The sequence below is a fragment of the Salvia miltiorrhiza genome, chromosome 2 (assembly GCF_028751815.1).
Source record: "Salvia miltiorrhiza cultivar Shanhuang (shh) chromosome 2, IMPLAD_Smil_shh, whole genome shotgun sequence".
Classification (NCBI taxonomy): Eukaryota; Viridiplantae; Streptophyta; class Magnoliopsida; order Lamiales; family Lamiaceae; genus Salvia; species Salvia miltiorrhiza.
The window spans coordinates 39,716,058-39,783,273 of NC_080388.1; the positions used below are offsets into that span (position 1 = coordinate 39,716,058).

A 67,216-nucleotide genomic window follows, 5' to 3' on the forward strand; every position below is an offset into this window, starting at 1 on the left:
TACAATTCATATTTGTGAAGTATTCCCGTCCGTCCCTAAAAATTATGGAGTAATAGAGATGGCATGGATTTTTTTTTAAAAAGTGTATATTGGTAATTGACTATTGTATTTTATTAATAATAATGAATTTTTGAATATTTAGATAAAATATGAGTATATGTATACATTATGATCAGGTTCAAACATTTATCGATATGCCTACATAAAATTTGCTTCATTGTTAAATATTTTATTATTGATATTATTTATTTTTAATTCTAAAGAGATCATAACATTAAATAAGCATTATTTCAAATCAAAAAGTTCTATTTTTTGATCTTTATTGAAATGACAACCAATTATTTTAGCATTTTTTATTTATTACTTTAAATAGAGTCAAATATCTAGTGGGTATTACTATATGAGTTTGGGACGATAATGCGTAGCAAAATTACTTTTAATCGAATCTGTAATGGATATGCATGGGTGTTCATATATAACCTTTTTTAAAAAACAAATTAAACGTGCAGTGTTCCTTAATTAATTTACCTATTTTTGGTTATAATTTTATTTATCTTCCAATGCTTATTTCAAAGAATTATATATCGAATACTATTCCATTGAAATAAGATATATTACTTTATTTTAAAGAATTCATACTTATGATCTATAAAGTAAAATGATATTTCAATGAGATTAGATGGATTTCACTATTAGACATAGTAATTTGTAAATGTAGAGATTAATTAGTTATTACCTCGTGGCCTGCAATATCATTACTTAGCCTGCTTATAAGTAAGGTAGATTTGACGATATGAGGTTGAGAAAGCACCCAATCGAAGGCTTCTTTGGTGGCATCATCCATGCCTATGAATGATATGATTATCAGAGATGTGTAGGCGCAGCTCGCTGTTCCAACTCGCATGTACTCCTCGCTTGTAGGTTTGTACTTTTCCTCCCTCCATTTGATCTCCACCAAGTAATCTCGAACCATCACTTTGATCTGCGCTCATCTCCATCCCAATTTCAAAAAAATTAATACAAATATTATCGATTAATTTATCAAAATTCAAGTATATGCATGCGCATACTGCTTCAATCGCATAGCCGATGCGATAGGGTTTTCCTTGTTTCTTCATCTCCTCCTCTATTTCTTCACCAACTTCCAAGAGGCCCTTGTAAATTATTTTCATGTATTCTGGAAGCTGATCTAAACTTGAAATGCTCCACCTGCAAATCCAAATCAAATTCATCACTGCAAATTAATGAACTTTAATTAATGCGCGCAGCAATCAAGATTAATAATTAAGTAATTAATGTATTATAACCTCTCAATTGCTTCAGTGAAGATCTGCAGCTCTTCAAAAGTTGCGTAGGCGTCGAAGGCATCGTCAACTATAGATATTAGGGCCTGCACTTTGGTGGAGATATTTCTAGAAACAGCGTATTTTGGTTCGAACCAAAGGGCTAGAACCCAGTAGTAGGTCTCAACCAGTCGATCTCTTGCAAACTTTAGATTTGTCGAAAGACCAAAGCCTTTCCACCACCTGCGCATTTTTACTTCATCTTTATCTTCGAAATGTAATGCTAATTTAAATCAATTTATAACTGATTTTTATCGCGCAATAATCGGTTTCATAGCTAGCTATTTCGTAGGGATCCGAAAAGAAACTCTGATCTTTAACGACGGGTGTCGTAGGTATATGCAAGACATCGGTTTTTAACTGGTTTCTATCAGTTCTATTTGTAGCGGCATATATATATATATATATATATATATAGACACCGCTGCAGCGCTGATAGACATGGCCGGTTAAACCGATTTTGTACATTAGCCAGTGTCCGTCAACGCTATTGTGTTGTGGCCTATTAGCGCAAAACACACCGCTAAGAAGGACTTTAAAAATAAAATTGTACATACATTAGAGTTCGATGGTTTTTTAGGACACTAACTTAGATTGATTTGAAAATTAGGACAAAAGCTTTCAGACTTGTAAAAATAGGACAGTAATTAATAAGCGTCGTAAAAATAGGACATTTCTCGGCCGATAATTGGCCAAAAAATGTCCTGTGTAATCTGCCGAGAAATGTCATATTTTTACGATGCTTATTAATTAGTTTCCTATTTTACTCTAAAAAAAATTAATGTCCTATTTTTACAAGTCCGAAAGTTTTTGTCCTAATTTCCAAATCAACATAAGTTATTGTCCTAAAAAATCCTCTGACTCTAATGTAAAAGTAATATTTTTAATAAAATAAAATCTAATTAATAATAAATATAGTAAACAACAAATATCGAATTACCTATCTCAGTTTGACCCTGTGACACCTGATTTTTAAAATATAATACTCCCTCTGTCCTCTAAAATTATGCATGGTTGACTTCGATGCGGATTTTAATAAAAAATTGTTTGTAGTAATGATAGTGGAGAAAGAGTCTCACATTAGTTGAAGGTATTGTTAAGTAGATTGTGGGTAAATAGTGTAAGTTAAAAAAGGTAAAATTACAATAAGAATTATGTATGGGGTACGGTAATGTCCAAAAATAAAGTATGCATAAATTTGAGGGACGTATAAAAAAGGAAAGATGTATATAAATATGAGGGACGGAGGGAGTAGTTGCATACGAGACTACGACATCCTCGAGAAATAAAGGAATTAAGAAAGAAAAAGAGTTAATTTGTTACATACCTATAGAGCTCACTCAACTCCTTTTTGTGCATGGACTGCAGCAGGTTGAAATCCAGCTTAGCAAGTGTGAGTAAGCGTTGATGATGGCAAGGATACTGCTCATAGATGGATATATACAGCCTGGATTGTAGTCTCCTCAATCCTCTGCGGTTGCTGTGCTCGTGCAATGCGTAATCAACTTGTTGCGCCGCAGGCTTGCTCAGATTAGGCAACGCCGATGCCAGATAGCTTCTAGCGCACACCACGGCTTCGTCCAACACTCGCTCGTCTCGGATTCTCAGATACGAAGCTTCTAGAAGCTCCAGGATCCCCAGAGCTGCTTCCTCCTTGCTGCTAGTACTGGTAACCACCTTCAAACCACCTTCTTCCTTGTCCATAAACTTGTCGAATATTTCTGCATAATCATACAGGGTTAGGTTCTAGTGAGAATTTGATTTTTCGTAAAAATTGAGAATGATGAACAAAATTAATAAATTCTACGAACAAACCAATATAACTGATGCATGAACAGACATATCTATTTAATACTCCCTCCGTCTCACCATTTTAATCCCTTATTCCATTTTGAGATGTCCCAAAAAGATAGTCCACTTTTCTAATTAATACTATATAAAAATATTGTTTTTACTAAATTAACCTTATTTAATGCTTCACTTAAATGTGAAAAGGATGTGTGAAAATAATAAATAAGGGTATAAAAGATAAAAATATAAAAATTAAATGCATTTTCTTAATATGTGTGAAAAGTGGGAGGGGACTGAAATGGTGGGACGGAGGGAGTATGTTGAAAATTTTGTCACCTCCATGATTCGAAACCACATACCAAAATGCTTGTTCGTCAGAATGAAATGACCTGTTCGCCACTATTCAGACGAATATAATTCTCAATTCTCACACTACTTGTGGATTCTCAACTGATTTCTTGGGTATATATTTACGTACCGCATGAAACTCTGTATCCATGCTGTCTGAGAAGGCGGAACCCTAGGGCAGTGGGGTAGATATCAGGGTTTTGTTTGCAATAGTCATGGAAATTTTGAGAGAGATTTTGCAGAGCTTCATCAATCTCTTGTTCGAAGTGATACTCTATACCCAGTCGCTGTATAGCATCTACCAGCTTCAGTAGAGGAATGTAGTGGCTCGACAATTCCTTGAGTTCTCTTTTCAATTCCTCTTTTAGCTCTTCCACCACTTGCTCGTCACCAGCCTGATGAATAAAATGTTCTACCATTCATATGATTCTTGAAGAATTGCATGGGACTCTTAAAAATATCGTTAATCATGAAATTGTAAACTATTACGCGGGTCGCTAAATTTAGTGACATTTGAGGGTGTAATTAATAATTTTTGTGTTATGTATATACGTACCTGAATTTTTTGACGTCATCGTATTACTAAACTAGTGAAGAAACAATTTTTTTGATTAACACATAGCTGATGTGTTAAATAGTCGAAATTTTGTAAATAATGAGTGTGAATTAATAAACTAGTGTAATATATAAAAGGTATAGTTTCCAAAAAAATGGAAAGGGTGTAATTTTTGTGAACATGTGAAAAATGAAAATAGTAATTAAGAGTGCAGAAATTAAGAATCTCATTTTAGGGGCATTATTAAAATAGTTAATTAATTGCATTATGAGTGGAGAAATGAAGTCGCCGTATACGATAGCATATGTAAATAAATTGATATATTGAAGATAATATGTTATGGGATAATATATGAAATTGATAATAGTAAATAAAGACTATTTTTCATAGATGAAATGGGTACAAAAATGCAGATAAATGAGAGATTTCTGGGTATTATTTATAAACGTTGACGTACCATGTTGGGGTGTGGGGTGTAGTGAAGAAATTGGTCTCCCCATATATTTGGATGAAAATTTGCAAGAGGGCGACAAGATTTGTTGGATGCAGTGTGGTTATCCAACTCCATTTTTTGGTGAAATGAAACTTGTGTGTAATTTCTTTCTGTCTTAAGCTTGCACACTCTTCTTAATTTTGTGGATTCGCTCCTATTTATAGACAAAAATGACCTACAATATTAGTTCCTTTGAATAATTTCCTATGTATGAATATTTAATAATGCTATATAATTAGTGGTTCTAATCACATAATTGGGATAGGTAGGGACCAGGGCATGAAGGGATCTTATCATCTTAAAGATTGAATGTCAAACTACTATTTAACAACGACCGCTTTGAAAATCAATATTTTTAGGCAAAACCCATCAAAAGGTCATCGAATTTTGATATTTTATTTCGATAGGTACTTGTTTGAGCAATTTTTTTGTTTTATTAGATCCTTTTAATTTTTATATTTCATAATTAATAGATCAATTTTAATGGATCTATTAAATCTTTTAATTACTTTAATTTCCGTTATACATATTCAACATCGTCAGATTAGGGTGTTTGCGTCTTCGCTACTACGAAGAGATGAACAGGCAAGAAAAGAGCACATCTCATTTTCCCTCTAATTTTATAATACTATTAATTATAAGAAAGGTATTTTATTATAATATTTAAAAGAACTTAATTAACTACGTATACATAAAAATGTACGAGTATTAAATACTGGCAGTAGTAAACTTGGATTACATGTACAATGTATTAAAACATGATGTAATCTCAATATGTTGAAAGAACTATAGAATTCAATAAAAAACAAATATAGAATTCAATAAAAAAAAACAAATACCATTAAATTCATATTTTAGTAACTTATTCTAATTATTTATAAAATTTTAGGAGATATTAATTTTATGATGTTGATGAGGTTAATTATATATTTAAGCATCTTTTGAAAAATTATTATATCTTATTAGTTTATTAAAATTATTAATTTACATATTAGATTCAAGTTGAAAACGAAGAAAATTATGATCTTATCAATTAAAAGAATATATATGGGTAAAATAAAAATTCCTTTTATGAAACATTTTTAGCTTTTATATCGTCAAAATCTATGATTGATTTATCACTTTGTTGGATGAATTGAAGGTTCTGGGTCCGAATCTCATTTTGGAGCAAAAAAATTTAATTTTCAAAATTCAGACATTTATTAATTAACTAATCTAAACATGTGTTCTACATAGAATTCAAACATCTTCATTGGTTTGTATTTTATATTTTGAGAGGGTTACATAGCGCGCGCGCACACACACATATATAGGGAAAAATTCTACTGAGAAAGACAAATATTTAAAGAAGTGAGAAACAATCTTATCCATTGATCATGATCCATCAAACGGTTCAGAATTAAGAATAAATCTTGTGTCCAGATTTTGATGAACATATCAATAATTGTGATGAACATGTCGATTATTTTTTATGAACGGACGTATTTGTTGAAAATTTCGCACTTCGGGATTCGATCCCCAAACGTTCAATAAACTTATTGCTATGTTCATAAAAAAACTATTGATATGTTCAACGTTCCTAACTTTCAGAAAAAAAATAATTTCTATATAGATACTAACCCTAATATATATATATATATATATATATATATATATATATGAGGACTACAGTATAAACATTTCTTAACATATAAAAGAAGAACTAGCTAAAATAAATGAATTCTATGTAGAACACGTATGATCAACCATAGATCTTGATGATTAATTTAAGAGCTTAAAATAGTTCCTAGTTTATATTTTAAGAGTTGTTTTTATTTTAGCCCACAGTTCTATTGAGAAAGACAAATATTTAAAGAAGTGAGAAACAATCTCATCCATTGATCATGATCCATCAAACGGTCCCGAATTAAGAATAAATCTTGTGTCCAGATTTTGATGAACATATCAATAATTGTGATGAACATCTCAGTAATTTTTTATGAACGGACGTATTTGTTGAAAAGATGTACTCCCTCTGTCCCACGAATCTTGACACGTATTCCTTTTTGGGTCGTCCCACGAATCTTGACATGTTTCTAAATATAGTAACAATTAGCTAAACAATAAGGGTTCTTAGTTACCTTTCTATCTCTTACTTTATCACCTTCTCTCATACTTTATCACTTTATTACCTTCTATCTCTTACTTTATCACTTTTATACTCACTCCGTCCCAAACGAAATGTCCTGTTTTCCTTTTTGGGTTGTCCCAAACGAAATGTCCTGTTTTCTTTTTTGGCAATACACACTCTCTCTATACTTAATATTTAAATAATTTCCACCAACCCACTTTATCTACTTTATACACATTTCTTAATCTCCGTGCCGAAAAGAAATAGGACATTTCATTTGGGACGGAGGGAGTACTTTATTACCTGCACACTTAAAACACTAATCTACAACTCCTTAATTCCCGTGCCGAAACCAAACGTGTCAAGATTCGTGGGACGGAGGGAGTACTTGTTTAAAATTTCGCACTCCAGGATTCGATCCTCAAACGTCTCAAACGTTCAATAAAATTATTGCTATGTTTATAAAAAACTATTGATATGTTCAATGATCCTAACTTTCAGAAAAAAAATTAATTTCTCCATAAAACCAAACCATATAGGAGTATATATATATATATATATATATATATATATATATATATATATGGTGTGGTTCTAGAGAGAACTACATTATTTGTGAGAACGTGAGAACCATCAAATCTAATGCATCCACTGTAAAAATTAATGCATTCGCTGTTAAAATTAATGCACTAAAAAAAATAAAAAAAATTCTCCCTTCAGGATTCGAACCCAGGATGCAGTCATCCAACAAGATGATGCATCCACCGTAGATCTTGATGATCGAATGGCTAAAAATGGTTCTCCGTTCTTCTTTTATTTAGTGGTTCATTCTTGAACCTCTCCCTATATATATATATATTATTAAATTACAATAACACGTAAAGTTATTATATTTATTGTGAAATTAACTACACTAAAAAAAATTGCTTTTTGTAGGATTTGAATGCAAGTACATCAAGATAATGCATTCATCATATATTTTCATGAACGAAATATTCTAATGATTATCCAGTCTGATTTTAAATTAAATGTCTTAGTTGAATATTTCCATATATATATATATGCGCGCGTGCGCGCACAAATCAAACTAGTCCACAAATCTTGGAACTAGATTGATTATCAACTATAATTATGTTTATTTATGCACAAAATAATATTTTTCTATATTTACATATAAAACATTTTATAATATATAAGTACATAAGGAAAAATTATTATTGTATATACGCGTAAAAGAACATGATCATATATAACATGTTTTTTTATATATAAATTAATAATATTAAATAAAAAAATTTAAAGACCGCGACACAGAAGACTCAAACTCAAAATTTTTGCCCTTAGGCATTAACCCCTACCGCTTAACCAACACACGCACACTATATAACATGTTTTTTTATGCTTTAAAGAGATGTAAATCCCTTAGCTTCTCGTAGTACCAATACCTATTTTAATAATGCATAATGTTGAATACACGAGTACACACACACACATATATATAGGGAATGGTTAAATAAGATCTCTCATATACAAGGAGATCTTAGATTTATTTGTGAGTGCTGATTAATTAATATATTCTATGGCTGATATTTATCTGGAGGGAGCCAAAATTTTACTCGAGTTCGAATTCTTGAGGAAGCGAAAATTTTACCAATTTTTTAAACATCGTTATTAAACACGATATACTGGCTTATTCATTATTCTCATATCTCACGAAAAATAACGATCTCACTAACCTACCTCTCTCTCTCTCTCTCTCTCTCTCTCTCTCTCTCTCTCTCTCTCTCTCTCTCTATACACACACACACACACACATAGGGAAGGGCTACCGTGAGAGTACACCTTAAAATAAGAAATAAGAACTCGAAAAAATGTATGAATTTTATGTAGAATACGTATGAATTTGTTGTATAAATGTATGAATTGTGAAAAATAAATTTTTACTACCTTTGGGATTCGAACTCAGAACCATGAATTCATCTTGATGAATCAACCGTAGATCTTGATGATCTATGGGCCAAAAATGATTCTTATTTTATATCTTAAAGAGTGTACTTATTTTAGCCCTCCTCTACACACACACACGCGCGCATATATATATATATATATATATATATATATATATATATATATATATATATATATATTCAATTCTAGTGAGAAGCTGTAAATGAGATTAATGAACTTTTCAATATAACTGAAGAACCCACAAATCTATTTAATTTGTTAAAAAAGATGCTACAGCCAAGAATTGAACCCCAGATCAACCGCGAGTTCATAAGAATTTACAGTAAAGTTCATCAAAATGTACTAACTTGTAAATTCCTTCTCACTTCTCAACACATTTGAGCTTCTCAATTGAACTTTACCCTATATATATATATGAAATCCCTCATATATGGTCAAATCTTAATTGATTTGTAGCTGTTGATTTATTGTATGATATGACTGATATTTATTTGGAGGGTGAATTTTTTTACCTGGGTTCGAGTCTTGGAGGGAACGAAACTGTTACTAATTTTTTTTGAATATATATAGGGTTGAGTTATACTAAGAATGCTATTTTTCGTAAGAAATAGAAATACTGCATAAGTCAGTATATAATGTTGCATAAGCTGTTTATAATGACTGCATAATGAAATTTAATTAATTGATAAAATTTTCGCTCTCTCCAAAATTCAAACCCAGGTAAAAATTCACCCCCTCTAGATAAATATCAGCTATAGAATTTGAAAATCCAACTTTAGAGATTCATTTTCATTTCACATCACGTACATTTGTCCATTCTCATTTGATCTTCTCTCTCTCTCTATATATATATATGAGAGAGAGAGAGAGAGAGAGAGAGAGAGAGAGAGAGAGAGAGAGAGAGAGAGAGAGAGAGAGAGAGAGAGAGAGAGAGAGAGAGAGAGAGAGAGAGAGAATGTAAATAATTTTGTGAAATTGTGAATGTGTGAACAAATCAATAATTGTTATGAATAAGTCAATATTTTTTTTATGAACAAATATGTTGGTCTGGGATTTGAATCCTGGAGAGGCGAAATTTTCAACATTTTAAATAGATACTCCTGTTCATCAGTTATATTGATTTATTCGTAGAATTTATTGATTTGTTCATTATCAATAAAAATAAAATTTAACTATATATATTAAATCCCACCTTAAAAAATAAAAGGAAAAACAAATTAACATGGAAAATAGTACAAATTTTTGGGGAAAATCCAAATCGAAATCCGTAATTCCCAAAACGATGTGAACTAGGATGGTGCAATGTCCTATTGAAGGGGAACACACGCACCTATCTCCATGGGCAAATGAAAATCTTTATATATATATATTTTTAAATCCCACCCAAAAAAAATAAAAGAAAAAACAAATTAACATGGAAAATAGTAAAATTTGTGGGGAAAATCCAAATCGAAATCCGTAATTCCCAAAGGCCAAAATGATGTGGACTAGGATGGTGCGATGCTCGTATTGAAGGGGGAACACACGCACCCATCTATGGGCAAATGAAAATCGGCTAGCGCGCGATGCGCCTCACGAGCATTGGGGAAACCAAATTGTCGGTTTCGACCACACGAGATCCAATAATTTTTTTTTTAATTTATAAAAAAAAATGTGCTTCCATTACTATTTACTACTCAAGGAATTCGAATATGCGTCCTTAAGAAGAAAAAATAAAGTCTTATCTACTCCACCAATTCATTATTTATGAGTATGTTATATAGAACATAAAATTAGTTTATAGAAACTTGTAATTATTTTCGATTACTTTATTTTAATTTTAATTTTTAAAATAAAATATATAATATTTTAATTATTAATTCAGTTAATCGGTTTTAACAGAATTCTATAGAACTTGATAACTGAAAATCGAATTGAATCGATGAAAGTCGATTATCTGTTAACCGATTAATCAAAAATTCGATTCAGTTATGATTATAACTGATTAATTGAATCTATTTTACCACCCTTAATAATTACTCCATCCGTCCCACGAATCTTGACATGTTTTCTTTTTTGGACCGTCCCACGAATCTTGACACATTTTCAAATAAGGTAACTTCTCTCTCCTACTTTATCACTTTTATTATTTTCTCTTTCCTACTTTATCACTTTTATACTTTATTAACTACACACTTAAAACACTAATCTACAATTCCCTAATTCTCGTGCCAAAATCAAACGTGAAGATTCGTGGAACGGAGGGAGTACTAAGGTCGAGGCCGAATAGAGGGAGGGGTATTAGAGGAAGATCGATGATGATTAATTGCGAGGAAACTAAGATACTCCGCAAGAGGCGAAGTGTCTTGATTAAAAAACACAACCTATTTTTCTCACAAGAACATGATTATCAATAAAAAATATATATACATGCAAAAAAGTCGTAAATTTGCAGGTTCAATGGACTAGCTTGAAATCGAGTGGGTTAGAGTCAAAACATATTAGCCTAAAAAATAATGAAATCGATTAGCACGAAACAAAAATAATTTGAAATCTAATGGACTGGTCCGAAACCGAGTGAACAGGTCCGATTGATATCCCTACTTGAGGGTTATGAAGAGAGTGGTTCACGTAGGTTGTTTCCAGAACTCACGCGCCGCTTCGTCATTAGTGCTAAAAAATGAATGTTTTCAAAACTCCTCAACATGAGGCATAGTCCAAGCGGCAAAGTTAAAGCATCAAAAGATTTTTGCTCTTTCAAGAGATCCATTCGCAGAGGACATGTAGGGAGTACTCCCCCCCCCCCATTCACGATAAGTGTGGTCTTTTTGCCATTTTCGTGTGTCCACAATAAGTGTGATCTTTTCATTTTAGAATATATACCCTTATATTTTATTCCATTCACACACAATATTTACAAAAAAAACCCATCTCATTTGTCGGTTGTACCCCCTCCGTTCACGATAAGTGTGATATTTTTGTCATTTTCGTCCGTCCATAATAAGTGTGATCTTTTAATTTGAGAAACATATACCCTTATACTTTATTCCATTCACATACAATATTTACAAAAAAATCATCTCACATCTTTTCTTCACTCTATACACATCTCTCAATATTTTTTTAAAATCTGTGTCTTCCCTTGTACATCACACTTATCGTGGACGGATGGAGTAATTTATTTGTAATTTGTTTAGATATTTAATTTAATTAATAATATAGCAATTTAGGTACAATATACATATGTATCTTATAAAAAAATATTAGGTGTTAATAGGCAAAAGTGCCCCATTCCTTATTCATATTTTGAAAAATGCCCACCCTTATCATGCAAAGCTATCCATGCCCTAAATTACTAATTAACCCTTAAGTGGGTCAACATCAAATGTAATGATTTCGGTTCTCTTACACAATCTTACACATTTTTGAGTTTCAATGCATTTCTTTACAATAATGACCGAAATGATTTCAATCTGTGCATGCAATGATTTTGTAAGTCACTGTATATATATATATATAGTGTTCATATCTTTAAATTGTAAATATATCGACCGGACACTAATTAACGCTTAAACAATATATTAAATTAAATTCAGCAAAATAGTAAAAATTAATATAAAGATACAAATAGATAGAATACAAACTTTTATGTCGATATATCATCAATCCGGCCGGTAAAATGGCCAGAGAAATGTATCCGACCGGGTACATTTCAATTTACAAATGACCCGGTCGGATACATTTTTCCTTGACAATTACCGGCCGGATCGATGATATTTAGGCATAAAATATTCTATTTTATTCAATTTCATAAAAAAAAAAAAATCAAGATGCTAATAATATATATCCATGCGTATCTATCTTAATTTTTTTTTTCCCTTTAATATCTTAATTTCAATACATATATTCTTTGAAATTATTTGTATATATATATATATATATATATATATATATATATTGTGTTATTCTTGAATGTTGATATATATAGTACTATATAACACTATATATATCGTGTAAATCAATTGATATCTTTAAATTTAAAATATACTCAATATCCGTCCCAAATAAATGCATGCTTGTTACCCAAAAAAATCATGCATGTTACCGATACATAAAGGTAAAAATATCTTTCTTCAAAATTTGATTCCCTTTTGATAGACATAAAGTCGATACAATCGGCTTCTTCACTTTTACCCACTTACTTTAAAATACTAGGGTTTTTTACTCCACCACACACCTCTATCGGCTTCTTCACTTTTACCCACCGAGAGAGAGAGTTCAAAAGATTGAAGCACAGAGAGTTCAAAAGATTGAAGCACACTCGGACTCATCCATGGCATCTTCTTCACAGGTATTTATTTTTAATTTTCATGAAATTGAATAGAATAATGTATGCTAAAACACGATCGGTCCGGCCGGTGAAGTGGCCGGATAAATCGATCCGGCCGAGAACATTATTTAAATGAAACATACGGCCGGATCGATTTATCCGGCCACTTCACCAGCCGGACCGATCGTGTTTTAGCATAAATTATTCCATTTTAATTAGTTGTATGTTTATATTAATCATTAGAAATTTACTGAATTTAATTTAATTATATTTGTTTAAGTAATCATTATTGAATTATTATTGCGAGTTTTGCTGGGTGTTACATTGCATTGTTTGTGTGGTTTTTGTGTAATTTAATAAAATAAAGTATTTTATGCCTATATAGAAACTATCCGGCCGGCACTATGCCCGAAATAATGCGTCCGGCCGGAACAGTTTCAATCTGAAATGTACCCGGACGGATTCATTTTACCGGACACTTCACCGGCCGGATAGTTTCTTTTTAGGCCTAAAATACGTTACTAAATATATCTGTATGTTTACGTTAATTATTGAAACTGTTATTTTACTGAAACTGTTATTGTTTAATTATTGAAACTGTTATTAAATAAATATATTTAATTGTTTAATTATTAATTATTGAAACTGTTATTGCTTGGTAAAATATTAAATTGCAGTTTTTTAATATTTTACTGAATTTAATTAAATTGCTTGGTATTAATTGCAGTTTAATATTACTGAATTTTACTGAATTTAGTATTAAATTGCAGTTTAATTAAATTGGTTGGTATTGATTAAATTGTAGTTATTTAATTATGCCTATTTGTATTATTTTTTAATTTTTTTACTGAATTTAATATGGTATTCATTTTGTAAATGAATAGGCGAATGTCCCATATCTTCGTCGCGACACTATAGACCAGACGGAGGTTGCTATCAGCACCTACTATAGGGATTCACATTTTCCGGAGCTGGTTGAAACTTTAAATGTGGTCGGCGAACAGTGCAATTCAGATTTATTGGGAAGATTTAGAGCATCATGTTTTGGGCATTTCACTGATTGGAGGCCCGGCGCGAAGAGCAATAAAGCATTACACCAGATTGTATCGAGGCAGATTGTGTCAGAAGAAAATGAGATGTGCTTCTTTCTGTGCGGAGCACGAGTCAGATTTTCCCCTGCGGACTACGCATTAGTGACTGGGCTCAATTTCGGGGGATCGAGGTTCGATGCGACATTACAGCACGACTGCAGTCGCGTGGAGGCATACCGACGATTCTGCGGTACGCGAAGCATGACCATACAGTCGCTCATCAAACGCGTGTGCGATTTGGATAGTCGAGTGGATGATGAGGATGGGAGCCTGTACCTTCGTGCTGTCCTCGTGTGTGTGGCTCACACCCTTGTTCTTGGGCTGGATGCGCGGGTACAGCCGTGGCTTTGGGTGTTGGTGGATGATCTGGCTGCATTTGATAGATTCCCCTGGGGCGCGTATTCGTATAAGATGTTATGCCATTATACGAGAGAGACAGGAAAGGGCGAGAAGTATCACTTCTACGGTCCTTCGTGGGCTTTATATGTCTGGGCATTGGAGCGCGTCCCGGGCTTCGGACACATGGTCGCAGCATCTAGCGGTGATCCGACAGCGCACCCTCGGTGTTTGAGATGGACGTTCAGGGGTAAGCCGAAGCTTCACGGTCTGCGCGATCTATTCGAGGGACAGGTAATCAGTTATTTAAGATTATCCTCCACACCGTTACTGGTTTTACTTATGTTCTAATATATTATCTTTGTTGCTTTCTAGGGTGGTGTCATGCCCCTGGACCCCGATGCTGACGATCTGTCGAGTCACTACTTCATATCAGCGCTGACACCGGGCGAACTCTCGGTGAGCTTCAGGCCCCCCGACAACCCATTAGCTCGGGGTGTCCAATTTCCACAGGGCACCGGAGCCCGTGTTGTGGAGGAGCGCGGGGACGAGGAGGATGTACCTAGACAGCCTCGTACGACTCGCAGTCACAGTGTCCGGGGCCCTGTGAGGGATGCTCGACAGCACGAGCCGGCTCGTCATTCAGTAGATCCGGGCAAGCGCCCTGTGAGGGATGCTCGACCCCACGAGCCGGCTCGTCATTCAGTAGATCCGGGCAAGCGCCCAGCGCCGCATACTTCTTCATCGTCGAGCGGATCTCGGACTGTATCCAGTCCCAGCGAGGGTGAGGTGGATCGTAAGTGGGTGAAGAAGACGATCCGTCAGGAGATTAAGAAGGCCTTCGGCAAATTCGTGGAGAAATTGAAGAGCAAGGGCAAAAAGGATAGGTGCAAGAAGAGCAAACATTTCCGAGTGCCCGACTCCCCTGATGATGATGACCAGCGACGGTCCCCTGATGATTACCAGCCACGGTCTCCTCCACAGCGACGGTCTCCTCCACCCAGTGCTTCAGGGCCCGACGCTTCAGAGCCGGCTCGTCATTCACGTTCCTGCGACGATGACCCCCGCGGTGAGGAACCACGCCATCCAGAGACCCAGGATTACAACGAGCAGTGGCGGGCCATGAATCAGTCTGTTCAGGGCGACTACACACCGGCGGAGCAGACTTTTGACTGGTCGACCCAGGTCTACCCTCATTGGTCTTCCCCATTCCTGAAGCCGCAGTATAGAACAGAGACCCCGATATTCTTTGCTGAACCGCTCACTTCTATTGCACCAATCCATCCCCACCTTCGAATGTTGCACTGGATTCACCTCCATACCCGGAAGATTGAGGGAGATCGAACGAAGGAACATACACTCCTCCACTGTAATCGTCTTCAACAACATAAATCTCAGGAAAATGTGGCTGCGACGCCAGCAACTGAAGCAAATCATTGTCATCGGCAAGAATATTTTTACTGTATACCCTGCCATTTAATCTCTTCGTCAAATAATACAAGCTGTAATTAGTGCTCAATGAATTCTCCATCATCAGGTAATTTATCATGTACGCCGTACTGGCCATTGTGTCTCCGAAAATATGCAAATTCTTAGAAGAGCCGCCGATGTACTCATAACCATTGAAGGCACCTCCATAATTAACCACAAAGTATCTCCCATATTCATTCATCTACAGAAAAAATAATAAATAAATAAATATATGATGTAAATGGAATACAATGTTAAAATACAACATATAACATGTTAATACACTCGAAAAACATCTATCCGCCCGGGGAAGTAGCCGAGGAAATGTGTCCGGCCGTGTATTACATGATATATAATTACACACGGCCGGACACATTTTCAAGGACACTTGTCCGGGCGGATACATAATTTTCGAGCATAATAACATGAGTTATGTAGCAATATATATGTATAGAACTAAAATGCAACTAATAATTACTAATTAATACTTTAAAACATGATAGAATTTGCTCTAATTCACATGTATTTCCTTCAAACGTGGCTTTAAATCATAGTATGCTATAATATGCTAATAATTCACATAAGCATATAGGATCAAACAAAACATTGAAAATAAACAATAACCAACTTAAATTACATTTCAAACGTAAAATGACATACCTTTAAACGTTCGGATGAGAGAATTCACAAATAATAGCTTCACCACTTGGAAAATATTAGAATTTCTAATGAGTTTGAGTGTTTTTTCACTTTGAGTGTTCGGATGAGAGGATGAGAGAATGAGAGAATTCACTCATATATAAACAAAGATTCCTTCATTTCACGTGAATTTCAATGAAATTAGAGTGTTTGACATGAATACTTTACTGACAAAGCTATTTCACATCATATTTGTCGTTTATCATCAATTTAAAAAAAAAAATTATGTCCCTTAATTGAAGGCTAATTAATCGATGGAATATAAATACAAAAAATTAACACAATCCATATTAGCACTCAAAACACACATAGGAACCAAAAAAACATCTATCCGACCGGAACATATATGTGTCCGCCCGTTGAAACCTTGTGTCCGGTCGGACACTTGTTTTTCCCGGTCGGACGCTTGTTTTTTTTTTCCAATGTGTGTTTTGAGTGCTAATATCGATTGTGTTAATTTTTAGTATTTATTTTCCATTGATTAATTAGCCTACGATTTACTTGTAAAACCTTCGATTTTAATTCAAAAATAAATAAATATTAACTTCTCTGTCAGTATTTCACATGTTCCAACACATATTTGACCGATTTCAATGTTTAAATTGATGAATTGATGTTTTTCTTACACTTTAACAACTTTTGTCATAGATGTGTAAGAACTTTTGCGGAAAACAATGCACATCCATCACATTCAAAGGGCATTTTCGGTTCTTCACTTATTTAGGGCATGTAGTGCTTGGTATAGTAAGAGAGGGCATTTTTCAAATTATTGATAAGAGAAAGGGCACTTTAAATTTCGCCTCAAATATTAGTGCTAAAACATTAGTGTTCTAGTTACCTAATATAGTTCCCTCTAATAGCAATATTAAAATAGTGCTAAAACATAAGTGTTCTAGTTACCTAATTGGGATGGGTAGGGGCCAGGGTGCCGGGCCCTGCATGCATGAACACATCTATAGATGGATATATGTCAACTTAACAAATAATGACTGCTTGAAAACACCAGTAGTAATTCAATAACAAATGGGGAAAACATTAGGTATCCATTACAAACGAAAATATATTCAATTTTAAAGTGGTGTTTTAATTTCTATTCCAACGAGATTATACATACATTATAGACTTTTCATGTTAAAAAAACTACTCCATTAATGACTAGTAAAAAAGTTGTAAATAAAGAACCAACAGTCGAAATAGTATCATGGTTGGAATAAATATATAGCTGAAGACACATACCATTTATGATTTATAAGGATAACATCGACTCCACTATCACTTGAGATTTTCTATCACAATTTATTGCCTAGCTATCAATCTTTTAAATAAAATTTTCATTTATCTTCTTCTATTCATTAATATGCTGCGATTTAGTTTAATTTTATAATTATTAGGTTCAAAGGATCTATAATTTTTTAGCTATCTAACTCACACTTTCTAGTTAAAAAGTGATTACTTATATTATAATAAATAATAAACCACAAATAATATAATTACTAAAATTGGTACAAATTTCTCTCTCAAAAAAAAAAAAAAAAATTGGTACAAATGATTGCATCCGCTTTACTACGGGTATAAAAGTGCCTGTAAATTGTGGCTATTAAAGTTGCTATTACTTCACCTCATATAAAATAGCAGTGCTATTTGGATAAAATTTGTCCGGATAAAAAAAAAGGTTAAATACTTTAAAAAAATAATTTATTTAAAAAGTTTGGTTCAAATTCAAAAGGATTTAGTTAGTTTTATTATTTTCTTCACATTGAAGTTTTTTTGTAATTTTTTTAAATTATTATTATTTTTCTTGTAATTTTTGTACTTTAAAAATAATAAAAATTAAAAAAATTACTAAGTGTAGAAAACAATAAAACTAACTATTTTTTTTTTTGAACCAAAAACTTTAAATAAATTTACTCTTTAAAGTATTTAATCATATTTTATCCGGATATTTTTTGCCTAAATAGTACTCCCTCCGTCCGCCAAAAGTATTCCACAATTATTATATTTGGCGTCCGCAAAAAGTAGGGGTGAGCATTCGGATTTCGGATCGGATTTTTGCCTGATCCGATTCGATCCGAAAATCCAAAATTTTCTTAAAATTCAATCCGATCCGAACCGTATTATCCGAAAATCCGAATCCGAAAAATTTCGGATAAAATCCGATCCGAACCGAAAAACCCGAAATGTGAAAAAAAATTCGAAATGTCAAAAAAAAATCCGAAAACCGAAAAAATACAAAAAATCCGAAATAGATGTCAACCTAACATATTAGATAATTACAATCAAATTAAGGTCATAATTAACAAGCCATTAATTATAATCAACCAAAATGGGAGTATAGGGTTACAATTTAGAAATATTTAACTATTTAAAAACTAATAATTATATATATTTATAATATTATAATATTAATTATATTATAAATATAATTCGGATTTCGGATTTTTTCGGATTTTTAAGGTGCCAATCCGATCCGATCCGAAAATCCGAAATTTGCTTAAAATTCAATCCGATCCGATCCGAAAATCCGAAAAATCCGAACCAAATTTTAAATTTCGGTTTGGTTCGGATCGGATATTCGAATTTCGGATATTTTGCTCACCCTAGCAAAAAGTATTCCACTTTCCTTTTTAAGTCATGGTCCCACCATCCACCTTTATATTTTATCCTTACAAACACTCTTTATTTAAAAAAAAACTCACCTCAAATTCAATCTCAACCACACATCTCATAAAGTGGTGGGACCCTTTCTCCACTACATCAACATCATCTCCAATTTTATTAAACTCCGTGCCCAGCCAAAGTGGAATACTTTTGGCGGACGGAGGGAGTATTATTGATAATTTGATACTACTATAAAATAAAGGAAAACTCCAACTGCTTGTCCATCTTGAAAACTTACAAGATACCGGTCAGTGGAATGAGATTCAGTATACCACACTTTATGTCCCACTTTGTGTCTCATTTTCAATTTTATGTGTTTTCTTATATTTTTTTTCTCTTTAATTTCAACTCTGTATGCTTTAGTTTAATTTTGTGATTATTAACTAGGCTTTATTCTATCAATCTAGGTTATATAATTTTTTTTATAATTTAATTTCACTTTTATTAGCTAATAATAGGTTGATAAATTCAAAATCACGGTATATATTTTTAAAAAATAATAATTTTTTGAAATAAAAATTAAATATAATTCATAGTATTATAATAAGTTTTATTTTTATAAAAAATGTTTTTAAAATAATTGATATAAGCATGGGACACAGTGGTACACATAAAATTGTGGGACACCTGGATCTCATCTCCCGATCAGTTGCATTTATTGTCCGTAATTAAATATTATTAGGACTCGTTTGATATATAGCTTACTTTAATAAATTAAAATAGTAGATATATCTTGGCTTAATTATTTACTCCTTCGTCCGCATAAATATATCTCTCTTCCTCATAAATTATCCACTTTCCAACTCCCTTATAATTATGACTCTAGTTACTATAATTAGTATTAAAAATTGTTTAAATTGATCAAATATAGAGAGGATGAAGTATACTACTAGTATTAAGTTTGGGGAGTTGGAGAAAAGAATAAATTCTTAAAATTTTGTGTTAATTATATTTCTTAATCTTAATATAAAATTTTTAAAAATCTTAGGGTGGGCGGCGCTAGGAAGAAATTATAAATTGCCGACCAATAATTTGCAAATCTTTTGCTTCCTATAAATAGGAGTGAATTTAGAGGAGGCAAGCAAGCTGTGTCAGTGTGTGCATTTATTTGAGAGAAGAAAAGGGAGAAATTATCATTAGCACAACAAAATCTATCAAAGCTTTCAAACATTCGCGACGCACAAAGCAGCCTCTCATCTACAAATATAAGGTAAATTCCCAAAACATAATCTTGTGATGTAAAACCAAGCGCAATCAAACCTATTCTTCTTAATTTCATTATACCTGATGTTATTAATTTATTAGCAAACTAAATAATGCGTGTGATTAATTAACCTCACAGCCACATAATGACGAATTAAAAGTGGCAATGAAGATAATGATGAACAGAAACTATGAAAAATGCATTATTACATTACTGTTATGATTAAGGCAATCTTTCTGTTGGTGGGTTTTTTGATAGATCTTGCTGTCTATTAAGTTAGAATATTGTTGTTAGTTACGATTTAATTTCTGCATTCAACCACTAAAGGAAAAAATTCCACTAGTGACATGAGACTTGATAAAAATTAATGACGTTTGATGATGTAGCTAATCATTAATAGTTACACTTTCAAACGTCACTAATTTTTATGACACAAATATTAGCTACCAAGCCTCATATCACTAATAGAAACTTTTTTTTTTTTTTTCTGTGGTGAACATACAACCCATTTATGTTTTTTTTGAAGAAATTGAAAAAATTTGGACAAGCTTTGATTGCAAAATATTGAAGATTATGTACTTATGCATTCGATCTGAACTTAAGCTTTGATGAGAGACATTAACATTGGAAAGTTCAATGATTCTAGTATAATATATCTATATAATATTTAATTTTAGGGTTAATTGTCGCTAAATCCATATACTTTTTCAAATTTCGGCTTTTTCTCATGACAAAAAAATCTGAACTAGAATCCATAAATTGGAAAATTAATTGTAATTTTTCCCCGCGTCCGTTTTCCCCCCAAATTGAATCCGAGGTGGCAGTTGGAGATCCAGCGTGTCATCGCCAGTAAATAAATGAAACGACGCCGTTTAGATTTAAATAAAACAGCGTCGTTTTAGTATAATTTGCTAATGATGGAATAAACCCAAAATTAAGGGTTTTGGTTGCATTTCCCCTGCGTTTGGGTTAGAGTTAGGATTCTTCGTGAAATATGTCCCAAAACTTAGCCACAAGCTCGAATTCATGAGCAAAACAATCGAATGCATATTGTGGATGTGGAATACCAGCCAACCTTCGTGTATCTCACACTGAGAAATGTAAAGGTTGATTTTTTTTGCATCATTGTGTTTTTGGTTGATTTTGTTGATAATTATGTAGTATTGTAGGGCGATTGTGGCTTCTGAAAATGGATGAATCTCTGAAAAATCGCAGGAAAGAATTAGGTGGAAATTGAAGGTTTTTCGTTGATCATTTAGGAGAAGAGAGGGTTTTGGTTGATTTAGGAGAAAATTAGGGGTTTAGGTGAGGTGGAAAATTAGGGTTATGTGGCTGCCATGTCATGACTTTATTTTAACACTTGGAATCAATTAAGCCACGTTGGATCGGAGCTCCAACGGAGATCGCCGGAAAATGGACGCGGGGAAAATTACAATTAATTTTCCAATTTATGGATTCTAGTTCAGATTTTTTTGTCATAAGAAAAAACCAAAATTTGAAAAAGTATATGGATTTAGCGGCAATTAACCATTAATTTTATTGTCTTCATATTCATATTGTTATGCAAAGTACGAAATAAGTACACCTAATTTTTCTTACTGCATGCACCACGACCATCATATTCATACTTTTTTTTTTGACTTGTATGAAGGAAAGCGGTGAGATTTGAAAACTAAGGTACTTTATTAGAACATATACATTTGGATTTGGTTGAGTCAATGCTTGACTCATTTATATTTCGGATTCAGTTATGAGTTAAGTAGTCATTGATTTAACTCATCATGTTAATTGATATGAATTAATTTTTAATTTTTAATTTCATTTAAATAAAAAATTAAATTTAAAAATAAATAAATTATTTAAATTTATTTAGTAAGTAAACCAAAGCTACAACAAATAAAATAAGATGGGCCCAAATTTAAATAAAGATTTTTTAATAGAAATAAAGAAATTATTTAAATTAATACAATAAATAAATCAAAGCTAAAACAAATAAAATCAGATGAGCCCAAACTCTCTCCCTTCCATCTACAAATCTCAACTGAATACACATACGCACAAATCTTCATCACTCTCAATCTCTCCTTTTCTCTCGACAATAAACACAGGAGCCGTAAACCGCTCCCCCTTTCTAAACCCGCGGCCGCTGCTGCTACGAATCTGGTGAGCGGCCGCCTCGCCGCCGCTTACTGTAAAGTTTTTTTTTTTTTTTGATAAATTCGACGCATGCATTGCACACGCCATATATTTCTCGCCGTTGAGGCTGGCTCAAGTGATTGCACCGCATCTCTAGTCGACCATGTCTACATGCTCATTATCAAGCCCGGCTCGAGCAGACGATGAGCCTCACCCGATTTGGATGCTCGAATACTCATAAATATCATATTAGATACTCTAAGGGGGCGTTTACTTTGAAGGATAGCCTTGATAGATAAAAATAGCAAGACTAATCCTTTGCTTACTTTGTTAGATTGAAACTTTGGAATATCACAAATTATCCCATCAAAAGGGTGGGATTGAAGTAATCCTATCCCCGAGAATAAAAATATTCAATCATGTAAACACCCCCATATAGAATACCAACAAAGGAATATTCCGTCTTTAATCCATCGTAAAATCTAATTAACGACGAAAATCTATCCGTTGTTGAATAAGCGGCGACAAAGCAGATGTTGAAGTCAATTTTCCATCTTTAATTAATCTTATTAATGACGGATTTCGTAGATTCATGAGACCTCGCTCCTATTAGATTTAATGTTATGAAGAACTTCAACCCTTGTCCCCAAGGAGACACCAAGCGGTGCGATCTCTTATGTATGAAGAGTGATGTCCCGAGTTCAAACCTCACTGCCCCCTCCCCAACTCCCCCAAGTTAAATAAAAAAAAAAAGAACTTCAACCCTTTTGTTATTAGTTAAGACTAAAATCAAACATTAAAAGTTAAAAAATTTCCCCATGACACACGTTCTTTACTTCATGTTAGATTTTCTCACAAACCACAAAGTCAAATGAAAATCTTGATTTTTCACATGACGTAAGTTTTTACTCGGCTAGCTTGTGCGAAAATGCCAAAAAAGAAGAAGAAGAAGAAGAAGCAGCAGCAGCAGCAAAGTTTCGTATATATTTTGGGAGAAATTTAAAGATGAACAGTTAGGGTAGTTTACTTTGATGGATCGAAACTTTGAGATATCTTAAAATCCTTGATTATTTTTATCATTTAAGCTAGTAATTTTGCTTAATTCCTATTTATACTATAATAGAAAAACACCTATTACATATTTTATTGTAAGGTTATTTTACAGATTATATATTTATAAGAATATATTAATTCATTAGATATCACACTTAATCTATGTGATATATATCTATAGCTATTGATAAGGCTTATAGATAAATATATCTATTCAATAAATTATCTAATAAAAGCAATGAATTAATAGATTTTTTAAATTAATAGATTATCAAATAAAATAACATTAATTACACGTACAACATAGGTTCTTTCTGCTAGTCCCATTAAAAGGGTGGAATTGAAGAAATAAGATAAAAATACTTATAATCATGTAAACGCGGGATGAGATCCAGTGTCCCATAATTTTATGCAAATGGGATCCTCTGTCCCAAAATATAGTGTGTACCACGTGTACCACTCTTTATTTCTTTATATTTTTAAATTAATTTTTATTCAATTTTAATTTATTATGCTTTTATATAATATAAAGATAATTAACAAGGGTTCACTCATCCATTTAGGATTTATAATTATTTTTTTATATTTATTTGAATTAATAATAGATTATTTGGGTTCATTAATTCAAAGTTAGGGTATATAATTTTTTAAATTTAAATTTTTCAATGATAAATACTAATTAGAGTTTCTAATATAATAATAATTTTTATTTTCATAAAAAACAATTTATAAAACAAAGAAATAAAGAGTGGTACACGTGGTACACACAATATTGTGGGACAGAGGATCCCATCTGAATTTTATGTGTGTCACTGTGTCTCATGCTTTTTTTTTTTTTCTTTCTGCAGGGAATAAAATGGTGAGCGATGTCGTTGAATGGAGCTTGACAGCTACTTGTGCTGTGGTTTTTGCTCTTGTAATCTTCTTCTACGCGAAGAAATGGAAGAAATCCGAAGGTGTTGGTGTTGATCTGCTTCCAAGCCCTAAAAAGCTCCCGATAATCGGAAACCTGCACCTCGTTTCCGATCCTCCCTTCCGTAGTTTCCGAGATCTATCCCAACAATACGGCCCAATAATGCATCTGAAGCTGGGCGGAGTGGACGCCGTCGTCGTCTCCTCCCCAGAAATCGCCAAAGAAATACTCAAAGACAACGATCCCGTTTACACCAACAGGCCCGAAAGCATAGCCTTGAAGATATTCTGGTACAACTACATCAACATCGCATTCTCCCCCTACGGCGGGTATTGGAAACAGATGCGCAAGATATGCACCCTCGAACTCCTCAGCCCCAAGAGCGTGCGCTCCTTCGGCTCCATCAGAAAGGACGAGGTTTCTCGTCTCGTGGACTCCGTCCGCCTCTCTGCCGGGGAGACCATAAACCTAACTCAGAAGGTGTTCTCGATGACGAGCTCGGTCACGTGTCGGGCCGCGTTCGGGAAGGTGTGCAGGGATAAAGATTCATTGATCAAGTTGGTGAAACAAGGGCTTGATATGGGCGCCGGCTCTTCGATTGCAGACACTTTCCCGTCTTCGGTGATCGCTCATGCTCTGAGTTGGAGGACGAAGCGGAGGTTGATGAAGATGCGGAGGAAGCTTGATGTGATTCTTGATGGCATCATCCGCGAGCACGAAACGAATCGGAAGGATTCTGGGAGAGGTAATGGAGAGTTTGGCAATGAAGATCTTGTTGATGTTCTGCTAAGAGTTATGGAAAGTGGAGAGCTCGAGTTTCCAATCGGCTATGACAACATCAAAGCAGTTCTCTTTGTAAGTTCCATCATCCTATATTGTCTTTGCTACTACATATATTAACCCTGTTGGATATATACCTATTCTGAAATGCAAAATACTCCATTCGTTCATAAAAAAAACTTTCTAAGAGAGGAGTGACACGAAAAAAGTTACGAGTGTGTATTGAGAAAGAAAAAAAATGTTATTGAGTGTATTAAGAGTGGTGAAAAGTAAAGTTAAATGAAGCATTTATAAGTGGTGACTATAGTCCAAAAATAGATAGGATATGTTTTTGTTGACATCTCAAAAAGAAAATGTAGGAAGTTCTTTTATAGACGGATTAAGTACAAAAAATATTCAAATTTGAAGTATATATACTCGTTTAGGAGTATTTTACCTTTATGCCGAGCATTAGTACATTTTGCATTGACGCTCGACTTGCAGTGGTTGAGTATGTTGAGCGTCATTATATTTTCTAAGAATGATCCACCACTAATGTTTCGGTTGCTCGACTCGCAATGGTCGAGCATGTCAAGAATTGGTATATTTACCTCAAATACACAAGTGCTCGACATATTTGACTCGCAGTGGTTGAGCATTAGTACTGCATTTACTATTAATGCTAGATATGTTCGATTATCGAGCATGTCGAGCAAAGTTTACGATTTCAACGCAACATTTCAATCTCAAAATGGATTGGATATTTTTTATTTTTTGTCTTTAAGAATGAGTAAAAGCAATCATGCATTAACCCTTTCTAATTGTTTTGTTTGTCCATACAAATACAATACATATGTAGGATATGTTCGCAGGTGGAACCGAAACATCATCGTCAACCATCGATTGGGCAATGACAGAGCTGGTAAGGAATCCACAAGTGATGGCCAAAGCGCAAGCTGAAATAAGACAAGTGGTGAAAGAAAGAGGCGGCGACGGCGTCGAAGAAGAAGACGTTCAAAAATTGAAGTACCTAAGGCTTGTGATCATGGAAACTCTGAGGCTGCACCCTCAAGGCTCCATCCTCGCGAGAGTTCCGAGGGAGGCGCGCCGAATAAGCGGATACAACATACCTGTGAACGTGATCGTAGTGGTGAATGTGTGGGCGATACACAGGGATCCTAAGCATTGGCTCGATCCCGAGAGCTTCAAACCGGAACGATTTGCAAACGAGGATATCATCGGAAGCGATTTCCGGTACCTGCCGTTTGGGAATGGAAAGAGAATGTGCCCAGGAATCACATTCGGATGGGCTAGTGTTGCGCTCCCTTTGGCTCAGCTTCTCTACAACTTCAATTGGGAGCTCCCAGCAGGCGTCGACGCCCAAGCATTGAACATGCTTGAAACCTCTGGCTTAACAACTTCGAGGATACAAAATCTTTTCCTTGTTGCCACTCACTATCAGCCGTAGCTCTTATTTCTTGAAATAATACAATTTGGAGACAGTTTGGTTTGAGTGTTAAGGCATGAATGACTGATAAAATAATCCAACTTAATCAGATGTTTGGTTTCCATAATTCAGCTCGTGATCACTGATGAATTATTTAATCATCTTGCAATCATATCAATTATGACTCTGCTCATGCTATTGTTCTGGTGGTAAAGTTACAGTTGAACATCTGCTACTTACTTTTGCTATTTTGATCTGTTCATCACAATATCATTTTCACTTTTGCTATTTTGATCTGTTCATCACAATATAATTTCCACTACTTATTGCACGCGGCTAATCATTGAGTGGTGATTCTTGGCAATTTCAATTTCAATTTGCCACGTGCCTGTTAAAAAAAAAAAAATGGATGCTCTGAAGTTTTACACTATGGATGATTAGGGAGCCTTGGCTTCCAGCATCCCGTTTCAATTGGAGGCTTTCGTCGAGGAAGAGGTGATGAGGATGGGGAAAAGGTGAAAGATTTGGACGAGGAAGTAGAAGAAGAGGACGAAGATACATCAAATAGATTCACTATTTGAGTTGATTGTTGCAACATGTCTGAAAATACATCAAATAGATTTCGTAGGCATGTGTTGGCTTAGCGGTAGGTGGTTAATGTCTAAAGTAGTAGATTTTGGGTTCGAGTTCATCATCGGTCTTTAAATTTCTTTATTTACTTGTATAATTTATTAAAAAATATATTGAAAATACACCAAATAGAGTACTTGTTGTTTATATATTTCTTTCCAGCCCAGAATGTCTCTGCCAAATCTTTCATTCATAAAGTTCTAGTGTTTTTTATTCAGTTCATCTTCAAATGCTGGAGCAGATATCTTTCATAGAGTGATCAGGGCATAGTGCAGGATCTTTCCAAAATAATTGATGTCTAATTTTCTTAAACTCAGCACCTGAAAATTAAAATAACCAAAATACAGTAATTTTTTTTTGTTAAATTCATGAAAATCATCAATTGAGTGCTTGCTCGAGTAAGAATTTAGGAGGTGATCATTGGTATGATGGAATGGAGGTGAGAATGGAATGGTGATTCCTACCTTCATTCCATTCCCTTTGCTTCGTATGTTCTTTTTGTAGGAATCACCATTCCTACATTTATGGGAATGGTCATTCCTTCCATCTACCATGGTATTAGCCATTCCATTTCATTCTTAAACCATCTAAATTTAAGTTTTGACATGTATATTTGTCTAAAACATGCGTTCTTGTTGTTGTTATTGTTATTATTATTATAAAAAATATTTTTTCAATAAAAAATATATATATTTTTAAAATAAAATATTATCAACTTTAAATAGCAATAGTCTAATATATATATATATATATATATATATATATATATATATATATATATATATATAGGGTGTGGTTCTAGAGAGAACTACATTATTTGTGAGAACGGGAGAACCATCAAATCTAATGCATCCACTGTAAAAATTAATGCATTTGCTGTTAAAATTAATGCACTAAACAAATTTAAAAAAATGCTCCCTTCAGGATTCGAACCCAGGATCTGCATTCATCCAACAAGATGATGCATCCACCGTAGATCTTGATGATCGAATGGCTGAAAATGGTTCTCCGGTCTTCTTTTATTTATGGTTCTTTCTTGAACCTCTCCATATATATATATATATATATATATATATATATATATATATATATATATATATATATATATATATATATAGGGTAGGGATCCATAGAGAATTATATTTTTCGAGAGAATGAAAAATAACGAATAAGCCTATAAATTTTACGAATAGATCAACATAAATAATGAACAAATGTATTCAGTAAATATGGTAAAAATAATGAAAATCTCGCCCCTATCAGGATTCGAACCATGGCCAAAAATCTTATTCATACGATATGTTGATTTATTCATCGAAATTACAGACTTATTCGAACGCATTCTCTATTCTCAAAATATTTAGCATTCTCCATGGATCTTCTCCCTATATATATATATATATATATATATATATATATTACATCCACAAAATTACCATTTTAATTTAAATTTTTGCAAATGTTCTTCATGAAATACATCAATAAGGTTAAATTACAGTTTTTTTTTTTTAAATTGATCTAATTGAGTATACTACATTTAATAAAATTTATCTAATTGATTATACTATATTTAATTAAATTACAGTTTCTTTAAATTTAAATTATCATTAATTTAACCTTCATTGCATTTGATTTGTCTAAAAAATTCAGATTCGTAATTTTAAAATGTTTCTCATGTAATATTTTACGACATATATATGGAAGTGATCATTATACAAACTACAATTATCGTATAAAATGAGTCCATTATGAATTCGCTATGAAACATTGTTATTTGTTGTAAAAATTATGAATTCATGGTACATGATTTGAACCCTGCACCATGAATTCATTTAGCAAAGTCATGAATTTATCGTTGATCTTCACGATCTAAAGGTTGAAAAATTATTCTTATTTTATACGATTAATACATGGACTCATTGGATGGTGAAGATTAAACCTTTAACGCTGAGGATGTTCGCCCATTGAATGTCTCAAATGAACTTTATTTTTGAAATTGATATTTAAACAAAATAACCGAGTAAATATTATTTGAATATGCATTCAATTAATTAAAAGAATATGCTTTTTCCATCCTTAAAACATCTTCCTAAGGGGAGGCGATACAAGTTTTAATAAAAGTTCAGTTGTATATTTGATGAGTAGAGAAGTGGTCCCACAAAACTCGTTTGGACTCGTCCGTAAGGCCCCGGACATTCCATACGAGGACATTCATCATAAAGACTGAGAATTCGTGTTCGGGTTTTCACCCGATTCCACTTCAGCTGCCCAACTCTTGGCCGCCACATTATTCAGGGCTGTATCATTCTTCGAGCTCCCTGATGTAATAATGAAATCTCGAGGTTTATCTCCTGCTTCCCAAGCTTTGTAAAGTTTATTTTTGATGAAATCTTCAGCCTGTTGGTTAGGTTGCTGGTTAGGTTGCTGCTCCACCGACTTCCGGAGACGACTCTTGATACTATCTTCCCCACGAATCATAGGTTTATTTGCAGACGAATCTTTCGGCGGTCTTCCTCTTTTTTTCACCTGCGCCTCCGCCTCACAATTCCTGAAGGTTTCCACTATCCGCTGAGCTTTGATAGCGCTTTCCATCATCCTTTCCTTTTTCTCACAATTTTTATCCTGATTGACCGAACTTTGAAAAATGACGATCTGTTGTGAATCTGCTTCAGCCCGTGTATTGCCACCATCCGACTGCCCATCAGACTCGTCTCCCGAATCTATCTCTTCCGTAACCGGCATAGTTATCGCCTGTAAGATATCCGGACCCGATGTCAATCTATCTCCATTGACATCCTCAAAATCAACATTCCTATCAGTTAAAGCCAACGACTGATTGTGGTTCTTTGTTTCCCGCGGTGTCTGAATCTGCTCTTCTTCAACAGCAACCTGTTCCAAAACCCCCAACTGATTTATAATCTGCTCTTCTTCGACAGCCACCTGCTCCAAAACCCCAAACTGATTTTCAGTGATAATCTGCGGTCTGTGAGCTTGGGCAGTCCTATTCTGGTCCCAAGATTTAGCCTTCCAGTTAGGTGCCCTAACATCCTTGGCAGCTCCCTTATTAATTATTTCATTGTCTTTACCCAGCGACATGTCTTTGGCCTTCACATTCCTGTTATCCTCCTTGGATTTGTTCTTCATTCTATTGCAGTTATCAATAGAATGTCCAGTGATCTTACACTTAGAGCAGAAGGCCGGGAGTTGTTCGAATTCAAATTCGACGTGAAAGGAACGTTCTTCCCCGTCAACCAGCAAAGCCTCCGGAAGAGGACGCGAGAGATCAATTTCCAACAAAATTCGAGCATAATGTCCAGCAGCACCACGTGCAGAAGCCCCATCAACTTTAATAGGCGATCCCATCGCCCTTCCAATACCCGTAATGACATCCAGAGTCCAAAATTCTAAGGGCAAATAATAAATGCGCATCCAAACTTCACAAAGTGAGGAAATTTCTTTATAGGGATCGAAGAATCTTACCCATTCGCGTAATCGCATGGTTCCGAAAGGTAACTCCCAAGAAGTGCTTTTCTGAACTAACGCCTTGTCTTCAGCGGTATTAAATTTAATAGTGTAGAAGCTCTTTCCCATGGGGATGATTTGCCAATCATTGTCAATATTCCAAGCCACCTGAAGATCACGTTTAAGATCTGTGAGAAGACGCGGCTTCTCTCCTTTCCTAAGAAGAAGACGACCAATTAAAGCATGCTCAAATTGATTTATCTTGGGCAGCAGATGCTCTTTTGGCACCCTAAGCGTGGGTATTTCACCAGAGAAATCCGGTTGCAGCGAAGTGAATCGATGAACAAGCACATCCGGCGTACGTTCAATTTGTCGTGGTCTCCTCAGAAGCGAAGCAAAAGAAGTGGTGCTCGGCCGATGAAGCTCCGTCGCCGATGCATTCTTAGTATTGTTTCCTTTGATCAAATCCGGAACCCAAGTATTGGATGTAGTGATTTTATGATCCTGTGAATTTCCAAAAGTTCTACCAGCAAAAGACGTCGGCGTAGATTCCTCAGCCACTCCCTTTGAAGATTCAGCAGGAAATTTCTCTTTATCGTGACATTCTCCATGGCTATGACTAGAGAAATTATTGGAAACTTGCGGCAGATTCAGCCCTGCCTTATCAACCATTATCTGTTGGTTGATTTGCATGGTTGGCATCGATGACTTGCTCGGCGACGTTGGCGGCATCGTTTGGTGGACGTTCGACGGCGTGCCGGCGATCTCAGCAAATAAATCCATTTTCCCGACGCGTCAAAAGGGGCGGCGCAGGCGGAGACGGAGTGAGACCAGATCGGACAACCCTCTCTGCGCCGCCGTCCAATCTTTTGCGGTCGCCGGATCCAGCAGCCCGCCTCAATCTGAGGGTGAGCAGCGACTTCAACAAATCGTCTTGATCTTCAATCGGCGCGCTGCTGCTGGTGCTGGATCTCTTCGACCAGTAAGCCGACGCTGCTGATGCTCTTCGCCGGTCTTTGGAGGCGGTGGCTGACCGGAAAGAGATCCCAAGAATCAAGATCCACGGCTCTCTGCGCCGCCGACCAAGCTTTTGCGGTCGCCGGATCCAGCAGCCCGCCTCAATCAGAGGGCGAGCAGCGTCTGCAACAAACAATACCGGAAGCTGGTACTTGAGTTAAGATCGTGGCTACGCGCGACCGGAGAAGGCGGGCAGCAGCAGTGACTGCGATTTCTCCGGCGCGCTGCTGCTGCTGCTGGGTCTCTTCGACCGACGACGCTGCTGATGCTGCACCGGACGCCTGGTATTCGCCGGTCTTTGGTGGCGGCGGCAAACCGGAAAGAGATCGCAAGAATCGAGATCCACGGCTCCTCAATGAGAGCATGGCTACAGTAATTGAGAGAGAAAAGTCGTCTAAGTATGAGTGGACTGTGATTTGACAATATTATTACTAAATATTTTGATTAGCTAACTAGTTAAACAAAAAAACTTAATCAAAATTATCAAGCATTAATTCTAGTTACTTTTAGTCAAACTAGTTATGGATCACGTGCATGCAATAAGCACACGCTTTTTGCATGTTTCTATAAATGTAATTAGAAAAGGAAATCGTGATATAAACAAAGTTGGATTATTAAAACATTATTTTCCTAATCCATCACACATTACACAATCATGCACACAAAGTAGTATATAATATAGATTTGAAGATAAATAAAAAACTTCAAAAAGAAAATATAAAAGCTAGATAAAACTTTATAAAATTTAGTCTTATCCTCGCCGTCATCTCCCAACCCCCAATCACTTCTTCTAATTGCCGACCACCACCATCTCTCGTCTCTCTCTCATCTTCTATATCACCCTATGCCCTAGACCCAACCTATGGATGCTAACGGTGGCGATGCAGGCGGCAATTTGACAGCAGCGGCACGAGCTCATCAAAGAAGTAGAGAACCGGATGCGGGGAGGGGTGGCGGGCGTGAGTTTTATTTTATTTTTTTCTTTTCAGATTTTCATTTTTTTAAAAATAAAATTTAGATTTTAAATTATTAATAAATATTAAAATAAAATAATAAAAGGCTATTTTAATAAGAACATTGATAATAAATATATATTTCGTTTACAATTATTATTAATATTTACTTAAGTGAAATTGACTATTTTTGATATTTACTTCAAAAACATAATAATTCGTTTTCATACTTTTCTAGAGGATGCCATGCACTTTTATATTGTATTTGGAAAAGTATTCTCAACTTGATGTTACAGATGCAGAGTGCTTTCAACACAGGTGCTCATGTTGGTCAAAATGCTGTCTTTTGATTATTTTAGTCCATCTACAATAAACATGGTGTTTCCATTTTCATACATATTCAATATATATAAAAAACTCATCTAACAAATTATTTATTAATTTAATTCCCTAATAAATCAATTTTAATAAGTCACTTCTCCACTTCATACACATCTAACAATTATTTAGTAAAACCTGTATTTTCCAAATTACACCACTTTTGATGGACAGAAAGAGTATCACGAAGTGTTTACTTATATTCTGGTAGTTCCATGAGTGAAGTCATAGTCGATCAGAAAATCTAATTTTAAAAGTAATGGCAATATCTAGACAACCATAACTTGGCCAAGGAAAAAGCACTTATAATGATAAACTCAGTTCAAACTTGCGGTAAAACACCAAAACTCAACCAACTTGGAAAAAAGAGGCAATAATTACAAGATTGCATTTCTCAACACCAAATCTCCACTTCCCCTGCCACAGATTCTACACATAAAAGCCAAGTTAGTCGTGACAGCCAAAGATGAGAGCTGCAAAATATTTCAATATACTATCAGTTTATCGCCCTCCTTAAAAAAGTATTACAACAGATAATCCTACCTCAGCAAATAAACAACAGGATGCAAGAACCAGATCAAAGGTTTCTTTTAAAAGAACATATTCATTCCGGAGACGTGCATATGATGTATTGAGATTTCACATCAAACCACATAAGATTTATTGAGATTTCACATCAAACTACGTGAGATTTATCAAAATTTCACATGAAACTACATCGAAATATAAAATAAAAATCAACCACATGCCTTCACTAGCATAAATTAAACCTAGTGCTTAGTCTTTCTTAGGGGTATCTTTCTCTGAAATTTCCTTGGGTTTCGCCTTCTTCTCTATCTCCCTGCAATAAGATCAAAAACACCTGGGGTTATATTTTCATTTGTTTAGTTCTTTGGTCTAATTTATACTAGCATAGTTGCTGATTTGAGTTTAATTCATTGTAATATAAAATAAAATTAAAAACAAATTTTGCAGCTAGTAGCATACTCGGATCCATGCTATTGAACGCAACTGAAATTGATCAAAAGGTTTTTCATAATTGAATTTGAGCTTATCCCTAATCCAATTCTAACAGTTCTATTCCAGAATATCATACAGTAGTTTATCATAGCTGCCTAGTATGAGCAAACAAATAAAAAAATATGATAATCAATGCAGTGGGCATCAGATTGCCGAAAAAGTAGCCTTCCAAATATTTGAATCAGCATTTCATTGCATCAATACAAAAAATTAAGAACCAATTAAACGATCAAAATTAAGATATAACTCGGATTTGTTCACCTTCATTAAACTTAATAGCCCATATAAAATCAGAATCTTTTCACTCACACTCCACAGTATAGGGATCAAAATAGCAAACAGCGGCCCCAGCTCTCAGACACGGCATGATATTGCAAACGAATCTAACAATAACGACAGAAATCATTCGTAGAAAATAAAGCAATTATGGTGCGTACTTAACGGCGGAGGGGGATTCCTCCTCGAGCCAGTTGCGAATTTGGCGGACGTTACGGCGGAAGATGGTGGCGGATTGCTTCACATCACTCCGCAGCAGCAACACGACGGCGCTCACTCCGGCCACAGTCAGTATGAAATTCGTCAGCGCCATATTTCTTTCCGATACGATTAATTCATGATCACAATTGTCTCGTGACGTGATATCAGAACCAATTCGATTTCAAGAGTTTGGGACGAAGAAGAAGAAATCGGGGGAGAAGCGATATTGAATTTTTGATGGAATCATTTTGGGCCTTCTTTGTTGGGCTAATTTAAGCTTATTTTAAAGACTAATTTAAGCCTTCTTTGTTAGGCTCTTTTTCATAGATCTTCAGTTGATGGATCTTCATTGTTAGGTTGTTCGTGATTTCATAGTTATTTTTATCAATATATCATTTATATAACACGTTACATTAGTATTAATTATATATAAGTAAATCTTCTTAGGTTTTATTACATGCCACTATAGAAATAACATTCCATTAAAATATTAAAATTAATTTGTTGTCATGAGCTATGCCATTGTAACATTAATTATCAATACATAAATATGATATGCCATTTATACATATCATTTTTAGAAACTATAACGGCAATATGTAGTCGTTATTATATATTATATAGTGGCTTGATTAATTTTAAATGTTCAAAATTTCTTTTATACTTGTTGACTAAATATTCATGAAAGAAAGATAAATAAATACATATGTTAAAAGTCTATATATGATCATAAATATTAAGGTAAAAAAATATGTTATTATACATTAATTTAATTAAAAAATATGTTATTACATACTTAATATGATCATATAAGATAAAGTTGGGCTACAAACTCATTTTAAAATAAAAATTATAAATCATGAAAATGTAATAAATTATATGAGTAGAAAAAATTATAATAAAAAAATATTTGTATCAGCTAGAATAGACGAAATAAACTAACAAATAAAATTTAAAAAATAATTATTTTTTACTCCTTCGACGACCTACCCCAAAGCCAAAAAAAAATATTTTTTTTCTTACTCCCTCCATGCCCATGCCTATGCCCCACCCCCCACCCCCGACCACCCACCCCCTAAGCCCAAATTTTTTTTTTACTCCCTCCCTGCTCATGCCCCTGACCCCACTGCCCATCCACCCTCCAAGCTAGATTTTTTTTTTTTACTCCCTCCATGCTCAATTGTTTTTTTTTTGGCAGGGTAAGAGTAAATTTTTGGTTTGGGGTTTATAGTTAGAGTGGTTTAGAGTTTAGGGTTGTGAATTAAATTTTGGTTGTGAATTCGACTGGTTTTGAATTCACAACAAAAAAATTCTTGATGTGAATTAAATTTTAGTTGTGAATTCGACTGGTTTTGAATTCACAACCAAAAAATTCTTGTCGTGAATTAAATTTTGGTTGTGAATTCACAACCAAAAAAGTTCGAATTCACAACCAAAAATTTCAGGTTGTGAATTAAATTTTGGTTGTGAATTCGATTGACTGTGAATTCACAACAAAAAATTCTGATTGTGAATTATGTTTTGGTTGTGAATTTTCAACCAAAAAGCTCGAATTCACAACTAGTTGTTTTGGTTGTGAATTCGAGATTTTTTTTTTTGACTTGAGGTGGGGGGTCGGGTTGGGGGGTGGGGCAGGGCAGGGAAGGTGTATAAAAAAAATTTGACTTGGGGTAGGGGGGGTGGGACAGGGCAGTGGAGGAATAAAAAAAAATGGCTTGGGGTGGGTGGTGGGGGGGTGGGGTAGGGCAGGGAAGGAGTAATTTTTTTTTGGCTTGGAGTGGGTGGGTGGGGGGTGGGGGGGTGGAGGGGGCAGGGCAGGGCAGGGGAGAAGTAAATATATATATATATATATATATATATATATATATATATATATTGGCTTGGGGTGGGTGGGGCAAGGTAGGAGAAGAGTAAATTTTTTTTTTTTTTGGCTTAGGGTGGGTGGGGCAGGGGAGGAGTAAATTTTTTTTTATTTTTTTTGGCTTGGGGGGTGGTGGGTGGGTGGGTGGAGGAATGGGGCAGGGCAGGGGAGGAGTTTAAAAAAAAAATTGGCTTAGGGGTGGGTGGAGGGTGGGGGTCGGGTGGGGCAGGGCAGAGTCGTGTGAGTTGTGAATTGTGTGTGTGTTTTTAGGTGTGAATTGTGTGTGGACAATTTTAATATTTTTAAAGTTGAGGGTATTTTGATAACAGTGGCCAGTTTTTAATATTTTTATCTTAATGGACAGTTTTTAATTTTACTAAATCAAATAGGCTATTTTAAAAATTCACTCTAAATATTATAGTAGAAAAACACGAGAATTTGAAATATTTTGTGTAATTAGGCCATCGGGAAGAAGCCATGGAAAATGAAATAATAGCTAAAGGAAAGACAAGTTGGTAAAGGATGGAAGAGGGTTATTGTGTGTTAAATTATGAAAAAATAGCTCATATATAGAGGATGATTTATTGATAAGGTATAAATAATAAATGGTGTAGATTTAATGAAATCTGGTTGGACGGTGGTGATTCAAATGTGTAGATTTTCAGATAAGATTGATTGAATCGAAGCTGCATTATTTGATATGTAGGACCAATGCTTTATCTTTTTCTTTATCACATGTGTAGATTGGTGTTGTCAAATCAATGCTTTCGTACAGTAGGAGAGTGATAAGGTGAATGATGTAGATTTAATGAAATCTGAACGGACGGTGGCGATTCAATATTTAAGATTTTCAGATAAGATAATATTGGACAAATTTTTATTATTTAAGACATACACGATTTCAATAGCCACCACACCGATTTCTTCTCTTTCACTCATAAGATAGACAATTAAAAAATATGAATCATCATAATATTGGTTCTTCTTCACTACTTCTCATTCAAGTTCAAGCTCATCTGATGATGAGCTTGAACAATTAATCAACGAATGTGATGTTGAACATCAATTGATGGGTCAACATATTTTGAATAACAATCTTATTGTAGTTCAACTGGCTGAATATCAAAATGCTACAAAAATTCATGGAGGTTCAGTTCTTGGTCACAAGGTAATCCATCGTGACCGAGAAACAGCAGCTCATCGTCTCCTCAACGACTATTTTTCTGAAAATCCAACATTCAATGAAGGAATGTTTCGTAGACGCTTTCGAATGTCTCGAAGTCTATTCCTCCGCATTGTTGATGCTGTCAAAAATCATAACGATTTTTTCGAGCAACGCATGGATTGCACAGGAATATGGGGCTTGTCCACACTGCAAAAAATAACAGCTGCCTTTCAAATATTGGCATACGGGGTACCAACAGATGCTACTGATGAGTACATAAATATTGGTGAGTCCACTGCAATTAAATGTGTCAAGAAATTCTGTCGTGCAATTGTGAAAATATTTTCTGATCAATATCTAAGATCTCCTAATGCTAGTGATGTTGCTAGACTACTTTATATTGGTAAACAACGTGGATTTTCAGGAATATTAGGTAGTCTTGATTGTATGCATTGGAAGTGGAAAAATTGTCCAACAGGTTGGGCAGGCTCGTATGCCGGTCGTAGTGGCTCTCCAACAATTATTCTTGAAATTGTTGCTGATTATGATCTTTGGATATGGCATGCATTCTTTGGTATGCCAGGATCCAATAATGATATTAATGTGTTGGAAAGATCTCATCTTTTCAGTGACCTTGCTAGAGGTATCACTCCACCCGCACATTATGTCATACAAGGAAAATAGTATAACGTGGGCTATTATTTAGCAGATGGTATATATCCCAAGTGGTCCACACTTGTACAAACTTTTCATGAACCACGCTCTGTCAAAAAAAAGTTTTTTGTAATGAGACAAGAATCATGTAGGAAAGATGTGGAGCGTGCATTCGGAGTTCTTCAAAACCGATTTGCAATTGTTGCAAATCCAGCTCGCTACTGGAAAAAGAAACATTTGCATTATATAATGAAAGCGTGCATTATTATGCATAATATGATTGTTGATGATGAACGTGACCTGTTTGCACCAATTGAAATTGCAAGAGAAGTGCAAATTTCAGATGTTGAAACAATGCCAAATGAAACAAGCCATTCCCAAGAATTTCTTGGACGCTATAAAAAAATCAAAAATAGAGTGGCTCACTTTGCGCTTCGTGATGCATTAGTCGATCATATATGGGATGAGTTTTCTAATTTAGAAAATTAGTTGGTTTTATCATGTAATTTATGCTTTGTTAAGTATTAATATATTATGTGATGTTTAATTCTAAAAGTATTATGTAATTTCAGTTTTTATGTTGTTAAAATAAATTAATCGTTCTACAATATTTAAATATAGCATTTTATTAATTAATTTTTTTCAAAAATATTTAAATTAATTTATATTTGAATTTGAATTTTAATTACATTTAATTGAATATAAATATACTTATTTATAAATATATATGATATATAATAATTAAATTGATAAAATAAATTAATAATAAAGAGCATAAAAAGGGAATCTATTATATAATAGGATTAAGCCTTAACCTATGTGGCATATCTAAAATCTCACCATTTCAAAATTTACCATATATAATCTTCATCATTTATTAATTAATTAACTATTATATTCTATATAAAGATTCATTAATCATAATAAATATAATTAATAATATATATATATATATATAATAATAATAATAATAATAATAATAATATTAACATTACATATAATCTAAATTAATAAATTTTATTATTTATTTTTTCTAGATAAAAATTAGATTTACATGTCCGATAAAAAAAATATAATCTATATACGATAAATTATTTTAATTGAATGTTAGTGATTAGATGTATATTTTGTTATTAATTTTATATTTCTCAATAGCGTACATATTATATGTATATGTTGCAATATATTATATTGTATGAATATATATATATATATATATATATATATATATAATATTTATATTCTTAATTTTCAATAAAATTAATTTTAAATTAAGTTTGAATTGAGACATGCACGTATATGTAAATTATAAACGGGTCTGGCCATTGATTTCCATGTTTGCATAATAAGGCACAAATTCTATAAACTAATTACTTTAAAACAAAATCTTATTTTATGTCTATCAAAATAATTAAAATTTTATTTTTATTTTTTATAAAATAAATTCATACATTTTATTTATATAGGGAAGAAAAATATATTTTTCATTTCTGCAAACTTTATTTGTTTCTGTTCGTCCATTACTACAATAATAATAATAATAATAATAATAATAATAATAATAATAATAATAATAATAATAATAATAATAATAATAATAATAATAATAATAATAATAATAATAATAATAATATCTATTCTATAATACGATTAGGCCTTAGCCTACGTGGCATGCTTCAAATCCCAGCTTTTCAATCCCTTAGCCTACGTGGATCTAACACAAAATTCGGCTATCTCAATCACTCCCAATTCACCCAGCCGCGTTTTCTGCCCTCAGTCACGATAATACTTCCTGCTCCTGTATTCCTAATCCCGCTCCGTGATTTTTGTTTCGGATGGTAGAGATTTAGAGTGTGCAGATAAGTTAATTGAGAGAGAGTCAGTGTTTCTGCTTCATCCTTACCAATCTATTCCCCTAAAAATTCTCTCAATCTCATAGACGTTTCACTCAATCAAGTCAGGAAACCACTCTAAAACATGGTTTGAAAGGTTTATTTTTTACTACAATCAAGTCAGCTACAAGCTTAATTTGAGAGAAGTTTTCATCGTCATGGTCGTTGCCGTATCAAAGCTATCCATCAAAGTAACTGTTCTTCTCTCTATTGTGTTTTTATTTTCTTTTTATTTAAAGATCTATGATATGGTATTGCTCACCAATTGTTTGATAAAATGCCTAAGAATATAAGTAGGATTTTATATTGAATTCTCAGTCACACACAAGGAGCTTGACTTCTCTCATTTGCTGGTACTAATTTCTCACTAATGGTATTTTGTTTGAAGAATGTTGGCATCTGCTATCAAGCATGTTGTGATTGTTGCATGGAAGCAATATGATTTACAAACTCTGATGAGGGGTGAAATATGCATGGTCCTAAGATAAGGACACGTGGCTTTGCTTGTAATACCAAAGATGAGCAGCAGTGAGCAAAGAAGCTGTGAGAAATAGGCAGAGGGAAAGTCCAGAGCAGAGTTGCCAGAGCAAAGCTTCCAGAGCAGAACTGCCAGAGCAGAGTTTCCAGAGCATAGCTGCCAGAGCCAGAGCTTTCAAAGCAGAGGGCCAGAGCAGAGATGCCAGAGCCAGAGCTACCCAGAGCAGAGATGTCAGAGCCAGAGCTAACCAGAGCAGAGTTGCCAGAGCAGAGCTTCCAGAGCAGAACTGCCAGAACCAAAGCTAACCAGAGCAGAGCTTCCAGAGCAGAGGGCTAGAGCCAAGTTGCCAAAGTAGAGCTGCCAGAGCTAAGTCATTAAAGTCAGAGCCAGAGCCAAGTCGCCAGATCCAGAGTCAGAGCTAAGTCATTAGAGTCAGAGCCAGAGCCAAATCGTCAGATCCAGAGTCATAGCTAAGCTATTGGAGCCAGAGCGCGGAGCCACACGCTAGAGACAATTCGCCAGAAGGCGAAGCTACTTAGCAGAGCGGAGCCAAAGAGTAGAAGTCTGCCCCAATGAAGGAAATCCAGAGCTACTAGACAGAGCGGGATGATGAGGACATAATCCAGCTCTGTAATTAGGGGACAACGACCGGACAAGTTATAATCTAATAATAGCCTTAATTAGTTTAATGGCGAGCATGCAGAATAGATGACCAGACGAATTTACTACTGTACCCCGACTGTAATGCCTATAAATACCTACGATGATGAAATAAAGCACACGCTCTCTCTTTTACTGCTTTAAGAACTCTTCTCTTTCCTTGCTCTCTAGAGTTTGAACTAATAAAATTACATATATAAATAAAATATCTAAATTGTTAGAGTTATGTTTGTTAGATAGTTGACAATTGGAGTCATGGTTGAATATAATTTCATATTTGATGATGCTCTCTCAAACTCTAGATGAGATGATGCTCAAAATTCCAGACGAGATGATGCTCTTTCAAGTTTTAGACGAGATGATTCTCTTTCAAGTTTCAGACAAGATGATGCTCAGAAGTTAGAGGTGATCTGTCAAGTTTGCGACGAGATGATGCCCACAACTTGGTTGGTCTTAAAACTCCAAATGATACGATGTTCGATAAATCAGTTATGGTCTTTTAAATATCAGGCGAGATTATTTTCATAATTAGTTATGCTTTTAGAAGTTCGGAATTATATGATACTCACAATTCAATTATGATTTTTCAAACTCCATATAAAATTATGGTCAAAAGGCAAAATAAATAAATAAAAAATGAACAAAATTAATAAATCTTGTAACAACAAATGCAACAAATCAATCCTCCATCATACATATGTCAAATTTATATGTATTTCTACTCTTTTTTTTTCTTACGCGTCAACTTTTTATAAAATTTCATATGAAAACTAATGGGTATTTTTATGATCTCAACAAAATTAATAATTTAATTGCTAAAAATTGTTGAGATTAATATAATTTAAAATGTATTACTAATTTAATTTAATTAATTATATAAATAATTTACATAAAAAAATATTTTATATAATTATCATAAGAATAACATAAAATATATAAATTATAAGAAAATATGTACCGTCGAATTTCGACGGGTAATACACTAGTATTCCATTATAGAGAGAAATGTAGAGTTGATTGTTGGAGATGAAAATATAAAAACTTTACATTTAAAATAGAGGAACCCTCGAGATGCTCTCATAACGTGTACCCAACCCGGCGAGAAAAGTGGACCCGTTTTCGTCCGGTTCGTGTTCAATGTTTCGAGTTAAAAAATCATAAGAAAAGAGCCCGCCTCTCAACTCTTTCCGTCACTCTCAAAACTCTGCAATTCTTTGCCTCGAATCAATCCATGGAAACCGACGAATCTCAAAGAGTAGTTCCGTTTCAGCTTCAATTCGACAAACCTATCGCTTCCCAGGTCTCCCCTCTTCCTCCTCTCTCTCTCTCTCAAGTGGAGATGGTATAGTGTAAGCTTGTTTTTGGCATAATTGGTGCATTTTACTTGTGCAGATTAAAATTGCTGAATGGAACCCGGAGAAGGATTTACTGGCAATGGTGACTGAGGATTCGAAGCTTCTTCTCCATCGCTTCAATTGGCAGCGTCTATGGACGACATCCCCTGGTCAGCAGCATTTTCAGTATTTTTTTTTTTTTTGAAAATGATGCATTTTACGCCAACATCAAACATTGAGTTAACTTTTGGGGTTAATCTTCTACATTCTTTCCAGGGAAATGCATAACATCCATATGTTGGCGCCCGGATGGTAAAGCAATTGCAGTGGGCCTTGAAGACGGGACTATGTCGCTACATGATGTGGAAGTGAGTTGGTTTAAACATTTCTCTATGCTGAATTTTAAAATTCATTCGAGAGTTGAACCCCCGCAAGCTTGGTGTGTTTTGTGAGAGCAGAATGGGAAGCTGCTAAGAAGTATGAAGTTCCATTGCGCTTCTGTTGTCTGTCTCAACTGGGTGGAAGACAGAAAAAAGACAATGGTACGGATCCTTAGATTTTTCCTGTATGAGATTATTAGAGAGCTTATATCCGTATAGTTTGGGTGAGAATGTCATGTGACATGAGATTAATTCGTGTTTTTGGGAAATTCAAATACTCTTGATTTGTTCTGAATGAAATCCATATAGTTGTCATCGTATGTTTATAACGTTACTGGGTACTTCATTCATGGTTTCTTTAATAGGTTCCTGTCATAAATTGAATTCCATCATAATAGACCCAAACTTATCTTCTTTTGGAAGACTTCTGAACAAAAAGAGACAGTTAAAGTTCAAATTTTCCTTTTTAAGTCTCTCTCTCGCTCTCTCCATTATATGTGGTTTTCCACAATCTATACTTTGTGCACATCTTTATATGCCTTCATTAATTTATTGACATGTACTTGTAACACTACATTTTGTGTACATGTCAAGGGGATATTGTCTTATTTGATGGCAAATCATGCTTTGGTACTTTGAAAATGATCCTTGTGTAGCTCAGTCAGACTCTTCAAGATGCATTTCATAGCTTAAGCAGTCTTATTAGTTGACAAAGAAATTTTGTGGTCAGATCAGCTTATAGGGCCTTATAATATATGCAGAATTGCAGCCATGATAGTAATTTAGTTTTCTTTGTTTTATGTAGTATTGGACATCCTAAAGGCAACCGTGTCAAGGAATTATAGATAGAAACTCAGCCTTGATAGGAGTGAGGGAGAGAAGACTACTGTTTTGACTTTTAGATCAAGTAAACTCCTGATGAGCACATAATAAGAATACTGTGCTATATTAAAATACTTCACATTCTCAATCAAAATAAGGCTGATTGTTCAACTACTGAAATCACTATGCCATTAATCTTCACTGCTGAAGAGGCTCTTCTATCTATGTCCATTAGTGTATCCTGCGTGGTACAACTTCTGTTTCGCTTCCGCAATCACTTTTTAACTCACCATTGTAAAGAATCTTAATGTCTTACAGGTTAAATGACATTAGGTTTCGTTTATTTAAGAATCTTGTTTATGTTTTCTTGCATTCCAATACTTCCCCATTCTTTAAAATTTAGGATTTCATGTCATTTATATCTTTATAAAACTGATGGCTTTCATCCTTTGCATTTAGGATGGTAGCAATGGAAATTCAACATATGAAGATAGGACTGCTCGTTTTTTTCCACCTGCTCCAAGAGTTCCTAGGACCGCTGGACTTGTTCCTGGAGATAGTAGCGGTTTCACGGATGACAGTGATGATTCTTTTCGGGAACTATTTGATTCATCACGTCAACAGTTTGACATCCTATGCAGTGGGGACAAAGATGGAAATATTTATTTTAATATATTTGGCATATTCCCAATAGGAAAAGTTGTAAGTCCATTTTTAGATTTGAAATGTTTGTTGTCAGTTTATCCTCGCCTGTCTGACATACCCTAATGCTATTTCACGTGTGGCTTTGATAATGCATGGATGTTTCAGAACATACGGGATATTTCTTTCCAAAGTCCTCTAGTGGGGAACCGTGGCTCCTTTCAGCTCATGGATGCTTCAATTCGTAAGGTAAATGCACTATTATACTGACTACTTTTGGCTTGATATTTTGGCAGATAATTCAATCCAATTGTGACATGCTATGTTTAGCTATTTACAGACAGAAGTACATCAATATAGTAACACTCCCAATATATGATTATCTGTTTTATAATGTCTGAGTTAAGCCTTTTAGTTTGTTTGTCATATGATTGCTTATTCTGCAATAGTTTCTAATAAGATGGAACACAGAACGTGGTTTATACAGCGTTTCTGACCCACAATAATGATTACGATTTTGGACAGTGTTTTGCATGCAAATAGATAAGATCAGGCACTTACATAGGAGCCCGAGATAACAAAATTTGAAATGGAACGACACTTTGTGAAAGCATTATGGAAGTCCAATACCATGTGAAAATACTTAGAAGACAGCATTTAAACATAGACAGAAAGTTGGCAAATCATTCATCAATAGTAGGCTTGTGATGATGGAATATTTAATGCTTCCAGTCCCTGGAAAAATTGTTGCTCCTAGTCCTAGTGATTTCTGCTGATGCAGAGATCTCATCACTCTGCTTCTTATTATTTTTGTCTACTTCTTTCCTCAGTATCTTTTTTTTTTCTTCCAATTTTTCTATAAAGCATGAGAACACACGATTCGATCTGAAAGTCAATTCTTGCACAATTGAACTAATCCTTTGAGGAATCTAACTTTTCCTATTTGCTTCTCATCAGATGGCATTGTCCAGTGATATTTGTCATATCACAGTGTTATGCTCTGGCGTACTCACTGAAACTGGGTCCAGATCAAGAGATAATCAATTGTCTGGGTGCCATTTAGAAGGGTTCCATTGCTTAGTCCTAGACAGCACAATGTTTCAGAAAAGGTAATTGTAATTTGTTGAAATATAGGAGAATAGATCTCAGACTCTATTTCATTGCATCTAGTTGATTAGGTATCCAAAAATTACATTTTACTCCATAAAATAGTTGGTGATTCATTACCTTAAGGATTGTTAGAATTGGCCTGTCCAGGGCACTAGTACACCAGACTGCTGAATGCTGATCAGTGGGAAATGAAAAAACTCTGAATGGCGGGTCTGTATCCTGATGAACACAGCAGAGCTTCTGTTGATTATGGAAAGCTAGAGTGTTAACCTTGTGAAAGATAATTCATAACACCTCGATATTCCTCTTCATTATATTTCTCCACCATTGTTATCATAAAATTAATTCCTTAGTGTTTAAGGTGTCTTGTGTCTAGAAAACAAAGTTTTTTTTTTCCTAGTTCTTTCTAAATTCCTTGCAAGTTTGGTGCCAACTGCTGGCCAGTTATTATTTTATTTTTTTTGTAGTGTAATGATTGCCAATGTCCTGATATCTAATGTTAGTGGAGAGGTGATTTTGATTTTCGATGTAAAGGGTTCGGATGGAAGCTCTGTATGTTGAGACAATATTGATGAAGTTAATACTTAAAAAAAATGAATTTGTGATCACTGTGATTTGGAGCAGACTGTATTAGTGGTAGAAAATTAGAAGAAAACCTTTTGTATCCTAGTTTTATAATTGAATCAAAATTGCCAGCTGTTGGTCTGCTTATGAATAACTTTGTTAAAATCAAATATCAATGAAAAGATCGCTTATAAATAGGGCCTAGCCAGAGACTAGCCACCACCCTGGGTCTTTTGTTCTAATTGGCCTTCTTGGATGCCTTGCCTATCCTCTGCTATCCGGCCTCTAGTTATGTCCCAACTTGTCAGACACATTCTCATCATGCTGGGATCCTCTTTTTATTTAAACTAAATTCTAGAATCTTAAAGTCATCTTGTGAACTTACGTTTCAAGAAAATATGTGTTTTCAGATGAGAATTTGAAAAAAATAAAATAAAAACTAATAATAAATACTAGTAGTGGGAAAGCTTGGGTCGGCTGCACAGCAGAGGCAGCACTAGGTGCCAGTCAGCCTCCCTGCAAGCACCTAGCAAATCTGTGATATTGCTAGGAAATGTTGGCTGTTGTTTAGTCCTTATCCAATGCCACTGTTATTGTTCATTGTGCAGGTTGTTAATTTTCTTATCTCCACCCATCTCTTGTTATACGTCAATATGCTACAATTTCTTCACTGTTTTCTGCATTTGGATAGCAACCTTGCAATTTCTCTTTTTAATGTTATTGCATGCTTAAATTTTCGTTGATGCTTCAGTTTTTCATTTTTGGTAGCAGTTCTTGAACTAAAACATACATATCTTCTTAAAACAATGAATATTTCATGGGACACATCATAATTTCAACCTGCTGCAGAGATTGATTCTTCATATTTTCTGTATTTTTCACCATCTATGTTAGGAAACATGAACTTCATCAGGTGGCTCAGCAAGCTTCCAATGTGGAGCATCTTATTGAAGTAATTCACAAATCAATAGCTATCATGTCTAAGCAGTGGTCAGATGCAATGCACGTGTACCATGAAAAGTTCAATGCTCTATCCTCACTGATTGTTGACCATGGTAACTATTCAGAAGAAAACAGCAATTCAGTTATTAGGAGTACTATTTTAGCTTTTTGTTCAAATCTTTATGCCCCCAAAAAAGTGCAGGACTTGACTCCAGTCCTCAAGAAGAGTTTCTAAGCCTTTTGGGTGGTGCAAGGACGAGTCCGCCAATTCATCAATTTTTAGTTAGCTCCCTTGGTGAAGCAGTATGTTCTACCTCTGAAGTGTTGAATAATTAAGTCACATATTTGTTTGATTATGGCTTGTATAATAATATCATGTTAGTTGTCCTTATGGGCTCAAATGCGTATCTAGGGCTATTTGAGGTCTGGCACAATTAATACCCTCCCATTTATATGATTATGAATTATATGTAATTACTTGATTTATTGGTCCTTAGGGGCTAAAACGGGTAGCAAAGGCCGTTTCTGGGGCTGGCAAGGAGCTGCAAACAATTGTGCTTGATCACCTTCAGGTGCGTCTTATGTTTAAAAATTAAAAGCAGCATATCATCAAACCACTGACAAATCTTTTTTCAAATGGAATTTCTTGGATGCAATAGTTTATGATAGAAAAGATTGTTATGGGTATGGCTGTTAAAATTGCTATGACCTTGGCTTTTTTCTAATACCCAAAGCACAAAAGTGCTATTCATTTTATGTGGTTGCGTGTTGGTCTGTAATTGATATCTATTTTGTAACATCAGATAGCATTCACAAAATAACCCCTTACCGGGGTTTGCTTCACCTTATTTCTCACGAATCATAATATCTCTATAATAGTATCAGCAACCTTAAATTGGAGATTGATTTTTATTAACAGGTTTTTCTTAAAAGTTGAAATCTAAAGTTCTGATTCTCAGCCTGCTGCAGAAATTATTGGATTTAGAATGGGAGAGCTAAGAGGGCTTTCCAAGTGGCGTGCACGGTTTCTGGGTATTGGATTGGAAGAAAGTTTAATTGATAATGCTACAGAAAAAGCTGGAATGTTGCTTGTTCAGATTGAAAGATTTATTAGGATTTTATCTTCAGTGGTGCAGCAGGTATGCTCTAATGCAAGCTGAAAACTGTTGTACCCCTTCAATGAAATTACTTTATCTGTATAATATCAAAACATGCTCTCCCTTGATTATGTATAAATGTGCATGAATGATGATCTAGTAGAGATACTTTAACTGTGTTATGAATAGTAATTAGTATCCCACATTGGTTTAGTGTTCCTAGTTGTGATAGTTCTCTTACATATAAATATGTACTCTTTTCTCCAATATAAATACACCTTCCTACTTCTTCTTCTTCAATATGTTTTATATCTTTATTCTCTACATGGTATCAGAGCATGTTAGATACCTGATAAATTTTTTCTACTGTACGTATTTATGAATAGTACTGTACGTATGTATGAATAGTACTATACGTATTTATGAATAGTTTTTTTTTTTTCCTCTATTCCTATAAGTATGCTCTGTGGTTGCAGCATTGTCTGATCTTCCACATCAGAAATTTTTTTTTCTTTGTTTTCCTTCATCTCTCCGGCCGTCCTTCTCTCCGGCTGGCACTACTATTGCTGCTCGGGTCTCCCCGTCGCACAGCCTCCCTCTCTAGCTTTTGTTTTCAGCCACCGTTGCTGTCTATTCTCTATATAGGGTTTCAGTTTTCTAATCCTTTTACATCATGTCTGATTCAAAATCCGCTGCCCTAGGAACCACCATAAAATTGAATGGTTCCAATTATCTTCTCTGGTCTCGTGCCTTTCTATTGTTCTTAGGCTCTCAGAAAAAGAAAACACATGTTCTAAGTGATCCAGTTGCTTCTACGGATCTCAAATATGATGCCTGGAGTGCCGACGATTGTGCTGTCATGACTTGGCTTTTGAATAGTCTTGAAGACTCTGTTAGTAAGAATATCATGTTCTTAGAAACTGCTAAGGACATGTGGGATACATTACGGCAGATGTATTCCAATGACAAGAACGTATCTCGTGTCTTCGAGTTATATGAGAAACTTTTCTCTCATACTCAGTCTGGCCAATCAGTTAATGACTATTTCTCTACACTCAAAGGACTTGCTGATGAAATTCTTGTTTATCATCCACTATCCTGTTCTGTCACTCAGCGGGCCACACAGTGGGAAGAGTTCATGGTTGCCAAATTCTTATCAGGTTTGGATGCTGATCTCCGACCAGTTCGTGACAGCCTGTTATCAAGTGATAATGTTCCATCATTATCCAATGCCTTATCTCGTGTGTTGCGGGTTTCCACTGGTCGTACCGATGATGCTACTTCACCTAATTCTTCTGCCATGGCTGCTCGCGGTCAGAATTCTCATGTTAGTGCCTCTTTTTCGCCCTCCAGCCAGGCTATTCAGAATCAAAATTATGCTCACGGTCAAAGTTCTTACGGTGGTCGTGGTCGTGGCCGTAGTGGTGAACGAGGTCGTGGCCGAGGTCGCGGTTCTGATCGTTATTGTGAGTATTGCCACCGAACCAATCACACTTCTGAAAATTGTTGGAAAACCTTTGGCAAACCAGGTCGGGCTCATACAGTTGTTCCTGATCCTCAGTCTTCCTCCAGTGATGATACGGTCTCGCTCTCACGGGCTCAATACGACAAACTGATCCAATCCATCAATTTGTCATCTGGTACTGCTCCATCTACTAGTGCAGCCTCTCCTATAGTTGCTTCCGCAGGTGCGTTTGCAGTGTCTCATGGTAAGTCTTGGTTGGTAGATTCTGGTGCCTCTGTCCATATTACTGGTACTAAATCTCTTTTGACATCTTTTACTCATTCATCCTTACCTTCTGTCCGTGTCGCTGATGGCACCTATTCTTCGGTGACGGGGAGTGGTGTTGTCCGTCCTACTCCTCAATTAACTCTTAACAATGTCATGTTTGCTTCTAAATTTCCCGTTAGCTTATTATCGGTTAGTCAACTTACCAAAACTCACAATTGCTCTGTCACTTTTTTTCCTACCTTTGTTACCTTTCAGGACCTGCAGACGAAGAAGACGATTGGTGGAGGACATGAGCATGACGGGGTTTACTACTTAGATTCTGGTATTCCTGCACCTTCGCGTGCTCTCTCTGCCACCGTGACTCCATATCAGTGGCATTGTCGCCTTGGTCATCCGTCGCCGTCTAGTCTTCGCAGTTTAATTCCTACTTCGTCTGTTGAATTTCAATGTGAGTCTTGTGAGTTGGGCAAGCACCATCGCACATCTTTTCCTTCTAGAATTGATAAACGTAGTTCTTTTGCTTTTGAGCTTGTTCATTGTGATGTTTGGGGTCAGAGTCGAGTTGAGTCTAGAGGGGGTTTCAGATATTTTATGGTCTTGGTTGATGATTATTCGCGTATGACATGGGTGTATTTGCTCAAACAGAGAACTGGAGTCCCTGCTATACTAAACTCTTTTTATCATGAAATAAAAACTCAATATTCTGTCGATTTGCGTATTCTTCGCACTGATAATGCTCTTGAATTCACTCAAAAATCTATTTCATCTTTTTGTGATTCTCGTGGCATAATTCATCAAACTTCCTGCTCACATACTTCCCAACAAAATGGAGTTGCAGAACGAAAACACCGTCATATTTTGGATGTTGCTCGTACTCTTATGTCTCATATGCGGGTTCCTAAGTGGTTATGGGGTGATGCTGTTCTTACGGCATGTTTTCTCATTAATAGAATGCCTTCTAGTGTGCTTCATGGAGATATTCCTTTTTCGTATCTTCATCCTGACAAACCTCTTTACCCTGTCCCTCCTCGCATTTTTGGGTGTGTTTGTTTTGTTCATGATCTAAGTCCTGGGTTAGATAAGTTATCTCCTCGTTCTATTAAGTGTGTTTTTCTCGGGTATTCTAGAACACAGAAAGGGTATAGATGTCTTGACCCTCTTACCAAACGTCACTATGTCTGTGCCGATGTCACCTTCTTTGAATCTCTTCCATTTTTTCCTCATACTAGCACTACTTCTCAAAATAAGTTACACTCTGCTCCTTTGCCTATACCGGCGATAGTTTCTCCTCCTACTCAACCCTTACAAGTGTATACCCGTCGTCCTCGTCCCGCACCAGTTCCAGAGACTGTTGCTGAACCGGCCTCATGTTCTCCACCCGAGTTATCTTCTTCTGTAGATTCTGAGGATGACCAACCTGCTAACACAGATGACTTACCTATCGCTATACGCAAAGGTAAACGTACTTGTACCACTCGCCATCCAATGTCTAACTATGTCTCTTTTGCCTGTTTGAGTCTTTCTTTTCGGTCTTTTGCTCTTTCCCTTTTCTCTACAGTTATTCCAACTTCTTACCTTGAGGCACTCAAACATCCGCATTGGAAGGCTGCTATGGATGAGGAGATGTGTGCCCTTTTATCTCGTGGCACTTGGGTTCTAGCAACTGCTCCTGTTTCTGCTGTTATTGTTTCTTGTCGTTGGGTGTTCACTATCAAGTTTCTTGCTGATGGTACCATTGATCGGTACAAAGCCCGCCTTGTAGCAAAAGGTTTTACACAGACTTATGGTGTGGATTACTTTGAGACATTCTCTCCCACCGCTCGCTTGAACTCCATTCGCATCTTGTTCTCCTTGGCTGTTAATCTTTCTTGGCCTATGTATCAGCTTGATGTGAAGAATGCTTTTCTCTATGGCGATATATCTCCAACTGTTTATATGGAGCAACCTCCCGGGTATGTTGCTCAGGGGGAGGATTCTACTAAGGTGTGTTGTCTTAAGAAGGCTATTTATGGTCTTAAGCAAAGTCCGAAGGCATGGTTTGACAAGTTTAGTAGTGTTCTCAGCAAAATTGGGTTTAAGCAATGCAAGTCTGACCACTCTGTTTTTGTGCGCCATCAAGCCTCTGGAATTGTCATTCTCGTTGTCTATGTCGATGACATCCTTATATCTGGGAGTGATGTACAAGGAATTGCTGATACAAAGACATACTTGCAAGAACAATTCGTTATTAAGGATTTGGGACGTCCCAAGTACTTCTTGGGAATTGAAATTGCTCACAGCAAGTATGGAATTTCTCTGTCTCAGCAGAAGTATGCTACTGATTTACTTAAAGAAACCGGGTTGTTGGGAACGAAGCCGGTTGATACTCCTATGGATATTGACCCGAATGTCTGGGATGAGAGTGAAGATTTCTTGGAGGACAAAGCTAAGTACAGACGTCTTGTTGGGAAACTTATCTACTTGACAGTGACACGGCCTGATATTTCTTTTGCGGTTGGTTTGGTTAGTCGTTTCTTGGATAAGCCTAAACAAGTTCATTGGGAAGCTGCTATTCGAATTCTTCGATATATCAAGAAATCTCCGGGAAAAGGATTGTTCTTTAAAAAAAATGGTCATCTAAAAATTGAAGGGTACTCTGATGCTGATTATGCTGGCTCTAAAATTGATCGGAAATCGACATCTGGATACTGTACTTACTTGGGTGGAAATTTGATAACTTGGAGGAGCAAGAAACAACAAACAGTTGCTAGATCTTCAGCCGAGGCTGAGTATAGAGCTATGGCTCATACTGCAACTGAGATGATTGGTGTGAAGAATCTGCTTGGGGAATTAGGATTCACTTTCAATGAACCGTTACCCATGCACTGTGATAACCAAGCAGCTATTTACATTGCTAACAATCCAGTTTTTCATGAACGGACTAAACATATTGAGGTTGACTGCCATTTCATTCGTGAGTGTGTATTGAACCAAACTATTTCTACTCCGTTCACTTCTTCGTCATATCAAATTGCTGATATCTTCACTAAACCGTTGGGAGGCAAGCGTTTCTCTGAGTTGTGTATCAAGCTGGATATGATTAACATATATGCTCCAGCTTGAGGGGGAGTGTTATGAATAGTAATTAGTATCCCACATTGGTTTAGTGTTCCTAGTTGTGATAGTTCTCTTACATATAAATATGTACTCTTTTCTCCAATATAAATACACCTTCCTACTTCTTCTTCTTCAATATGTTTTATATCTTTATTCTCTACAAACTGAAGAAAACATAAAACTCCGTTGGATAAATAACTTCAGTATTGTGATTATTTATTGGAAGTTAGTTTGTGGCTGATGATTAACAGCATCTTTTACTTGATCTTGTACACAAAATAAACAAAAGAACTTATTTGTATGTAAGTTGAAGCAAACACTCACATAAAAATGTATCCCTTGTTAATCTCTTGGTTTTTGTGTATCATTGACCTTGAATGATATCCGAATATAGATTCAAATTTCTTCAACTAGAATGGAATCTTAATTACATATGCTGCAAGAAACTGCTACTATTTTGTATTAGTTAACATTTTCCTAGGTGTTAATTCTAATATCACAAGTCAGTTCATTCTTTTTTTTAAACGTTAAATGAGTAGGTATTTTGTGAAACTTCATTATTAAGAAACTAGCTATATAAGGCATATAAGCTTTTCAGTGTACAATTTCTCGAAGTTTTTGCTACGCAAGCAATCCCTGCAGTTCTAATACTTGACTTCTGTTTCAGTTCTCAAATTTTTTCAACTGGCTTCTGAAATGTGTGAAGGTTCTAATGTCCGAACCCAGCGATCAACTTCTCCCTTTCAGTAGGTTTGACAATTGGCTTTTCTTTGTTGTTCTTGCAAATTTTTTGGGGCTGCCTCAATCTCAGCTGATATATTTCCCTCATTGGCAGCGAACTTGTCATCCTTTTCCTAAAGTTTTTATACGACCAAGATCCTGTTGGTACATTGCTGCAGGATACCCAGCTTGATCATGATGTTGAAGTTGACTTGTAAGTAAATTTGACAAGTTGGCTCTGATCTAAACTTGGAGATTCTGATGTTCTGCTTTCACGGCTGTTCTTGATGTAAAAGGATTTAGGTTTACCATAATTGTCAAATTGCACGTCTCTTCGAGTTTAATAACTTTCAGAATATATGCATAATTTGGAAAAAAGGACTAGTTACTGGCATTCATTATTATGAAAAAGTTCATTAACCCCCAAGCAGCTATACTCAATCCTATATATGAAACTAGCTCTCATAAGAAGTTGATTATTTGGTTATATTAATTAACTGAAAAAGTTAGTATCCATGCGAATTGTGAAGTTTGATTTCTGATGTAAATTGTAATGTTTAACTTTTAATTCACTAAATGAAAAACTGAGCTGGTATCCAGTAAATGGGCGAGTGATATTCATGCAAATAGTTCAGTTTTGGAACTTTTGTGATAAGAGTCTGAGAGATCCAGAAGACAACTAACAGCTAAGAGTATCAGGTGTAAACATTCAATGACGGTACCTATTGACAACATGCTCTCTGTCTTGTCTAAAGTATGCCATTTGTCATAAGTGGATATCTATCAATATCAATTACTATAATATAAATTTATTTTGTACTCCTAGGGAAACTAAGCAACGAGTCACAGAATTAGCTTACTTTGGAGGTTTCTCAGATTCTGAATACTTGAAAAGAACATTGGCAAAAGAATTTCAACAAATGGAATCCTGGTATGCCCTTCTCACCTCATTGCTTATTTGCATATGATGTAGGTACAATATTTTTTGGTAGATATGGCTAGTAGGGGATTTGTTTTTGAAGCAGCAGCTTCTAAAGAGACTAATCTAGTAACCTTTTAGACCACAGTTTCTGCCCTTTACGTGGCATTTTTTCAAAAACAGAAGAAACATATGTGATGGATTTCTCATTATCAAGAAGCTACAATGACATGAAACACTGAAGAGAATTTACAGACTACCAATTTACTGTCAAATGTCCCTTCTTGAAATAATGATAGTGTTGGTAATACAAGAATATTGAACACAGTCTATATACATCATGCTCCCTCTGTCCATGAAATAGAGTCTGGTTTGAGGGTGGACAAGGGTTTTAATAAAGTTGTTGTAAGTAGAATAGATGTACAATTAGTAGGGGTAGTGTTAGTACAAAAAAGTAGAATAAAAGTACATTTATTAGTTAAAAAATGGAATTAAGGTACAATTTATAGTTAAATATAGGAGAAAAGGTATGATGTGATGGTTCAAAAAGTTAAATGAGACTTTTTGGTGGACAAAAAAAAGGGTAAGTAGGACTCTTTTTCGTGGACGGAGGGAGTATAATTTTGGAAATATTAATGCCAATTTTTTTTTATAGATTTTTCCAGATTCAGTAATTCCTAATTAAAAGAACTACTCTGATATTATATCATAACGTGTTATATAAATTTTCATTCGTTCAGTGACAATCTCCTCTCTGTTTCCTTTTTCAAGTACAATGCTGTTAATCTTTTGATTCTGGGTAAGTTTTGGAAACAGTGAAGAATGATGTCTTGTTGAATGCATAATGCAGCCATCCCAAGTTTGCCAACGAATAAAGAGAATCTTAATAATATTAATAAATAAAAAGAAGGCGGAATCGATGAAATCTTGATTGGTCTTCACTGGAACTTAAGGAGTAGATCTTTTTGTTTTGGGGTTTTCTAGAATTTGAAAATGAGAACCCCTTTATTTAGTTGGTGTACCTACTTGAGCTAGATGAAAGGAAACTTTCCCGTCCGATTTTGAAAGGGGGAGATCCTATTGGAAGATAATATTCTACATTTCAGTTTCCATTGTGCTACCAAATCAAGGAATAATTCAATAATTCTACATATGTCTCCTGAGTCCTGATACATTGTACAAATTGACCTTTCTGTGAATATTAACTGCCTCTAATTCTGTAATTGTAAATTCTCAATTGCTGGATTTAATGAGACAAAATTGTAGTTTTAAGGAGGCTCTAGAGATGCCACTGGCCACAGTTTCCAGAAAGATACTCTGTAAAGACATTTTGCCACTTTTCCCTGTTTCATCTTTGCTGAATTTCAAGTCGTCATCTTTTCCAGTATCAGTATCATACTATCAGGTAAATTTTTGTTCCTCTTTGCTAACTGTTATACCCTACAAACGTAATGGTTAATGATGTGCGCGTTTGTGGTTTTTCTAATTCTGTTTGCATTGTAAGGCTAAAGAGTGACTCTAATAGTCATCTGTTCATTACATTAAAGGCTATAATGTTGCTTCTATTTTTATTTTATTTTTATTAAAATAAAGCCTCTAATGCTTCAAAGTGAATGCTCCTTGTAACCTATAAACCCATGATAATATTAATACATCCATCACAATCATCTATATCAGGTACAAGATTCATGAAAGCATAGCATTAATATCTTATCTGTTTTTAAAGAGTCAAGACTCAATACAACTGTCTAAACTGTCTTAAACTCATGATAATTCTAATGAGATTTCAAAGCTCAATCGAATTCAGGAATTAAAGATCATGGTGATGATGCTGAATACCTAAACTGTCTTGCAATAATATTGATATATTCTTCAAACACGTGTAAATAGTTCTGCAGTTCAGTACAAACCATAAAAGAGAATTTTACCTGTTAGTTAAAATCCAAAAGAACCTGAATTTCAAACTATCGAGACCATGAAGCTTAAAAGAACTAGCACAACACTTTGTATGATTTTCATTGAGTGCACTATGAGGAGTTCCAGGTTAGTATACCACTTAAGCCTGAGTAGAAGAGTCATAATTGATATATAAAAAGAAAAATGAGATTCTCACATCCATACATGCTGAAATACACAGACTGTAAAAGGCCCTCATTATTTGCAAATAACTGGTAACTTCAAAAATGCGGCTCTAAATTGATTATGATCTACAATGACATGAAGGAAACACTGTTATCAAACTACTGTGTGTATATGTGAATGCTTAAGCCAGGGCATTAACTGATCATTACTCTCAGTAGAACCAATTTTATTTAGCCATGTAGCTGAGTATCTAGCTGATTTAGCATTGCTTTAACGTTGGTAATCACATTGACCAGGAAGCTTCCCATGGAACCACTCATCAGAGGCTTACTGATTATACCTCTTTTATGGTACCTGATGAAACTTTTCCAAGCATCACAAATTGCATTGGCGTAGCAAGGGGGCTCATACATGATGCAGACAACTTGAAGATGGACCATAATTCACATGAGGTTGCTCTGTTACGCATTCCTGATGGTTATCGCTGCGTAGATCTGTCTCTATACAAAGTAAGTATAACAATGTTAGCGGAGTTTATTTTGTTTTCAGGCCTCAAACTCTCACCTCTTCTCTAAAACAGGAAGAACAAATCGTGTTGTTGTTAAATGATGTAAACACGGGCTCTGAGAGCTCAGGGAATTCTTGTATGATGATGGTACAAACAGTTGACCTTGCCTTTGTTTCCATATCAAGATCATCACCCTCTTGGAATCTTCATGAACTTCAGGTATGCTCGCAGCTCGTGTGTTTGTGTGTGTAATATGTATATATTCTACAACATATGTATATGCAAAGACCTATGTACTGTGGCTTTGTATTTCTGCTTTGTCATTCCCGGAAAATCATATAATTTCAGTAACAGACAAATATATGGAGTATGTAAACTGAAATAAATGCAGCCAAAGAAACCCTTTTCTCCCAAATCAAATGGGAAAGACAAGCTGAAATGAATTAGTTCCCTCACCTTGAAAAAATGCCATCCTTGATGCAAACAACTATTTATTTGAGATATGTATCTCCTCGTTTCTGCTATAAAAGATAATTGGCATAGCAGGATGGCTCACCTACTTCGCTAATGCATTGTAAGCATATAACTGGTGTAACTTGTTTTCAGGATTTTATTACATGCCTGCACTTGGAGAATGAAAAGGTTCGAGAAATTCCTCACTCTGTGATTGCTCCTTTGGCAGTTAGTGGTGAGTTTTCCATGCAGTTACCTCTCCTTCAGTAGGCTTTTCACCACTATAATTTACAAATTTTACAAGTACAACATATATAAGTGTATATATGTATGATGAAGCCGTACTTCTGACTTTTTGGTCGTTAGAAGTAGACTAGTAGGTCAAAGTTGAACTGACATCATGCCTAAACCTCCTGTTCAGCATCCAGAGGCGTCGCTTGTGTTTTTGGTGGGAGAAAGCGTGCCTTGGTGTATATTCTAGAAGAAGATGAAGATGAAGTTACAGATTCCGAATAAGTTACTGGTAAATCTCTTCAAACTCGATAGTCATGTGGTTTTAGAACTAGTACATACCTGTTGTATGTTGTACCATATAGGATCTTTCCAGTTGAAATGTTTATTAGCAGTCTATTTATAGTGTCTGGAAACTTGTATATCAGGTTTGAATCTGATATAATTTTATTTTTAGCCCACTTTTGTCAATTTTTCAGTAGACATAGTATTTCAACTGGGCATACCAATTGAAACTACTAACTTCATAAATTAGTTATGAAGGGCTACCAAAATTTCAAGATGTAAGTTACAAGATTACTTGAGGCCGATCTATTCCCTTGCATTCTAAAACGAATTGTGTGAAGTTTTAGAGCGTATAAGTTTCGACAACCATGAATAAGAACTTTATTTGCTAAAAAAATGAAGCTTATGAGTTTTTTAGGTAACAGGATCGATTTTTGAAGAAATAATCTTATTTGGGGAAAACCGATGTTTTAGCCATTGAATTGTAATTTTGCTATGCCAAAACTATCTCCAAACATAAAACAAGCAAATCCTAACACCTTCAAAGTGTAGGAGAACAAGCTCAGGGAAGTATGCAAATAATTGTCAAAAAACATACAGAACTTTGACTCATTTTATTTTTTTCACAAATTTTGATAATCGTCAAAAAAAAAAATACATGAATTTTAACTCATTTTATTTTTTTCTATGAAATATATTGTTATAAAATTATACAAATAATTCTTTTATAATTAACAATAAATAACGCTTTACTTGAGGTTAGACATTGGAAAGTTTCTCAATCATATGATCATGTGATGAATATTTCACATCATTAAATGAGTCAAAAAATGCTAATTAGAAATTGTGTTAATATATATTAGTAGCCTAAAATATAAAAACAATTTTAAAAAAAGCCACAACTATAAAACTATAGTAAAAGTAGCCATTTTGTAGTGAAAAGACAAGTATATCCTCAGTGGGGCCCACAAATCCCTCTCTCCTCTCCTCTCTCTCTCTCGATTTTTTCTTGCTTTCAAATTTATTTTGTTCCTCTATCTCTCACTCTCGCTCAGCTCTCTCTCGCTTACTCTCTCTCTCACTCAAACTCTCTCCATCGCCAAGCTCCAGCCGCCGCCGCCAACTTCCACCGCTGCTGTCGAACTCGCCGATCACCATCAGCCGCCTCTTGCCGGCACAACAACAGCTCCTTCAAGACAGCAGCAGCAGGAGCTGGGAGTCGTAGCAGCTGTTGTCAGCAGAACACGAGAGCAGTAGCCGCGCGCAGCTTGGCCGCGCCGCCCCCGTCGCGCAGCCGCCTCGCCTATTCGCGCCATCACCGTGGAACACCACCACCCCTCCCTCCTTTTCCAGCTCCAAGCTCCCTCTCCGATCATATCTTAACATCAACCGTTAAAGCAGGATAGCAGCTGTTCTGCTTAATCACGTCGCCACTCCAAACTCGCCAATAGAGCTCCGCCGGCCACCGTCATCGCCGCCATCCTCGCACAATCAGCCGAGAAATCCGTGGAACAGAAAGGGAAACGCTGAGAAAAGCCCTCTGTTCTCTCGCTGAAATTAGAACAGAAGCACGAGTGGGCCCTCTTTGCCGGTTTATTTCGTCGCCGACCGGCCACGAGGCTGCAAACCGAGAACGCGTAACCCTTCACCTATCTACAGGCTACCACCACCAACAATCGAAATGCTCAAACACTCTCTACATCTCCCAAACCAATAGCCACAATATCCTCCGGCGAAACGACGTTAGTGAACGATCTCAAGAACGTTTCATCTCGTTCTTGCTCTCTCTCACGATCGCCTCGTCTCCTGCAACGGCTAGAGAGCAGGCCTTTCTCTCCGGGTTGGGTTTCCCAAGTTCCCGCACTTGCTCCAGCGCGGATGTTGTCATGTTAATACCTGCATTCAGAGTCACACGACCAGGGTCAATCTGGTTACCAACTACATTACGGTTTCTTACCGAAGATGACGGATCCGTCACGAGGTGGTTGGATCCGTCCTTGCGAGTGATCGGTGTATCTCCCAGAGGCTGCATGGAAGACACTTGGGCTCGGAAGCCGGGAGGTTCGATGATCTCGATAGGCTCCATAGCTTCGAGACGGTAATACAAGTTGGCGTTCTCCCTTTCTAACTTTTTGCATCTCTCTCGCTCCTGATTCATCTGTTTAGTCAGGGCGGCGATCTGGGCGGCTAGGTCAGCCTGAGCAGTCACGTGGGGAGCGTCGGGAGTTTCGGATCCGTCACGACCGTCAGACATGATTGATGTTCGTAGAGATCTGTGGAAAGTGCGTTGATTCGCTTGATTGCTAGGGCCCCGCGGTGTGCGCGAAATTGTAGGGGGTGAATCCAACAATTACGGAAGCGACGTCGGTCACGTCTGGATCGACGTGCACTAGCAACCTGAGACCACAAATAACGTTAGAGCCCTCCGAAGAGCACCGGTGGGGGTGTCGATGGAAGGGCCTCCGACGCTCAAGTCAGTGAACGGATATAAGTATTCAACGTAAATAACGTAACTGAAATGAATAAATGATAAAGGAGAAAACGACAGTAAATGAAATATCCAGAAGATCGGTGACCCCGGAAGTTGAATTAAAGTTGATGAGCGATGTTGAACAAGGGGCGACGAACGTCCGGGCTAGCGGGGCTAGTCGAGCGATCGGAACCCTAGAAAGTTGAAAGCGTGGAGGCAGAACAGGAGAACGGGCGAGCACCAGGTTGAGAGATCGTAAGTATAAGAATGAATGTCAATGACGGCCTCCCTCGATTGTGTTAGTGAGGTAGTATATATAGGTTATGGGCCTGCAGAGGGATGATTAGGGTTAGGGTTTGTTGGAATGTTCCTTGAAACCCTAACGGTTCCGACTTCTTCGGAGTTCACTTGCCGTAACCTTCGTTTGACCTAGTCAGCCACGTTGACTAGGTTTTCGTAAGCTTATAATCCAGTTTGTATACTTTCGTGTTGAAATGTTTACTATGGCGCTGCTGCTAGAGCAGAGGGATCGCGCCTCTGCAGGAGCAGAGAGATCATGCTGCTGCCAAAGCAGAGGGATCGCTCCTCTGCCAGAGCAGAGGGATCATGTCGCTGCCAGAGCAGAGGGATCGCGCCTCTGCCAGAGCAGAGGGATCATGTCGCTGCCAGAGCAGAGGGATCGCGCCTCTGCCAGAGCAGAGTGATCATGTCGCTGCCAGAGCAGAGGGATCGCGCCTCTGCCAGAGCAGAGGGATCATGTCGCTGCCAGAGCGGAGGGATCGCGCTGGGCAGAGTCAGGGTTGCCATTTGAGGATTTCGCTGACTCCTCTGGTAAGGATTTCGCTGATTCCTCTGGCGAGGGTTTCGCTGATTCCTCTGGCGAGGACTTCGCTGATTCCTCTGGCGAGGATTTCGCTGACTCCTCTGGCGAGGACTTCGCTGATTCCTCTGGCGAGGATTTCGCTGACTCCTCTGGTCAGTCGAATTTTATCCACTACAATTATTATTATTATTATTATTATTATTATTATTATTATTATTATTATTATTATTATTATTATTATTATTATTATTATTATTATTATTATTATTATTATTATTATTCAGGTGATTTTATAAATAAATTGAAGTATGATAACATAACAGAAAATAGATTATTCTTGGCTTAATAATTATTTTTTGCTCTTTTCTTTTCATTGTTCCTTTAGGATTTTTCTTTGGACGGAACTATAATTGTTGTTATCTTCAAATCTTTGGGATAAGTGTCATACAGATCGGCCACTTATCTCTCAAACACAAACTTCTTCTTTTTTTTGGATAGAAAAGCTAATTTGGTCAATTTAGAGATACTAAATTGAGAGACAATAGGTTTTAAACAAAAAAATCGAGAGTGATAGGAGAGAGAGAGAAGAGAGAGAGAGAGGGATTTTTGTTGATTTTATTTAATATATTATAGTTATATTATTTGTGGTCCCCATTGAGGATATGCTTGTCTTTTCACTACAAAATGGCTACTTTTACTATAGTTTTATACTTGTGGCTCTATTGAATATATTATTTATTTTATAGGCTAAATATAAATTTTCCCCATTAGAATTAAACAATTGGACAATAGGTAATCATAAAATTAAGTTAAAATTGAATTCAATATGACATCGAAGTGACACAACTCTAATCAAAACGACGTTGTTCTGAATAAAATTGGTGGAAACATGTCATTTGTAATTTGTAATGTATCATTTGCTTTTATAAAAGCAAATGAAAGCAAATGATGCATTACAAATGACAGTTAATGAATTCAAATAACACTTTTAATATATGCAAATAATATTTTCGAATAGGTCGAAAAGAGTAAAAAAAAATTAAAAAGGAAAAAATATATAGTATTGCTTGTGAGTTTTAAACTCGCAACCTTGTAGATATAAGGCGTGCTTTCGGACCAATTGAACTAGATCTCGACTTGTAATTATTACCAACTATTAATATATATTCTCTTTGTTCATGATATTTTTTTTATTTTTGTCATTTTGATTCGTCCATAATACTATTTCTACTTTATTATAGTAGTAGGGTCTATAAACTCCACTCACAATAATAATCGGATCCAAACTTCACTCACAAAGTCACAATAATACCTACTACTATCAGTTACTATTCATCATTTTCTTAAAATTCGTGATATTCACAAAGTGAAAAGGATATCGTAAATGAAGGAAGTATGTATTTTGTTGCAGCATTTGATTGCATAGTATAACTAGGTGTAAAGGAGATCGGCTCTAATATAATTTATAGAAGTCTCATTGTATAATTATTAAATTTGATAACTTTATTTATAAGGAGATCGGCTCTACTTCAATTACACATCACCTTTGTTCAGGCTGAATTTTTCTTTTTAATCGTGTGGCAAACTGGCAATATATATTTTTGCTGCTTTTTATCTATGTTAATATCTACAAAATCCGTATTATCGAAGACTGCTTGTATTTACGTGGAAACGTAAATTATACTCCATCCGTCCCACAAATTTTGACACGTTTTATTTTTTGGGCCGTCGGCGAATCTTGACACATTTCCAAATAAGGTAATACATTATCTATCTTATTTTATCACTTTTATTACATTCGATCTTCTACTTTATTATTTTTATTATCTTATCTTTTCTATTTTATCATTTTTATACTTTATTAACTACACACTTAAAACACTTATCTACAACTCCTTAATTCTCGTGTCGAAACCAAACGTGTCAAGATTCGTGGGACAGAGAGAGTAATACACAAAAACTTGTGAGCGGGTGGCCGCATACCATGCAGTCCCCCGCCTATGCAACCTATATATATGTGTGTGTGTTTTGAGAGAGACCACATAATTATAAGGTGGTGCAGTGGTAGCGTCTCTCTTCTTATTCAAACGTCACGAGTTTAATCCTTTTCCCCCCATTTTTTGTGCTTTTCTTCTTCTTTTATTTTTTGCGTTTTTTGGGGGTTTTTTTTCAGTTTTTTTTTTTTTTTAAGTTTTCTTTTTCCTTTATCTGTTTTATTTTTTTGTATTTTTTATATATATTTTCTTTTTCCTTTTCAGTATTTTCTTTTTTTACTGTTTTTCTTTTGCATTTTTTTTTAGTTTTACTGTTTTTTTTGTACTTTTAATATATTTTGATTTTTTTTATCCTTTTAGTATTTTCTTTATTTTTCGTTTGTTTTTTATGTATTGTTTTTTTAGTATTTTTTAATATATTTTTGTCAAAAATGTATATTTTAAAATATTAAATTTCTTTAAAAATGTTACATTTCTTCATGTCAATAATTTATTTGATGACGTAAATATTATCATAATAAAAAATAGAGTGAATTTTTAAAATGACCACTTTCATATTGTAAAATTAAAAATTGTCCACTAAGATAAAAATATTAAAAAAATGGCCAGTGTTACCAAAATACCCTTCACATTAAAAATTAAAAAATGTCCACTTCATTTTACCCTTTAAACATCACCCCTTTAAAAAATCATGCAATTCACAACCTGTGTGAATTCACAACAAAAAAAATTTGGTTGTGAATTCACAACCATAATTTTTTGCTTGTGAATTCACAACCAATCGAATTCACAACCAGAATTTATTTTGATTGTGAATTCAAGTAATTGTAAATTCGAGTTTTAGTTGTGAATTTATAGATCTGTTTGTGAATTCAAGAATATTAAGTTGTGAATTCATCGAGCTAGTTGTGAATTTAAGAACATTAAGTTGTGAATTCATCGAGTTGGTTGTGAATTCATAGATCTAGTTGTGAATTTAAAAATATTAAGTTGTGAATTTAAGATCTGATTGTAAATTCAAGAAAATTATGAATTTATAGAGTTAGTTGTGATTTTTTTTTAAAAAAAAAAACTCAAAGTAAAATCAGTAATCCATATTACAAAATAGGATACCATTACCAGAAGTCCAGAACCAACAACTTTAAGAATTGGGTAATTTATAGAGAGGGTTAATTACGTCAAAAACCATGAACTTTGGGCCCATTTCTAAATTTTCCATGAACTTTTTTTTTATATCAAATTTTCCATGAACTTAAGGGGTTGAACAATTTTTCCATGTTTTTTTACTCCGGTGAAGCTCCGAGCTGACGTGTCGCTTACGTGGTAATACCAAGCTGACCTGTCGCCTACGTGGTAATACCGAGCTGATGTGGCACGTAGTGCGGGGTCGGCAGAGCAGAGCAGAGCTCGGCAGAGCAGAGTAGAGTCGACAGAGCAGAGTCGGCAGAGCTGAGTCGTAGAGTCGGGGCAGAGCTGAGTCGGGTAGAGTCGGCAGAGCTACCTCTAGCAGCTCTGCACTCTGGCAAGGCTTAGTCAGCTCTGGAACTCTTCGTCATCTTCAATTTTAGGCTCGCATCAATCCAGAATTCTCCATCGCCGCCGTCCACCGTAGACCTCGCATCATTCCAGAAATTCTTCTTCTCCCCATACCTCCACCGTCGCCGTCCACCACAAACCTCGCGCCGTTCTTCTTCTTCCCCAAACATCCATCGTTGCCGTCGACTTCTTCTCCCTCAAAAAATCTTCTTCTTCCCCAGATCTCGCGCCGCCGGCCTCACACCTCACTAGGGTTTGTGCCCCCTTTCGCGCGGCGCCACCACCCGACCTCGCGCCGCCTTTCATCGCTCTGGCGAGATTAAGAAATGAGAGATTTGGGAAACTAGGGCTCTGCAAAACTGAGGGCAGGGGCGGTCCGGTGGGCGGCTCTTCGCCGGAGTTCAGAGAGGAGAAGACGGGGGCTAGAAAGGACGTAGTATTACGAGTATCGGACGACGTTGTTTCTTCACATCGTCGCCGGTGCCATGTCAGCTTTCAGATGACTTAAATGGTGCCAAGTCAGCACTCAAATTGGGGGTAATTCAAAATCATGGCAAAATTGTTCACGCCCTTAAATTCATGGAAAATTTGATAATAAAAAAAAGTTCATGAAAAATTTGAAAATGGACCCAAAGTTCATGATTTTTGGCGTAATTAACCCTTATAGAGAAGACTTAAATTCTTAAGAAATACACGTCATATTCAGGTACAAAGATATACATGGGGTAATACTATATGTATATGAATATAGAATTAAAAAACAAATGAAAGATTTTTATTTATGAAAAAATAGATACTACTCCCCCCGTCCCATTATTTATGACACACTTTTCTTTTTGAGCTGTCCCATTATTCATGGCACGTTTCCTTTTTGGGAAAAAATAAGGGGTGGATTAAGCATTAAAATACTCCCTAATTACCCTTAAATAAATCATACTCCATCGCCTAACTTTATTCTCTCTCTCTCTCCTCCCCCCCTACCAGTCGCCGCTTGCCTCTCTTCTTTCTTCAAACACCACCGCCACCACCGCCCTCGCGCCCCCCTCCCCCACCACTCGGTCGCACCCGTGTCGCCGAAGAAGGGCGGCGCCGCCGACAAGAAGAAGAGGCGCGCCGTTCATCTTCTCCTTCCTGCAGCGCGCCGTTCATCTTCTCCTTCATCCCGCGTCGTCCTTCCACGTCGTCCACGTCCGCCGTCCATCTTCTCCTTCCTCCAGCGCGCCGCCCTTCTCTAGGGCTCCGATTTGTGGAGTTGTGGATTCGAGAGGAGGCCGTGAATTTGGGAATATAGGGCTCCGATTTGGGGATTTAATTTCGATCTGGTTTCTGAAAAATTTGTTTGGTTTCTTCGATTTGGTTTCTGAAAAATTTGTTTGGTTTGTTCGATTTGGTTTATGCAATTTCTTTAATTTTGGGAAGAATTTTTAATTTTTATTTGGTTTCTGCCATGGAGAGAGGGAGAGAGGGAAGGGAGAGAGAGGACGGGGGGACGGAGAGGAGCCGACGAGGCGGCGCTCGCCGGTGCCGGCGCCGCTGTGTACCGGTGAGGCAGAGAGAGAGGGAGTGTGTGTGAATGTGTGTGTTTTAATTAAAATAACACTACACATCTAGTTCCCTTAATTCTACTCTTTTTAATCTCTGTGCCGAACAGTAAAATTCCATTATAAATGGGACGGAAAGAGTAGTATTTTGGGGCCTATTAAACCGCCTCCCATTGTTTCAATGAGCAACAAATATCTCGTTGGAAAATAAACTTCTGCCTGTAGATTTCTGCACCCGCTGGCCTCATCTTCACCATTAAAATACTCATCAATTAATAACAAATTTCTTTCCAATTTGCATAAAACCCTCCGCTCCATCCATTTCTCCCCACCCTATCTCTCCCTCTCTCTAGAAATCTCTCAACAACAAGCGGAGGAGAAGCAGCTCCGCCGCATCCGACAACTAGGGGCAGACTCGAATCCAGGCACACAGAGAAGGTGTTGATGTAGGCGAACGGAGGAGGAGGCTTTCGGAGACGCGTCGAACCAGGGAGGCGGCGCGTCGGACCGGAAGAGGCGACGCCGCGGATTGGGGGCATGGAAGGCAAACCAGAGAGAGTACTGAGAGAGAGTGTGAGAATTTGTGCGAATTTTTAACTTTTGG

At 35.7% G+C, this 67,216-nt stretch overlaps 5 protein-coding genes and 1 pseudogene across 5 annotated transcripts in view; 4 read left to right on the forward strand and 2 right to left on the reverse strand.

The window, feature by feature from the left end:
* LOC131012416 (bifunctional sesquiterpene synthase 1-like) overlaps positions 1-4,646 on the reverse strand; it is a 5,098-nt gene extending 452 nt beyond the window's left edge. Inside the window, exons 1-6 of the mRNA XM_057940368.1 lie at positions 4,496-4,646; positions 3,613-3,877; positions 2,671-3,064; positions 1,308-1,526; positions 1,071-1,209; positions 737-982 (exon numbers count right to left, since the gene is read on the reverse strand). Of these exons, the coding sequence (XP_057796351.1) occupies positions 737-982; positions 1,071-1,209; positions 1,308-1,526; positions 2,671-3,064; positions 3,613-3,877; positions 4,496-4,606 (1,374 nt within the window). The 5' untranslated portion in view covers positions 4,607-4,646. The remainder of the gene's footprint in view (positions 1-736; positions 983-1,070; positions 1,210-1,307; positions 1,527-2,670; positions 3,065-3,612; positions 3,878-4,495) is intronic.
* An 8,144-nt stretch (positions 4,647-12,790) lies between these two features.
* LOC131008438 (uncharacterized) lies at positions 12,791-15,886 on the forward strand. Its single transcript, XM_057935319.1, has 4 exons — positions 12,791-12,939; positions 13,803-14,639; positions 14,721-15,643; positions 15,883-15,886. The coding sequence occupies exons 1-4, from the start codon at positions 12,922-12,924 to the stop codon at positions 15,884-15,886; spliced, it is 1,782 nt and encodes a 593-aa protein (XP_057791302.1). The 5' UTR covers positions 12,791-12,921.
* A 4,380-nt stretch (positions 15,887-20,266) lies between these two features.
* LOC131012417 (premnaspirodiene oxygenase-like) lies at positions 20,267-26,745 on the forward strand. The gene is made up of 3 exons (XM_057940369.1): positions 20,267-20,382; positions 24,414-25,333; positions 26,097-26,745. Exons 2-3 carry the CDS (start codon positions 24,422-24,424, stop codon positions 26,703-26,705), a joined length of 1,521 nt encoding a protein of 506 aa, XP_057796352.1. The 5' UTR covers positions 20,267-20,382; positions 24,414-24,421; the 3' UTR covers positions 26,706-26,745.
* Positions 26,746-33,708: 6,963 nt separating this feature from the next.
* Positions 33,709-34,886, reverse strand: LOC131012418 (uncharacterized). The gene is made up of 2 exons (XM_057940370.1): positions 34,582-34,886; positions 33,709-33,965 (listed from the first exon to the last, which is right to left on the reverse strand). Exons 1-2 carry the CDS (start codon positions 34,731-34,733, stop codon positions 33,902-33,904), a joined length of 216 nt encoding a protein of 71 aa, XP_057796353.1. The 5' UTR covers positions 34,734-34,886; the 3' UTR covers positions 33,709-33,901.
* A 2,665-nt stretch (positions 34,887-37,551) lies between these two features.
* LOC131008439 (uncharacterized) lies at positions 37,552-38,790 on the forward strand (annotated as a pseudogene).
* A 3,674-nt stretch (positions 38,791-42,464) lies between these two features.
* LOC131012419 (anaphase-promoting complex subunit 4) lies at positions 42,465-58,575 on the forward strand. The gene is made up of 19 exons (XM_057940371.1): positions 42,465-42,631; positions 42,724-42,835; positions 42,942-43,033; positions 43,124-43,207; positions 44,327-44,569; positions 44,678-44,758; positions 45,467-45,618; positions 47,078-47,238; positions 47,328-47,428; positions 47,623-47,697; positions 48,085-48,264; positions 53,718-53,800; positions 53,886-53,984; positions 54,597-54,701; positions 55,956-56,094; positions 57,068-57,280; positions 57,352-57,498; positions 57,886-57,967; positions 58,154-58,575. The coding sequence occupies exons 1-19, from the start codon at positions 42,563-42,565 to the stop codon at positions 58,246-58,248; spliced, it is 2,313 nt and encodes a 770-aa protein (XP_057796354.1). The 5' UTR covers positions 42,465-42,562; the 3' UTR covers positions 58,249-58,575.
* The last annotated feature ends 8,641 nt before the right edge of the window (positions 58,576-67,216 follow it).

Bases quoted from the DNA above. Each gene is read 5' to 3' on its own strand.
- LOC131008438 (XM_057935319.1), top strand. The intron at 14,640-14,720 runs GTAATCAGTTAT...GTTGCTTTCTAG, and splicing joins GCGATCTATTCGAGGGACAG to GGTGGTGTCATGCCCCTGGA.
- LOC131012418 (XM_057940370.1), bottom strand. From the start codon at position 34,733: ATGGCGCTGACGAATTTCATACTGACTGTGGCCGGAGTGAGCGCCGTC. The intron at 33,966-34,581 runs GTACGCACCATA...ATCTTATTGCAG, and splicing joins GAATCCCCCTCCGCCGTTAA to GGAGATAGAGAAGAAGGCGA.
- LOC131012417 (XM_057940369.1), top strand. From the start codon at position 24,422: ATGGTGAGCGATGTCGTTGAATGGAGCTTGACAGCTACTTGTGCTGTG. The intron at 25,334-26,096 runs GTAAGTTCCATC...ATACATATGTAG, and splicing joins ACATCAAAGCAGTTCTCTTT to GATATGTTCGCAGGTGGAAC.
- LOC131012419 (XM_057940371.1), top strand. From the start codon at position 42,563: ATGGAAACCGACGAATCTCAAAGAGTAGTTCCGTTTCAGCTTCAATTC. The intron at 43,034-43,123 runs GTGAGTTGGTTT...TTGTGAGAGCAG, and splicing joins TGTCGCTACATGATGTGGAA to AATGGGAAGCTGCTAAGAAG. The intron at 48,265-53,717 runs GTATGCTCTAAT...CTTCTGTTTCAG, and splicing joins TATCTTCAGTGGTGCAGCAG to TTCTCAAATTTTTTCAACTG.